The sequence below is a fragment of the Lolium perenne genome, chromosome 6, assembly GCF_019359855.2.
Source record: "Lolium perenne isolate Kyuss_39 chromosome 6, Kyuss_2.0, whole genome shotgun sequence".
Classification (NCBI taxonomy): Eukaryota; Viridiplantae; Streptophyta; class Magnoliopsida; order Poales; family Poaceae; genus Lolium; species Lolium perenne.
The window spans coordinates 80,322,354-80,393,798 of record NC_067249.2 but is presented as its reverse complement, the minus strand read 5'-3'; the positions used below and the strand labels follow the sequence as shown (position 1 = coordinate 80,393,798).

The window sequence follows — 71,445 nt, the reverse complement described above, 5'->3', positions numbered from 1 at the left end:
TTCGTGGGCTGTTGGCCAATAGAAGCTGTGACGGAAAGCTTTGGCGACTATGGAACGCGCGCCTGCGTGGTGGCCGCAGTCCCCTGCGTGGATGTCGCGCAGGATGTTGCGCCCTTCTTCGGTGGCGACGCATCGTTGGAACACTCCCGAGACGCTGCGCTTGTATAGTTCTTTATTGATGATGGTGAAAGAGTTGCACCTGCGTACGATAGCTCATGCTTTGGCTTCGTCCATAGGCAGTATCTGGCGCTCGAGGTAGCTCATGTATGGCTCGGTCCAGTCGACGCTGTCGGAAGCGAGTGCGACTAGAGCGGAGTCGGGAGCAGGAGGTTCAGCAATGTCCAGCTCGCGGGGTGCGCGCACCGAGGGGTGGCTGAGGATATCCAAGACGACGCCTGGAGGGGGTTGGAGTCGCTTGGACCCGATTCTGGCTAGCGCATCAGCTTCCTCATTCTTGCGCTTGTCGACCCATTCGACGACGTGGCCGGCGAAGCTAGCGCCGGCTTGATCGACGGCGCGCTTGTATGCAATCATGTTGGCGTCGGTGGCGTCACAAGTGCCGGAAGTCTGGCTGGCAACCAGGTCGGAATCGCCGAGGCAGCGCAGCCGCGTTGCGCCCATCTCTTTTGCTACTCGCATACCGTGTAGAAGCGCCTCGTACTCGGCCATGTTGTTGGTGCAGGGCTCGAATCTGAGTTGCAGGACATACTTCACGGTGTCGCCCTTTGGCGATGTGAGGACGACTCCCGCGCCTGCCCCCTCGAGGTTCTTGGAACCGTCGAAGTGCAGTGTCCAGTGCTTGAGGTCCGCGGGGGAGCTTGGTTGCTGGGCCTCTTCCCAGTCGGCGAGGAAGTCGGCAAGTGCCTGAGATTTAATGGCGTGGTGCGACTCGTAGGTGATGTTGTGGACGCCGAGCTCAACTGCCCACTTGACGATCCGGCCAGTTGCGTCGCGGTTACGGATGATGTCGGCGAGTGGCGTTGGGGCGACTACCTTGATGGGGTGTTCGTGGAAGTAGGGGGCCAGTCGCCTCTGGGCCCTGAGGACTGCGTACACCAGTTTTTGGTAGTGCGGGTACCGTTGCTTGGATTCGATTAAGGCTTCGCTGATGTAGTAGACCGGGCGCTGTACCAGCTGCTCTTTTCCCTCTTCCTTGCGTTCGACGACCATGACCGCGCTTATCGCGCGGTTCGACGCGGCGACGTATAATAGCATTGTCTCTTTCGGGAGCGGGGCCGCAAGGATAGGGGCGTTCCGAAGGGCATGTTGGAGTTCTTCCAGAGCCCGTTGCGCTTCGTCCGTCCACCTGAATTACTCTGACTTCTTGAGCAGGCGGTAGAGTGGCATGGCCTTGTCGCCGAGCCGGGGTATGAAGCGACTGAGTGCGGCGACCCGGCCGGCGAGTTTTTGTGCGTCGACCAGGCAGGTTGGTTGCTTGGTGCGCATGACCACCTGTGTCTTCTCCGGGTTGGGCTCGATGCCTCGTTTGGAGACGACGTAGCCAAGCAACTGTCCAGAAGGGACCCCGAAGGTGCACTTCAGCGGATTGAGCTTGATCTTGTATCGCCGCAAGTTGGCAAATGTCTCGGCAAGGTCGGTGATGAGGTCGGCCTGGCGAGTCGACTTGACTACTACGTCGTCGATGTAGACGTGTATGTTGCGGCCGATTTGGCTTTCCAGGCAGCTGTTCATGCACCGTTGATAAGTCGCTCCGGCGTTTTTGAGGCCGAAGGTCATGGACGTGTAGCAGTAGGCACCCAGGGGCGTGATGAACGCTGTCTTCTCTTGGTCTTCCTTGGCCATCTTTATTTGGTTGTACCCGGAGTAAGCATCAAGGAAGCACAGTGACTCGGAGCCGGCGACCGCGTCGATGATCTGGTCGATTCGCGGCAGGACGAATGGGTCCTTGGGGCATGCGCTATTGAGGCTTGTGTAATCGATACACATTCGCCATGTCTTGTTCTTCTTTAGCACCAGGACTGGGTTTGCCAGCCACTTGGGGTGTTTGATTTCAATGATGAAACCGGCGGCGAGTAGTCGGTTTACTTCTTCAGCGATTGCGTGCCGCCGCTCTTCTCCTACAGGGCGCATTGCCTGCCTAACGGGGCGTGCGGATGGATCGACGTGTAGTTTGTGCTCAGCAAGTTCTCTCGGGACACCCGGCATGTCAGATGGTTTCCATGCAAAGATATCTCGATTCTCACGGAGGAACTTGATGAGCGCGCTTTCCTATTGGGCGGACAGGCCCGTCCCAATGGTAATTTGCCTACTTGTATCATTCTCTACAAGATCTACTTGGCGAGTGTCAGTTGCTGGCTTGAAAGCTGCTGCAGACGAGTCGAGCTCGGTTGGTTTCTCCAGAATGGCGGGGTCGTTGCGGTCGACTGGGTACTTGGCGAGCTCGGCGGAGTTGTCTTGTTCGTCGGCGATGACGGCGTCGGCGAGCTTGGCGCTGACGTCCTCGCACTCCAGTGCCATCTCCGGGTCGCCGTGGATGGTGATGACGCCACGAGGCCCTGGCATCTTCATCATGTTGTACGCGTAGTGGGGTGCCGCCATGAACCGGGCGAACGCCTGCCGGCCGAGCACACAGTGGTAGGAGCTGCGGAAGTTCACCACCTCGAAAGTTATCCGCTCGGTGCGGTAGTTCACAGGCGGACCAAAGGTGACTGGCAACGTAATCTTGCCGATCGGGAAGGCCTTCCGCCCGGGGACGATTCCGTGGAACGTAACCTTGGTGTTCTCGAGGCGTGAGTCTGGTAAACCGAGTCGCTGGAAGGTTTCGTAATACAGGATGTTGATGGAGCTTCCCCCATCCATCAGGGTTTTTGGTAGCCAGTAGTCGGCGACCTTGGGCCTGACGACCAGTGCCACTCGACCGGGGTACTCGATGCGGGGGGCGTGATCTTCGCGGCTCCAGGTAATGCTCTGCTCGGACCAGTTAAGCCACCGGGGCACGTCAGAAAGGATGACCGCGTGTACTGCCACTGCCCTTGCGAGGACCTTCCTATCCCGCCGATCGCCGACCCCAGTGAAGGTGTGGAGCGAGCCGGCGCTGCGACCGAAGCCTTCTCCCTTGTGCTGGTCTTGGTCTTTGGCGCGGTCTTTGTGCTGATTACCGCCATCGTTTTCCTTGGCGCGGCGGGCCTTCTCTATCTGCTTCAGGGAGTAGCAATTTCCCGTCGTGTGATTGGTGGGTTTGCCCTCCTTGCTGTGATAGATGCATGGGGCGTCTAGGAGGCTGCGGGCGTCGAAGCGCTTGGGCTGAGGCCGATCCTCCCGTGGTGCACGGGTGTCGCGCCGGAAGGATTTTGGCTCGCGCTGCTCGTAGTCGGTGTTGGCGACGAGCTCGTTGTGTCCTCCCTCTCCGCGGCGCTTGCCGTTGTTAGACCGGCCGGCGAATCGGTAGTCGCCACGTCGGGGCTCCGTGTGCGCGGGGCGGCGATTGCGTCGCCGGCCGTACTCGTCGTCTGAGTCGACTGTAGGGTCTTCGTCAGCGTAGCGGGTGGCGATGTCGAAGAGCTCGGAGATTGAGATGTTATCTCTGCTGACGCGACGGAGCTTGGCGCTTAGCGGTTCGTACCGGCAGCACCGTCGGAAGCAGTAGATTGCCATGTCCGTGCTGATGCCGCTGGAGGTCGTCCACATGTCCTGCCAGCGCTGCACCCACCGGCGAGTCGACTCGCGCGGGCCCTGGACACAGCGATCCAGGTCTTCTATGGTTGTCGCACGAGTGTACGCGCTGGCGAAGTGCTGGATAAATGCGGCGCGGGCTTCTTCCCAAGAGTCGATGCTGTTGGCGGTGAGGGTGTTGAACCAGTGGCGATTGACGCCGTCCATCATGAGAGGCAGGTAGCGTGCGGCGAGTAACTCGGAGTGGCCTTGGATCCCCATTGCCATGGCGTACGAATCGATCCAGACTGTGGGGTCGATATGTGTGTCGTACTTCTCGATGTCACGGGGCCCTTTAAACCCAACGGGATACGGCTCGCCTCTGATCATTGGCCCGAAGCAAGCAGGGCCGATTCGAGTGAACGCGCTCTGGCGCTGGGCTTCATCGACGTAGCGGTCGTTCAGCCGGTTTCGCGCCCGCCATTCTTGATCGTTGACGATGTGGGTTCGTGCGCGGTGCTGTTCGTTGGCTGCGACCATCACCCGCGCGGGGCGCGGCTCGATTCGGTTGTTGGACGAGTGGGCCGCGCGCGGTGCTGGCGGCGGACCGTTGTTGGCGTTGACGACTGCACGGTTTGCCGCGCCCGACGACGCCGCGCGACTGGCGGATGTGCGAATAGAGTCGCCCTTGCGAGTCGGCTGCGGCGTGCTGTTGCTCCAATGCCTTGGCAACCAGGGCCTTGGCGTGCTGGACGAGGATCGCGCCGTCTCCCGTTTCGGGGATTCTTGCGAGGACGGCTTGGGCGGCCGCAACGTTGTCGGCTGGAGACGAGTGCAACGGTAGGCCGTTGGCGTCAACTTCTGCCCGAGGAACTTCGGGTGGTGGCGGTGGTGGCGGTGGTGGTGGTGGTGGTGCTCCGTGTGCCGCTCTGTCGGCAGCAGCCTGACTTCCTTCCGGGATGTCGGGGTTCTGGACTCGGGCGACCCGGATTTCTCCATCTGGGTCGTCGAAGTTAAGGCGCGCACTGGGGAAGTCATTCGCGCGGGCGCGCTCCATGCGCCGGCGATTGCGCTGCTGGCGATAATGAGATACGGCTCTCACTTCGTCCTGCTCGAGACGAAATTTCTGCCGTTCGGCGAGCTCCTTTTTCCTCTGCTCTTCGAGGGCCGCCCGGTGCGCCTCGATCTCGGTCGCGGTGGCGGTTGCAGGGAGGGGGTGGTGAAGGCGTCGACCGGAGGCTCCTCCTCGCCTCCTGCCATGAAGACTGCGGTCGGGTAGCGGTAGCGTGGGGCCTCGACGGAGTCCGAGTCGGAGTCGCTGCTAAAGAGGGAGAGGACAGAGTCGTCCTCGAAGCCATCCTGGAAGTCGCTTGGGTGAGAGACCAAGGAGATAGAGTCTTTGAACGACGCCGTGGCGACAGAGCGGGCAGTCGGGGACGCAGCGGTGGACCCAGCGACCGATGTCATGGCGATGATGTCGATGAAGTCAGCGTCGATCGTGGCGATACCGGGGTCGGCGGCTGGGATGGTGTCGATGGGGTCGGCGGTTGACGCGGTGACGATGGGGTTGGCGGTCGATGCCACGGCCGCCGAGTCGGCATCATCCTCCAGGGCCGACTCGGCCTCCGCGTATACCTCGCCGGTGACTGGGCGAGTAGCGGTGAGGAGCTGTCCCGGCGCGAAGGGGTCGTGCGATCGACCGGGGCGAGGCTCGGTGGGGTCGCTGACACCGGTGAGCCCAACGAAGAGGTTGATGGAGCCAATCGGCACCATCCAGGCGTGCTTGAGAGGTGACGAGGCGGGCCGGTAGGTGCTTGGCTGGATGTGGAAGAAATTGCCGGTGGCGATCATCCTGCCGGAAGCGACCGGCCGCCGCACTGGCGAGTAGGGCCTCGCCGTAGCTCGGAGGCTTGATGTCCCATGCCCCACGGTGGGCGCCACTGTCGTGGATGTAACCACGGCAGATGCTACAGGGGTAGCACTTCGTTGATGCGAGGGCAAGGGAACATCGCCATCTACGGGTCGAGGTGCAAGAGACGCAAGGGTTTACCCAGGTTCAGCCCCTCCGGAGAGTAAAAGGCCTACATCCTGCTAGATCTTATTGCTCAGTGGAGAATTACAATGGGGGGGCTCAGTCGGCACGGAGCCAAGAGCTTACAAAGGGGAGATTGGATCTCAGATGATCTGTCTTCTAGGGTTTAGCCCGGGGGTTTATATTTCCACCCCCGGCCTAGGGTTACAAGGGGATAACGCCGAATCGTATCAGTTACTACAAATCCGGGATACCACACCCTTCTTCAAGTAATCTCCATCTTGAACCGAGCGGATCATCTCCTTGGGACTTCGGCCCAGTCGCCTTCGGGCCCAGTCGGTTAGGCGACTGGCAATCCTTCCTGGGCCTTCATCCTCGTGGCGAGTGGGACTGGCGACCCACCCCCTATGGGCATATCCCCATCAACGAGCATTTCTTGGGAGCAAATAAGGATTGGCCCCCCTTACTTCCAAGAACTGGCCTTTCTTGACATCTAGCATTGATCTTTGAGGTCCCCTTGCCCCTGCTGCTGCTTCTCTTTGTCACTTGGTGGTCCTTGTTGGCATGACCTCCTCTTGCTCTTCATCTCGGTGACGACGAGAGGATGGCTTGACCTTGCCACCACGGGTCTTAGGTGCTCCTGTGAATAGCAAAGGTTTGGGAGGGAATAGAGGATAAGTGCACAAGCCGAGAGATTAAGAAACAAAGAGGACACTAACAAGCAACATTGGTGACTCTAGACAAAGCGGTAGTACCGCAAATATAATCCGGTAGTGCCGCTTTGACCGGTAGTACCTCCCGAGGGTGAGCGGTACTACAGCTTAAGCTCTGCACAGCCAAATCGAAATCGGATCCATGGTGAAAATCGATCTAGAGTCACACATTGTTGCTAGCTAGTATCCCAGCACATGAATAGCCTCCAAGAATGCTTCTCCACCACAAAACTCCAACAAACCCTAGCATATGCATCTAGGGGGTTCAACACACCCTAGAGAGAGAAATTAGGGTTCATACCGGAGGACATGGCGGAGAAGAGGGTGGGGAAGCTTCTCCACGGAGGAGATTTGGCCGGCGGCGGCTGGAAAAGGAGATCGGGGCCGATCTCCTCGAGGTCTTGAGCTTGGGGGAGCTTTTGACTTGAGGTGGAAGAGGAGTTGTGGTGATTTGGGGTAAACCCGACCCCAACCGGTACCTCTTGTCAAAAGATGCAAGCGGTAGTACCGCTCTAAAAGCGGTAGTACCGCTTACCGGTACTTAGAGCGGTAGTACCGTTCTGGGGATATTTGTTCAGTTTCATCAGAGAACTGCCCCAGAGCGGTAGTACCGGCCCAAGAAGCGGTAGTACCGTCCTCCAAATTCAAAAACCTCAGATTTTGGTGTAGACTTGTGCTTTTAGACTGAGTTGGCTCAAGAGGTAGATGATGGCTTGGGATTAGATTACGGAACTTTAAGGTACTACCCAACCAAGCTTGCAAGAATCAAAGCAAGAAAAGCCAAGCTTGGATGAATCTCCCAAGAAGAAACAAAGAGAAAAGAAGAAAAGACAAACAAAAACAAGAAGAGAAAACAAAAGAAAACAAAAGGAACAAAAACTCCTTGAGGAGGAGGTTTGGTGGCCGAAGCCACCGTGTAAGAGTTTGGTAGTGTGAGGTCGCGTAGAGACCTAGGACTCACGACTACTACTCAACATGAAGCTCATAGTCACTTGATTGACGAGTTGCATATGCTTTTGGGTTTCTTTATGCATCATGGGGGGAGGGATAGCTCAATAATTTAAACCGCACTCCCCCTATGTTCATGCGTGCTTTACATCTAGACATATGGCACAAGAGTGGTATAGGTATCCACTTATGACACAATGTCCGGATGAGAAGCACAAAGGTAGAGAGGCAAACCTTGACGATAATCGATAGAGAGAGAGTCCATTGTCTTGTTGGGCACATTCGGGAAGAATTGATACTTGGGATTGCTATACCGTTGAATCCCATCATATCTTGCTCTTGAGTATGTCTTGTTCTTTGCTTGAATTATGAGAGAGTCTTGACGCTTTAGCACCCCGGCGAGAATCGATCAAAAGGATAGGTTCTTATGAAGTTCCTTGATCTTCATCATGATTTGGGTCCTCGCCTTGACCTCATTGATGTTGATGCCGAACTTGAGGTTGTGGAAGAGGTGACCTAGCACTTGGTTGTCCAATGGAAAAGACTTGGCCTTGTGGTGTAGATGGCTCCACATAGGTGGAACTTTGTCCTTCCCCGGTACTCATAGAAGGTAGCTTTTGAGATCGGTGTGTGCCAACACTCATCCTTCCTATGGTAATCAGGGGAATTGCATCTCCTTTCTCACAAGAAGCACTTCGCCTCCTCCAAAGAACTATCATATCCATCGAAATGTCTCATCACTCAATATCACAAACTTCACAATAGACTCATACTCCACCATCACGCTTGAGTGTCTCCTTAGGTTTGTTTCTCACTTCCGGCAACCCTATGAGATTAGGGTGAGAGTATGGCTAGGAGCAAAAAGGATTCCTTCTTTGCCAATGAAGATATCCAAGATCTTGAGCACAACTCTGTTCCATTGTTGCTTCTTCTTGCAAGGATTATGTCATAGAGCTTGTATTGAAAATATTTGAGAAACTTCATCATGGTTCACTTCTTTCAACACAATTCCTACAAAACACAATCTCTACACAAAGAAGAAAATTCCATTAGTCCTAGGCCGTGGCCTCTTGAAGAGACTAGCTCCACAAGAGGACCACCACATGTTCATAATAGTAGGTACAAAGACCCAAGAGTGCAGAGCAATGAACAAGGAGTACATATGTAGAAGTCTTGACACGGTAGGACTTGATCACCACCTTGTCAAGGCTTCAATACCTTTAAGCTTGCTTGTGTCGTCGTCATAAGAGAGATAGATATAAGGACTTGATGACGACAACGAATTCCTTGCTTCCGGACATAAGACTTGTGGCTTCAAGATAACCACTCAATAAGCAACTCCGAAAGCAAGGCCCTTCATGGATCAAGAGTTGGAAATAGGAGCCCATTTTTCAATGGGCCCTATCTTCATATACTTTGCTTCATTGATCCTTCTTCCTCTCTCAATCTTCTTTGGCATAATTGCCACTTCTCCTTCATTGCATAAGTCCTCGTGGGCTTCAATGACTCCTTCCAAGAATTGGATTTGAATTTGGAGACTCTTAATCTCGGACCTCAAGTCATTAGCTTCATCTTCTCGATCCACTAGAGTTTCCTCAAGAAGATAATTCCTTCTCAAGAGTGAATGCGTGTGTCTCTCCAAATTGGCAATGTCGTCCTCATGATTACAACAAATGTAATCCTTGCTCGAGCGTTTGTATTCTTCTATGGCTTCATCTTGCATAAGCTTGATCACCATAAGTTTGTCCTTGCTCCTCTTGAGATAAGCAATTTCATCCTCATGGTTACAACAAGTGACCTTTTCTTTGCTCAAACGGATCCACTCCAACAAGGATTCATTTTGCCTCTCATTCACTTCGACTAGCTTGGCCTTGTGTTTCTTTAGAGTGGCAATCTCTTCTTCATGATCACAACATTGCACCTTCTCTTTACTCAAGCGATAGTATTCATCTAAGGCCTCCTCTTGAGTTGAGACGACATCCAAGAGTTTTGCATTGTGTTTCCTTAAGAAGCATACTTCGTCAAGGAGCTTGTCACAACATGAATTGGGACCTTCATCTTCTTTCTTCTTGGCAAAGGTTGCAACATCCTCAATTGACCATTCATGATCTTCTTCTAGATAATCCTTCTTTGTCTTGAGATTGTCCAACCAACCAAGAGCATAGTCTCGGTCCTTGATGAGTTGGGAGATGAGATAATTGTTGAAGTCTTCAAGAATAATAGCACTAGCTTCAAGAGTCATACGCATGCACACTTCTTCCTCATAAGCTTGGATGAGAGAGATAAACTCCAATTCCTTCTTCTTTTCAAGCCCTTCATTTTCTACCATATGATCTTCGTGTTCAAGCATGTTAGTTCTAGGCTTCTTGGTGTAGGAGATCTTGGTGACGTCGTTGTTGAGGAATAACTTGGAAAGCCCTTTGGGAAGAGGTCTAAACTCGCTCTTGCAAACGAGCTTTCCATCATGTTCATCTCTTCTCTCATAGATACATTCCGCAACAAGATGCCTTTTGTCACCACAATTGTAGCAAGATGATCTTGAGCTTCGTCTCTTGATTCCATCCCAATAACTCTTGGTGATAGGAGCCATGTGTTCACGATACGATGCAAAATTGAGCTTGCGGGTATAGTGGGAGTGAGCAACATGATCTTCCGCATTCTTCTTGGATATGACCATTGACTTTGTTATGGCCATGTTGTTCACTTCATTTAACCAAGAGCTTTGGATGTTCACATGTTCGAGGAAGAGCATGTCAAGTTTGTCCCAAGCTTCCTTGGCGGTCTTGAGCGAGCGGATATTGTGCGATCCTTGGGAGTAATGGCCAAGTGGATCATGTTGATGGCGATGGCGTTGAGTTGGTTGTCCACTACTTCCCTTCTTGTCAAGTTCATTCGGTCTCGTGGTGAATAGCCTTCCTCAATGATACGCTAAAGCTCGGTAGAAGCACTGCGCACATGAGAACGCATTAAGAATTTCCAATCACCCAACCGATTATAATGAAGTAGTAGTGGTGGAGAACCATGAGGCAAAATGCATGGCATGGGTATTGGGACATTTAAGGCATAATCACTAGGTGAGAACACCGCATGAATATCTATTAATTGTCCCGCAACCGGAGATTCATCCTTCCCTTTTGATGAGGTGTCAACATTCTCAAGATCCTTTTCCCAATGTGAATTTGTTGATTGCTCAACAACCTCAACACAAGGAAAAGTGTTAACTTGTGGTGGAGAAACATTGACACCACTCTTAGAATCTATGATGGGGTTTGTTTTTGGAGTAATCAACTCCATCATCATAGCTTTCAATTGAGATACAATGGATGACTCCAATTTCTTGAGATCATCCAAAGTAGCCGGAGTATTATCGGCACTTGATGATGGAGATGATTGCTCACGGGAAAGGACTCCATTCACAACCACCTCTTGTTCAGCCATTTCTTAGGCGGTAAAGCCCGAGCAAGAAAACCTTGCTCTGATACCACTTGAATGGATCGTAGCGAAGAAGAGGGGGGTGAATGGCGCTACGGCAAGTTTTAACCTTTTTCAATTTTAGCGCAACGGAAGGTAAAGGTGACAACTTTAGCAATAGCGGTGTTCCTACAATGATGCTAGGACATGTGCAACAAGTAAAGGAATCAACAAGATAGTAAGAGTAAGGAGCGAGACAACCAGAGGGCGCGGAGGCGAGGCAAGGTTTGTTTACTGCAGTTCCTTCCACAACAGGAAGTACGTCTGCGTTGAGGAGGTGCTAGTCTCACACAAGAGACTAGACGGCCACCCCACGACGGAAGGCATCACCTTCTTCCTCGAGAGAGCTCCACGGAGGTGTTCTCCCTCTTCCACTAAGGCACCGGTCGAGGCGGTGATTCCTTCACAAGGTTGGGGCGAGCTCCACACACAAGGATGCTCCCAACACCCTATGGACCTAGTACATCACCAAGCTAGACTCCATAGCTGCACATCTCCAATGCTCCACCATAGGAACCCATCTCCAATGCTCCACCAAGAAGCTCTTCCAGTGCTCCACCAAGAAGCTCTTCCGGTGCTCCACCAAGAAGCTCTTCCACCAAGGAACCCTAACTCCAAGATCCACTAAGGACTACCACGAATTGGTGAACTTTCTCTCGGTAGAATGATAGATCGGGGTCTCCTCTACCACCTCTCAAAGTACGAACAAGATTGGTTGGGTGGACGAGGCGATCCCCTCAATTTTGAGCTCAGCAACAATGGAGGAGAGAGATAGAGAAGAGCTAAGGCTGGCTGGAGAAGAAGGGGCCTTTATATAGGTCCCTCCAAATCCAACCGTTACTGCTGTTTTTGCCTAAGCGGTACTACCGCTTCTGGAAGCGGTACTACCGCTCTGAGTTCGAATCCCCACTAAACTTGTCCACGTGGACACATTGCAGTACTACCGCATGCGGTACCGCTCGAGGTACCGCAACAGGGTCCAGAGCTTGCAGGACTCGAAGCGGTACCGAAGTGGTACCACAGCGGTACGACCGTAACGCGTTACGGTACTTGAGCGGTACCGTGGGCGGTACTACCGCTCTCAAGCGGTACTACCGCTCATGGTACCGTAAAGGAACCGTAACGGGTTCTGTGGGACATTTCCATATGCAATCCTCAGAGCGGTATCTCGGGCGGTACCAGTAGGGGTAGCGGTACTACCGCTCCTGGTACCGGTAGTACCGCAAAGACTAAAACAGCTTTTTCCTCTTTGCCTCTCCTACCATGTTACCTCACGACACACACACAAAACCAAAAACCCTAATAACTACGCTTCGGTCTTCTGATCATAAAGTGTTCGGCGAGGGTACCGTGCATCTTGCAAACCTATCAATGACAAACTTTGTGCACGGTTAGAATTGTTCGAGTGTTGTTATCAAACACACAAAACACGGGTATGGATCTTGCTCTTACAGCAGGTGCCCATCACCATCGGCGATGAGCACTTCTCCGTGGACTGCGTCGGCATCAACCTGGGCTGCTACGACTTCATCCTAGGCATCGACTTCTTGTCCACCCACGGTCCCATCCTCTGGGATTTCGAGGCGTTGTCCCTCATCTTCTGGCACGCGGACGACCGCCGCGTTCAGTGGAGGGGCCTTGGCAGCTCCGGGCCACCGGCGCCCCAGCTGGTGCTGATGGCTGCTGCACTCGACGAGACGCATCCGCTCTTGGACGACCTTCTGCAGCAGCATAGCGACATCTTCACCGAGCCACAGGGCCTACCTCCGGCGCGGGCCTGCGATCACCGCATCCACCTGCTGGCGGGTACGCCGCCTGTCGCAGTACGGTACGGCAGTACCGCTACCCCCAGCTGCAGAAGGACGAGCTCGAGCGCTAGGTGGCGGTCATGATGGCCCAGGGCATCATCCGGATTTCGACATCACCCTTCTAGGCGCCGGTGCTCTTGGTGCGCAAGCCCGACGGCACGTGGCGCTTCTGCATCGACTACCGCGTGCTCAACGCCGTGACGTCCAAGGACAAGTTCCCCATCCCGGTCGTGGACGAGCTCTTGGACGAGCTACATGGGGCGCGCTTCTTCACGAAGCTCGACTTGCGCTCGGGCTACCACCAGATGCGGATGCATTCGGATGATGTTCCGAAGACGGCTTTCCGCGCGCACCACGGCCACTTCGAGTTCCTGCCTTCCTGGTGATGCCGTTCGGCCTCTCCAATGCACCGGCCACATCCCAGGTGTTGATGAATGACGTGCTCAGTCCCTACTTACGCCATTTTGTGCTTGTTTTCTTTGATGATATTCTCATCTACAGTGCTTCGTGGGCGGAGCATCTACAGCACGTCGCCATCGTCTTCAACGAGCTTCGAGCGCATCGTCTCCATCTAAAGCGCTCGAAGTGCTCGTTCGGCACGACCTCCGTCGCGTACTTGGGACATGTCATCACGGCGGAGGGCATCGCGATGGACGCGAACAAGGTCGCGGCCGTCGCTGCATGGCCGACGCCGCAGTCACCGCGGGCCCTTCGTGGCTTCTTGGGGCTCGCGGGCTACTACCGGAAGTACATCCGGGACTTTGGCCTCATCATCGCGCCTCTGACCCGCTACCTGCGCCGCGACGCCTTCGCCTGGGACGCGGAGGCAACAGAGGCCTTCCAGGCGCTTCAGCGGGCGCTCACGACGGGGCCCGTGCTCCAGATGCCGGACTTCGACATGCCTTTCGTCGTGGACTGCGACGCCTCCGGCATCGGGTTCGGCGCCGTCCTCCATCAAGGGGAGGGGCCGCTGGCCTTCTTCAGCCGGCTGTTCGCCACTCGCCATCTCAAGCTCGCGGCGTACGAGTGCGAGCTCATTGGGCTGGTTCAGGCCTTGCACCATTGGCGGCCCTACTTGTGGGGGCGCACCTTCCGGGTTCGCACGGATCATTACAGCCCGAAGTTCTTGCTTGATCAGCGCCTCTCCACCGTTCCGCAGCACCAGTGGATCAGCAAGCTCTTCGGGTTCGACTTCACCGTCGAGTACCGTCCGGGCCGCCTCAACACGGTCTCCGACGCGCTCTCTCGCCGTGACACGGAGGAGCTTGCGGACTCCCTCGACGACGCCGGCGTGGTCATGTGCATCCGCTCGGGGCCGTCGTTCGCTTTCATCGACGACATCCGCCGGGCCACGGTGGGCGCCGCAGATGCCCAGGCGCTACACCAGCGCCTCGACGCGGGTGAGCTCGCCGCGCCCTGGCACATGGCCGACGGGCTGCTTCTCCACGGGCGCCGCATCTTCATGCCTGATCAGGATGATCGTCGTCAGCAGGCCCTGCTTCTCGCGCACTCAGCAGGCCACGAGGGTGTGCAAAAGACGCTCAAGCGTCTCCGAGATGACTTCTACATTCCTGGTGATGGTGCACTGGTCCGCGACTTGGTCGGGTCGTGTCTGACGTGCCAGCACAACAAGACGGAGACGTTACGGCCGGCGGGGCTGCTTCAGCCGCTGGACGTTCCCTCGCAGGTGTGGGCGGATATTTCCATGGACTTCATCGAGGGCCTCCCTAAGGTGGGCGGCAAGTCCATCATCCTGACGATGGTCGACCGCTTCTCCAAGTACGCCCACTTCATTCCGCTCGGTCATCCGTACACAGTCGCGTCCGTGGCGCGGGCCTTCTTCGACGGCATCGTGCGCCTCCATGGGTTTCCATCGTCCATTGTCAGCGATCGGGATCCCGTGTTCATGGGGCATGTGTGGCGCGATCTCTTTCGCCTGGCGGGTGTGAAGCTTCGCATGAGCACGGCCTTCCACCCGCAAACAGACGACCAGTCCGAGGTGGTTAACAAGATTATTGCCATGTACTTGCGTTGTGTTACAGGGGATCGTCCGCGCGCTTGGGTGGACTGGTTGCCATGGGCGGAGTACTGCTACAATACCTCCTATCACTCCGCCCTGCACGCCACCCCCTTTGAGGTGGTGAAAAAATGGGCGTCCAGCACCGAGGATGTTGCCTTATGAGTCGGGCTCGGCCCGTTCGGAGACCGCGGACGACTTGCTTCGGACCCGTGATGAGATTTTGGCTGAGGCGCGCCAGCGTCTTCTTCAGGCACAGCAGCTGGCGCGGAAGTACTATGACGCTCATCATCATGACGCTGAGTTCGCCGTGGGTGATTGGGTCTGGCTGCGTCTACTTCACAGGACGGCGCAGTCGCTGGATCCGCGTGCCAAGCGCAAGTTGGGGCCTCGCTATGCCGGCCCCTTTCGCGTACTGGAGCGTGTCGGCACGCTCGCCTACCGCTTGGAGCTGCCGGTGGGTTCCCACCTCCACGACGTCTTCCATGTGAGCTTGCTGAAGGCTCACAAGGGCGATCCTCCGGCTGAGGCGCCGGTGCTTCCTCCTCATGATGATGGTCGCGTGCTTCCGGGTCCCGAGAAGGTGTTGAAGGCGCAGCTGCGTAGGGGCGCTTGGCATATACTGGTGCAGTGGGCTAGCCTGCCCTCGGAGGACGCTACATGGGAGAAGCTAGAGGAGTGTCAGCAGCATTTTCCTGATGTTCAGCTCGAGGACGAGCTGTTTGAGAAGGCGGGGAGAGATGTTATGATCGGTATATCCTACTCCAGGAAGGGGCCCAAATAGTGGGCCAAATTAGGGGCTTAGCCTAGTTATTCTATTATATAAGCAGATGTAATCAGACTATTTTGATCAAGCAATAATCAATCTCATTATTGCCGACTCCCAGAGGAGTCGGCCTTCTCCTGTCGTGCCGCCGTCAACCCTAGCCGCCGCCTTCCCCAGCCCTCGCGACGGCGCCCTGCCGCCAGCGCCGCCCTTCTCTCTCTCGCTCGCAGCACTTCCACCCCTACAACCTACGCCCCCGTCCTGGTAGAACCCTAGACTCTACCACAACACCATGTCGTTGTGTTCTATGAACTAATATTTGTGTGTAAAACTTGTAATTGTGGTGAACTCCTATTTGATATTATCTAGGTAACATCTCTACGAACTGCTATTTTCTAGTAGCGAGGGCTAAACTACGTTAATTTTAGTGTTGCATGTTTGTTCAATATGCTTATTGTTAGTTTCGAATTGTAGAAGAGAAAGGGTGGATAACCTTGAGGCAACGAGCAGATGTGTTCTTTCTTGGATTTCTTACAGACTAGCATCGGCTTATATACCATCTCATGCTACTTGGGCTAATGGGCCACATGGGCCATAATAGGCGGGCAAAATGCAAGATAGAATGCAACCCATATACTACCCAACAACCCCCTAAAGATGGGTGATAAATATGATCGCACTTCTTAGTAGACAAACCTTTTGTCATGTAATTAGCAACTGCCGTCGCGTGCTCACATAGTTGATCTTGATAATTCTAGCATCTAGTTTCTCTTTAAAGAAGAATTTGTCAATTTCAATATGATTTGTCCTATCATGCTGGACTTGAGGGTTTTGATGAGGCCTAAGGCCTTGGGGGTGCCCAAATCTCACAGATTGACCCAAAATCCAAATGGGAAAAGAAGGGGAAGATGAAGAACAAGATGAACACAAGAACAACAGCACACGCACACAACCCGATACAACGAATTTCACTCTCGTGGATCGATAAACCACGTCGATAGAATCACACGGGGATAGACCGTAGGTAGAATCCCGGTGTGAGAGATTGGTAAGGGAGTTGAGCAAAGTTGTGGGAGAGAGAGTGGGATACACTATAATCTCGCACAAGCATTATCCAAATCACATAAGAGGTGGCCTTGAGGAAACATAGGAGATCATCCTAGAGGTTTGTGAGCAAAGATCCAAAGATAATCGTCCAAGTCTATGTCTAACCCTAATTCATGGCTGGAGGAGCCCTATATACTGGCAAGGGGTAACTTAGTCATTTTGCGAAATTTACACAGCCACAAGATTTAAATGGATGGTCCATATGAAGTCAACAAGGGTGGGTCTGGCAGTGCCGGTGGTATTGGGGCGGCAGTGCCGGCCCTGGTCGACGCTTGGCTTAGGGGGCTTCAGGCGGTAGTGCCGGGGTGCTCCGGCCGGCAGTGCCGGTGGGCCCTGGCTGGCAGTGCCGGTGGGCCCTGGTTGGCAGTGCCGGGGTGCGCCCATCGGCAGTGCCGGTCCTGGGCTGCGTGCTCTATCTGACGTAGTCCTCCTTCCATGTCCGATGCTGGGTCGATCATGACGTATTCCTCTCGAGGCTTGTACCTGATGACACATAGAACATCGACTTGAGGTAGCATTCCATCCAAAGTAGTGTCGAGGTCGAGCATCGAGAGGATTGAGTTCACCTTTTCATGTAGAGCTTTCACTCGGGCTCGAGTCATCGGTCCACTTGGGGGACTAGTCGGTCTTGGTGTAGTGTCGTCCTTAGGCGGGGCTACATCAGGTTTGCTATGCAGATTTCTCTTTAAGATCTTCAACTTATTCATAAGGTTTCTTACCCATAGCATCTCACTCAATCCTAGAGACATAGATTTATACTTTGCTTATGCAGTTGTTCTTGATACTAATGGTAGTTTTTTTGCTTCTTCATGCTATCAAATTCCCCTCCAACAAATACACAATAAGCAAAAGTTGACCTTCTATCAACTAGACAACTTGCCCAGTTGGCATCACTATAACCGTCAACTTTTAGATGTCAGTTTGCTTTAAACCATAACCCTTTTCCTGGAGTTTCTTTTAAATATCTTAGGATTCGATGAACAACATCCATGTGTCCACTTCTTGGCCCATGCATATATCTGCTCACTACACCAATTACATATATCTGCTCACTACACCAACTGCATATGCAATATCTGGTCTTGTGTGACACAAGTATAACAATCTTCCCACCACTTTCTGATATCTCTCGTCTATTACTTTGCCGTATTGAGTTGTTACTTTTTTATTTCTATCCATAGATGTTGGAGTTGCACGGCATTCCATCATCCCCATATCACTAAGTAGGTCCAAGTCTCCAAGATATACTTGTGTTGTGATAGAACTATTCCCTTCTTTAACCTTGCCACCTCTATCCAAGAGTGGCTAACCTTGAGGCAGCCAACTGTTGTTGTGTTCTTTCTTGGGGTTTCTCCAAGATCACTTGGGCTAATGATCCACATAGGTCAAAATAGGTAGACAGACTGCTAGATAGGATGGAGCACATATACTCTCGAATACATATGCAATGTGCTAATGTCACTACTTGGGAGAAGTGGTTACCACAACACCAATGTATGCAACCAAACAACCAAAAATTCCATCCCCTACCCGGAATCTAAATTCGGGCAACCAAAGTGCACAAATGAGACAAAAAAAAAATGTTAGCAACCAACCTAGATGTACAACATGAATTTGGAATTGACCCAGTAAATCATGGCTTCGGAGAGAAGATCTCCCCGGATGCTGAAAAAGGCTGCGAGGAACCAAACGCGCCCTCACAAGAGCGCGTAGGCTACTTTTTCAATAATAATATGCAATTCATAACAACCAAAATCCACTTAACAACGGCAGTCGGTGATGCATCCAAAAAAACGGTGAAAGAATGAGAAAAAAGAATAGTATTGCCTTACCTTAGCTAGAGATGATCACATAAAAAATAAGAAAAAATATTTTCTCCATTGTATCATTTGTCTTCTCTTAACAACATAGTTACCTACTAAATTTAACTAATTCTTATGCGATAACTATAAAAATAATGCCTTACATGCTTGTACATATTATCTCTCTAGATAATATGAATCCTCGAAATAGGCTTTCGCCCCGCTATATTAATATAGCAACCAACCAACCGATACAAGATTGAGATCAACGCTGGGGCAAGCAGCACATCAAAGCCCAAGAGAAACAAAAGAAGAAGAAAAAAGAAAGCAAAGTCGACCAAGCCGGATCGACGAAAACGCTAATGAGCCGCCACCGTTGCGCCCTCCGGAGAATTCCCACCACAAACTTAGCCCTCCGAAGCGCCGCATACCAAAGCAACACCTTCAAGAAGGGATGCGACGATGACGACGCTGCTGCCCGGACAAATCATAGGGTTTCCCCCGGTATGCGGGAGGGGTGTGGGGAGGGGGGAACCCAACGCCCTCCAAGAAGGAATGGCGGCGCCCGCAGACGTCACCGCGTTGGTGTCGGAACTCCGACAGGGATTTCTCCCAACCCCCAAAGAACCACGATCCCGGACGATCCATCGCGCGCCGCCCACCTCACCACCCACCAGCTTGCGCCACCACGGTCTTGGAGTCACTACCGCCGTCTCACCGTGGTCAAGCAACGACGACCGACCGAAACGAGAAGAGACAACCAGGGCCAGGATGCGGCTGAACAGCGGCAACGCGGGAGGGCACAACCTCCACCGCCGCCTGCGGTGACCGACCGGACGTGGCTCCAGGAGCAAACCAGGCCCCTACTGGCCCGGCCGAGCCCTACAGGCTCGTGAAGCTCCCATGGCCACGCTGCAGTCAGCGCGCCGCCGTCCAGAGCCCCCGCAGCACAGGCCGCTCCGTCGCTCGCCGGAGACAAACACAGGGAGCCCGTACCTAGCCCGCCCAGGCCCAGATGGGGCCCAAAGGGCCCAGATCCGGGCCAGGAGCGCGCCGCCGCCGGCTTCCATGTCGCCGCGCCGCCGCCACCAGGCCACCCAGCACCGCGCCGCCCGAGAGCCGCGCCGCCGCCGGAACACAGCAGATCTAGGGAGCACCGCCGCCAGCTCGCCCGCCGCACGGAGAAGGAGCGCGCCGGGTAGAGGAGGGGCCACCGCCGCCGGCACCGCCCGGGCTTTGCCCGGCGGCTCCCGCCGGCGGCGGCGACGGGGGAAGGGCGGAGGGGGAGGGTCGACAGGGACTAGGGTTGGGGCGCCCTGGAGTCGCCCGCGGGGGGAGCGACCCGAGGACGAGGCTCTTCTGTGCCCCTAGATAATATGAATTGCTAAGAGGAAACATGCTTTCTCTACCATTTTACCTTACTGGTACGGCCAACAGAAGCAATGAATGATTTTATAGGGTAATAAGCAGGCATATAGGGCTGGCTAATCACATCTACTAACAACAAACAATGGAATGAGAGGCTGCTTGATGTTGTCATTGCCACCTCCGCTCGCGAATTCGTTTGTCATTGCCACAGTTTCGTCCAAGAAGAGGCAGAGGATAGGCGCGGGGCGCTGTTGGGGGAAGCAAGATGACAGCAAGTAGTGCGACTGCACAGCGGGAGCCTGAGAGGAAGATGTTGTTGATTCAGGAGCAGTGACATCAATCCCATGGTCGCCCAGGTGAGGCCATCTCCTCTATGTCCAGCGTCATCTCTCCTAACTGAATTCAGTAATCTTTGAGGCATGGAGCTGAAGAACCTAGGTAGCAGGGACTAAATGTTGAATACTATTTTTTGTTGGTTACCTTTATATGCATCTTTGTTTTCTTGCTGATTCTAAGTATGTTTGGAATTACAGGCTGAAGATGTGTATACTTAGTTATTGTAGGTATTAGCTTTGTTTTTAACTTATTTATTTGTTCCTGGGATTTTTTAAAGTTCAACGCGGCTGCTTTTGTAGATTTCACAATGGTGGCGCTCATGGCCATCAGGATGGAGATGCTGACTCACTATAGGGTGTTGGACAGCTGGGACATCAGCTCCGCCGACTCCTCCACAACTGAGAATCTCTACATGACTGTCAGTATGTGGATTATGATGTCTGCAGGTTTGTTTTCCATATTCGTGCACAATGCATCAGAATGGATATCTGATCACTCAACTATAATACTGACTGGGTGTTTTATTATCTTTTAAACAAACAAACATATTTTCGTTCCAGCTTTCATCCATTTCCAACTACTTAGCCTTTATAGATCTTTCTTTTGGTCAGAACAAGTTGTATAGTTGTCTGGTTTAGTTAGCCAGATAAGGGAATCCAAACCCTGAACTCATTTGTATTCACTTGGGAACATGAACTATTTACTTGCAGGAGTATGTTTTGTGTTCGACAAGATTGTTGTTAATATTACAGCCCTACCGTCCTAGCATGTTGAAAAAAATATTTGGATTATTGGGAAAGTACTAGCAAGTTCACCTATTTTTGTTTTTGACAAGACAATGTTGTTTTTGCATCTAAGTGTGGATTTTGTTGTTGCTGATTTAGATGGTCATTACGTTATACAGATTCAGAATGCATGACACAAGTCGAAAAGCTGAAGCTCCAAAGAAAAGATGCTTTCAGTATGATAACTCTTTTTTTTCTATGTTGAACTCCTTCCGAATATTCTGATCAGGTCCGTTTTACTATTCCTGGGATGTCTCTACTTCCTTACATAATTTTTACTGGCAATATTCATTGCCATTAACCTATGTTAAACACATATTGGAGTAGAGTAGAGGTTGATTTCAGAAAAGTTTATTTAGACCAACCTCATTGGATGTATATGTTCTGTGTGAAACTTGGATAGTTAGTGATGGGTAATTTGTAACCATAGTTTGGTTTTCTTTTCTTACCTTACCAAGCTGACATCTGTTTTTTGTTGTAGACAAACGTTAACTCATGACTTGAGCTACCTTCTGATAAACATATCAAGCCCTCCCATTTATCTTTCAAGAGTTTCTAGAGTTTGTTCTAAAAGTTGACTTGAGCTACCTTCTGATAAACATAACTGCAGTATCCAACTACACTAACTACTGAAGCTCTCTACCTGGAGCGATTGCCTTCGAGTTTGCAGTCGAGGTAGGTATGGGATGGATAATAACTGAAACTGATGCAGCCTTGCTAAAATTGGTTCTCCAGTCCTATACATTTGATTCAGCTCGCCATGTAGTTCTCTTTAGGGAGGCAAAAGTCCTGCTGCTCACCAACTTCTTATATTACAAAGTATTGTAATGTAAGCCTTTTGTAATACAATGGCTTGCGCCTTAGCTGCTAATGGTGCTAGCTTAGTCTTGGGTGGTGTTATGATGTGGCATGATGATGCACCAGACAGTATATCTCATATTGTTGCTAGCAAGCTAGCTGCAACAGATCAATAAAGTCCACGGTTTGCTGTAAAGAAAGTTGGAACTACATTGCAACACTATGTGCTGTCAATTGCGAGTTCAGTACAAAATTTACCGCCTCGGTCTACCACTACCTAACATGAAAATGCATGCCCTCCACCATGTAATCCATTGTATACATATGCTTCTACTTTTTTTCGATAAATATATTAATATCAAAAGATACCAATTACACCCAGCCTCTGCAACAACGCACCACCCTAATAGCACTACGGATGCACACAGCCAAAAAAAGATAAGAAAACTAAGAAACAAAAGTCCCGCTACAGTATCTCGGGCCTAACAACAGCAATACATCCACCGCCAAGACAACACCTGAAATACAGACTCTCCAAAAACGACGCCTTCAAGAAGGGAACAGTGCTCTAACACCGTCGTCGCCCTATCCAAGATCTTAGGTTTTCACCCTGAAGATAGCCCCTGCTCTCAAAACAATGCCTCCAACAAGATCATTGCCAGGCACAACCAGTTAAGGCCAGACCTTGGGTTTTCACCCTGAAAGGTAGGACTCTGAACTTCACCTGTGTTGTCGCCCCCACTTCCATACCGCTGTTGTGAAGCCCGGAACACCAAGCCAATTCCATCTCACCACCAAGATCCGACCACCATTGCTCTTCCACCAATCTTGACTTTCATGACCTTCTCCGACAGCACCATGGAAAGAAAACAAGCTCCATGATATTAACAGCCAGCAGAGCTTCGAAGCGCTCCCTCTGAAACCAAACGGTCAGATAAAAAACATGGGTGCGCTCGACCGATAACACCCAATCCAGCAATCTTCAGGCATTGATCGCACAATGAATTTCGCCGGCAGGGTCTTCCGGAACACGACAATCCAGCAAGCTCGATGAGAAGAAGCATCCGAACGATCTTCACTTGGCGCGAGAGAAACCCTAGGACTGCCACCTACAAACAACTATGCCATCGCTCTTCAGACATTGCTCTACAGGCGCGGCGCGGCGCGCCGCGCCAATGCCTCCTAGTTGTGATTATGGCAATAATAAATACTCCCTCTGTTTATAAAAAGATGGCTCAAGTTTATCAAAATCTTTATCTAGATCTATTTGATGTCGCAAGTTTCGGAAATTCAATTTGGCTCCCGGGTGCGTATGCTTCCTCTACTAAAAAATTATATTTCGAAATGTTAAAAAATTTGGACAAAAAATTCTACATGTACATCTTCATAATATACGTGCGTTCGTCAAGTTTCACGAAAAACCAATATTTTGTGTGGTCTATATAAAAATGAGAAAGTTCATCTTGTGAAAAGCATTATTTTTAGCACTGAATTTTGTCTTTTTTACACACGTCACATGATAAGTCATTTTTTTATAAAACGACTTTGTGAGCACATAGCACGTGAAGATGTAGGTGCGAACTTTTAGTTTCATTTTTTAAAAAAAAATGTATGTAAGATGCATTTCGAAATATAGAGAGCATATGGACCCATGTTCCAAAACACCGCTCCCCGCAAGTTTATCAAAATTTAGAATCTAGATCTATTTTAGTATCATATACATCCAAATTTGTTCAAAGTTGAGACATCTTTTTATGGATGGAGCGACTAATATATTTCCCCGCAAAAATAATTTACTTGACAACAGCCATAGTGGAAAAAAGTTTTATGTCCTATATAAAGTTCCAACGGGGAGCAGTCTTAGGTTGCAGAAATCCAGATGATTTGGGGAGCTACAGAAACTGCACATGTGCAGGTGTAACAGGTTTTAATAAAGAAACAGAAATTGTATATGCATTTCTTCAATGTAGAGGGTGGAGATCATTGCCCCCTTAGAAAAAATAACTGGTGTAAAGGTCACATTTTAGCATATGCCTTCTTTATAAACTGACAGCTTAACGAGGCACCCTCCATTGGAAAACAAAAAAAAAACAATGAAGCACTAAGGAACAGGCGCTTTCAGAATAATAGCAGACAGCCTATACAAATGATGGGAACTTAGGAGGTCACGACTCCAGCTCACAAGAACATTCTTTCCTGCAATACAGGCAAAGGAGAAAAGAGAGACAGCAATGTGCAGATCTACTCGAAGTATCTAATGATTGGGAACAGGTCACCTTCCCATTCCCCTATTATTTCCCTTTTGTGCTGATAAACAATGATGTATAACAATTTACAGGCTACAAATCAATGGAATAGAACCACCCCACCCAACCTACCAATATCAACTACCATCTCCTATCTACATGACAGTGTATAACGCGCTTATCTCGATTTACTTCCAAAAAATCAACAGACACACACACCAGTTTGGTACACTGATATCCACGGGTTAGCCTAAACTCTCACCATGTCAGACCTAAGCGCCACCTTTGTCCACTTTGCGCTACACTTCGAGCCTCGCTCGCGTCTTGATCGGCTTTAGCTTCACCCCCATGCTCTCGGGTGAAAGGAGCTCTGGTGATATGCAAAATGGGCTGAGGGTGCTGCGCGGGCTGCTGTCGAGCTGGCTTGGCCTGTAGAGGCCGTACCCCATGAAGAAGTACTCCAGCGGTATAAGCATCGCGTGAGGTTGCTCCTCCGTTACGAGCGACCCGCATCCTTGAACCTGCAACAGATAACGACATAGATAGTTTAAAGAGCTGACATTGTGATGTTAATACCTTGAACTGAGGTAAGGGTAAAAGTTTACCTCAACTAAAGCACAATATCTCCTGTCAAGCTTTGATGTCATGTGAACGGCTTCTGCATGGAACTCAGAATTCTCGCCGACGAAAATCAGGGTTCTACACTGAAGCTGCTGCAGCTCTTCTGTCAAGTCATATCTCCTGGAAATCATTGCCATTTTTGTCTCAGTTCACTACAAACTAAGTTGACACTGCAATTACAGAAATAAAGCATAGAATGTGCACTTACCCATTCATTGTCTGCACAAATCGCCACACGTTCATGTTATGCCGCTGATCTAGAAACTACAACATATAAAAGAACAAAAGTCAACACTTGAAAGCTCGAAAGGAAAGCAGAGTAACTGATAGAGGAAGAAAAACACCATGCAGTACTTACACTTCTACATGCCTGCACTATGTCTGATTCGGGCAATTCAGAGCATCCCCGTACTTCCTGAAAATTTAAGGATACTCATTAAGCATCCCCATTCAAAAAAAAAAGGAAATGTCATGTGTAGTAAATTAAATCAGCCTTAGTTACCTTGCTGAAGTACCGCTGCAGTAAGCTCTCCTTGACCAACCCACACATCCCATAGTAGTACAACAAATTTGACTCCATCTACATAGGTCAATTTATCAGTACAATCCTATTTTTTTAAGGAAATGTCAAATATGACCTGGTAGGTCATTTACAGCAAAATTACCTTACTATAGAACCACTCAGCCCAAGTGGGAGCTTTACATAAAGGTGAAACAAGTATAAGACCTAGTACACGCTCTCTGTACTTTGCCTGCAAAAAGAGTGCATGGGTCAATAAAAGTTTTCCCGGATAAGCAGTATATAGAACACACGTTTTGAAGAAACACCTACTGCAAAGAGGGTCAGAATATAAGCACCCGCAGTGGCACCTAAGCACATCACAGAACCTAATCTGGAAAGTGCAAAATTGACAAGAGAACAGAAGTTAATCCACAATGTACAGCGAGACTCATTGGCCTTGATAAAGTATCCGAGAGAATTTGATAGAACGTTACCCAAAGAAATCAAGAACATCCGCAACCTGATCTGCCAAGTAATCAACTGATGGTATAGGTGTATTCGATGAAATTGGAGCAGCTCCCAACTACATGATTTTCACAATAGGACATGAGAAAGCCGGTTAGGATAAAACAAAACTACCGATTATGTAATGCATCATGTTATAACCAAATGTCAGGCTTAGTGCCTGCAAACTACTGACCTCATGTCCTGGGGGACTGATATGGTAAATGCAAAAATTGTGAAGAAGCAGTGAAGCAGCTTCAGGGCAGAACAGTAATCCTTGGAAGCAAGACATATCTGACCAGAAATAACATGGAGTTAAGCAGCTGCATATCAGATTGCTGGAACAATTTACTACAGGAAGCTCGTGCACTTTAAACTAGTGTGATGTACTCACGATTTAAAGCAACATCTGGATAAGTAATAAGGGCAGGCTTGTCATGATCACCATACACTGCAACAGATACAGATCCATGATTTGTTTGTATATGATGTTCCTGAAGAAAAAAGGGGGAAGGGGACAGTGTTAAGACACAAATAAACCAAAATACAGGGAAAATTTAATCTGAGAAAATAATATTCAGCAGGAAAAGTATTTCTATACAGTACAGTAAACACCATAAAATAAAATAATTAAGCATTCCACAGCGGCAGACGGCAGCCACGCATCTGCTGAATATACATGAGCCTAAATAACGCAAAGCTTATGCTGACCAACCACAAGTTCGGTATGACGAGATGACCTATGAACCATCAGCTAAACTTAATGACAGATCAGCTAGGAATGAAATAGTGCTGTTAATGTGAAACACCCATCATGAAGACCCTATCAGAACTAAAATACAAAATAGATGTGCCAATCATCGGGACAATATAGATAAGCATGGAATTCAGATGGTACTTCAGGGCCATTCGCTACAGAAACCAACAATATGTCTAAATCCTGAGCTGAATGAATATCCTGATAGGATGAGAGCACTGACCACCATGCATAAGTCTCCTAAGCTTATACAGAAAATATATATTGGTAAATGAAATTAAACACAGACTTGACAACTAAGCCGTCATGCACAATCTGTGTCCATACAACAACCAAGCTGTTGTGCACCCAAAAACACGCACACAAACAGAAGTGGTCCTATGAACTTGGTCAAGACATAATTAAGTAATTATTATTATTGCAAGATTTCTTTGAGGAGAGGAAAAGGTGTCAGGTCCTCCCCTGCCGCTTGAAGTAACGAATTTCTCCAAAATGACGCAAAGGTGATGACTTGATGATTGAAGGATCTTTGTTTTCTCCATATTTTACTAAAAGCTAACGAGATGCTAACAAAAGGAAAAGGTAGAAAACAGTTTCATCATGATGAGTGGTGCTAAAGCAATGATCCCTAACCATTTCTTGTAGGATACAGCAGAGTACTAGTGCAGAGCAAAAGCCAAACCATATAGACAATATCTTCACAAATACAGCAGCAAATAGCCAAAACTATACTTGTCAAGAAATCAACAAGCACAAATTAAAGTTCCTTTCTATCACGGGAGAAATGATTATTGCCCAAGTGTTGTACAGAGCACTGATTTGACAGCCACGACCACACAGGCATCGTATTAAAAATCGCAGAAATTGACGTGACAGCGACTTGTAAACAGCACTCGATATTTTAACAAAATTACTCAAACAAGCAGTCCACGGTCAAACTAGAACATGGTTCAAACTAGATTCCGCAGGCTAGATAGTTTGCCTTCAGAAAATCAAACCAGCAACAAAACAAAGGGACAGCTTTCGTTTACATGAAGTGGAAAGATGTTGCGATCTTCGAATTAGTTCTCTCCCACATACGCAGAATAAGGAATTTGCACGGTGCAATACTCGGCAGGAAATTTTTATTCATAAGGACCAGGTGAATAAAGTACTTCGTGACTAAAGAAACTGCTACCGAAACAATCGCTAGGAAGAAAAGCGGCGGTTAGGACACCTAAGCAACAGGCAAGAGCGTCAAGTCGGAATATTTCTTTCGCTGAAATTGCGCGAACACGCAAACGCAGGCGATTCTGATGAGTTATATAAATCACTTGAACTGTTATTTACTTGATGACTAGCGAGCAAGGACCATGTGACCAGGCCATAAACGCAGGGAAATTCGGGATGGGGCATACGTAGGCAGACGACGAGAAGGGCGGCGCCAGGAGACGGTTCCGCGAAAGATTCACCATCTCCTAGCCAAAAACGGCAGCCGCTTCAGCAGACGACGAAATGCACCATGCAGAATCGCGTGGTGACGGAACGATCAGGAACAGCACGCCATACATACGTTTGGAAGGAAAGCGGCCGGCTTTATTTATCAGGTGGGGAATCCCGGAGCAGGGAGGCACCGAGACGGACTTCCGATTGGAGCCGCCAATTCGAGTAGAACACCCCCTGCTCCTGTGGCGGCGCGGGATGGACTCGGCAGTAGTCCGAGTGGAATCGGAAACCAGGCCGAGATGAACAGCAGAAGAAGAAGAAATCAGCTGAGCAACAGCGACGGCGCAAAAATGGAACAAATTTGCCCCCAAAGAAATCGCTCGGAAGCGTCCCAATCCGTCGCCGGACGGAACCCAATCGAAGCACCGAAATCGCGGCGAGGGGAACGGACAGCAGGGGTTCCCAAGAAACGGGGGTGGGAGAGGGCGGACTGACCTTGCCGCCGAAGGAGATGCGCTCGACGTCGACCGACACGACGGAGCCGCCGGAGTCCCCCATCCCCGCCGCCGGGCCTGCTCTCTCTCTCTCTCCTCCGCCTATAAATGCCCCTCTTTCACTCTCTCCTCCTGTGCTGTCTTGGCGTGAAGGAGCAGCACGCACACACGCTCCTCTCTCTCTCTCTCTGCTGGCGTCCCCTCCTCTTCAAGGTTGAGGACAGGCCTTCCTATATTCGCTCAGCCCATCCTGTACTTTCCTGTTATTGCAACTAGGCCCCCAGCTTATATACATTACTCTGTTACTATAATACTCGGAGGTTAAAAGAGTCCAGCTAGTAAGTTCTAGTCTGCTGACACCTGTGGTTGACTACAGGTCCCTGAGCTCATCTGGGCCTGCTAGCTGGTCCATAAACTACTAATCTTGTGTTGAGTACATGTCAATACAGGTCTTCAAATTTTGAACATGCAATTGCCGCAAATCCATACGGGTGGCCCAATGGTACAAGAAAACAATTGTGTAAGCCAAGGCCTTTTTGTAAATCGCAACACATTAATCCCGATTGATTCTAGGTGGTGATTTATTGGGGAAACGTAATTCAATTCCTTTTTTAAAAAAAGTGTAATTTAATTCCAACTAACATTTTGAGCCTTAAACAATTTTAAGTCTACAAATAGGATATCGAATTTAGTGCTGTAGCTTGTAAGCAACTAACAAGACATTAAATGGTAAATCAACTAGTTTTACTACTCCTTATATTTGTAACTACATAGGTGTACAAATATAGGATGAGATAGTTTGTCATATGATATGTTTTCTTCTTTTGAGCTATAAATAGGATATTGCACAATTATAAGGACGTAAATACGATATTTAATTTAGTAGTGTTGTAACTTGTAAGCAAATAACAAGACATTAAATGGGAAATCAACAGGTTTTATTACAGGTATGCAAATATAGAATGAGATGGCTTGTCACATACTCCTTTTCTTCTTTTGAAGTTACAAGCGAGATGCATACACCCCACTGTGTTCTCTAATCGCACGCTAAAAAGATATATTGAGATAATTTGTAAATTTTACCGAAGTACTACCAATGTCAACACGTGTTTAAATCAAGGTTTAAAATAGCACGTTATTTCTCCGCTAATAGCGCATTATAGCATATTTAGAGGGTCCACGCTAAATTTTAGTAATTTTGCTCGCTGTGGCGCTATTTGCGAATAGCATGTTATATCGGGCTAAAACTTCATAGCGTTACCGCTATTTTTTCGGGCAAGTTGCTTTCACTTTTTTGTGGTGATGAAGTGCAATGTGTTGGTGTCACTTCTAAATCAGAAGATAATATCGCTAATGCTAATATTTTTTAATAAATAATTTATACTATGGTATTGCCATGTGACATGCTGATGTTATTCTTCTAAAATATTTGTGATCTATTTTTATGTGTGGTTATGTATGTATGATTAAGTCAGTTTTGGACTATATATACATTCGTTCTAGTAAAATTATTTATTTTAGGCTATATTTAATATTATTTTGAAAACGCTATTTGAAATATACCACGCTATTAGCACGATATAGCGTCCACAACGTTTAAAGGAGGCTGCCACTATTTCATTTAGCACGTTATTTTAAACCTTGGTTTAAATGTGAGCATTAGTATTTGAACCATGTTAGGCAGTCTGGGTGGTTCTCTGGTTAAGCTCTGGCCAAAAATAAGCTTCGTCCCTCGTATGTAGAGATCCAGATTTTGGTAGTGCCATTGTAGGCAAATGTAAATAAGATAAGACTGCGATAAAAATGATAATTTTCTTTAGATTGCAACGTGTTAATCAAATGGGTTTTAAGTACTGATGATTAATTGGTGATTATTTTCTTTGAATTAAGCAAAAATGAGTTGCATCTTCACCTAGGGATTTTACTTTCGAGATAGTAATTTGAGGATACAAAATGTGCGAAACTCATGCTAGGCCTGAAATGAGATTACTTCTATACAAGGGAATAATCTAGTTAGCTAGCTTGACGATTCTTAAGATGACTGAATCCACAAAAAGAAACATTCCGGTTAAACACAGTCAGCATAGTCTGTCAGGACATGCACGTCACCTCACCGGTTGCAAAGACACAAATCCTTTTGATCAGAACACTATCCTCACACTAAGATTAGGCTTGCTGGTAGGAGGGCTACAGCCAGAGAACGTAAGATTTCATCATTTCATAATAAAACAGGGAGCTAAACGAAAATGCACTATAGCCACAACTCCCCCACCGACGGCAGAACGAGCCAGCCTATGACTTCCGGGTCCGGTCACTTCCGGCCCCACATGTCATCGACAAGAGTGGACACAGCCAAAGGTTGTGATTTCCGCGTCGGGCACGCCAGCCGACCGTTGGCTGAGGTGCCATCTTCTGCCGACGTGGCGAGTTCCCATTGGGCGGACCACGCTGTACGGCCCCACGCCCAGGTGCCGGTAGGGAACAGCAGGAACAGTAATACTGTGTGAAGGATACAAGGAGAAGCTCGGTTATTCCTGTTGTTTTTATCATTCTTTTAGTTTAGTTTGAGAGAAAACCACGACAAAAGTTATGAAACAAAGTGAGCACTTTTTTATTATTTTAATAAGACATCAAGCACATATCAACGTAAAGTAATTGGCATCGTATCAAGATTCACACAGCCAACCAAAGTACAACTTAAAACGTAGGTTCAACCCTAGTAATAACAAGAAAATGTCTCGCTAAAAGAATGCACAACAATATATCACGTATGTGACATAAAATACATGTTACCTCGAACATTGGGACGAGATTTATAATCAAACTCTAAAATTCAGTTTTTTTTCTAAAATGGCGTGTACTGGTGTACATCACCCTTCTCCCCTTCTCCCGTAAATAAATATCAAAAAATAGTGTTTTACACCCCTATTTATTTATTTATAATGTGGGAGGTCACCATCATAAGAGCATCTCTAGATACATATCCCGACACCGCAAAAAGTTATTGCGATTTATTGCAACAATTTTATGATCTGAGACTAGTCATAGTGGGGAGTAACATAGAGTAGTAACATGACTATTTATAGTGGTTAGGGTATCCCAACGGCGCAACGCAAATGGTCGCTCATCGATCGTTTTCGTCCACCGTGACCGGAAATGCGTTTGGGCCGTGCTCCAGCGGGGCGACGCAAAGTGACCAGCCCGTCCACGGAGACGCAAACCTGGCCCAAATATGCGACATGTTTCCGTCTCCGCGGTCGCGCCGAGTGTCCGCCGAAAAATACGTAGGACCCGCGCGTCGGTGGCGGGGAGGCCGATATTATTCCCGCCACTGGCCATTCCCCGCGCGAAATATCAAACTAGACCGGCGCGAGCAGTCCAGAAGCGATGGACGTCCTCGTCGCCGCAGCCACCGACATGGATGCGGAGCAAACCCTCGCACCCGCCGCCGCCCCACACTCCCCCGTAGCCACGACCATAACCAGAATGGAGGGTGCAGCTCCGACGGAAACAAAGCGGGCCGCCACCGGTGGCAGCCGGGAGGCAAAGCCGAAGGCCGCAAAGAAGGTGCTCTCCAAGGAGGAGAAAGTCATCGAGGCCGCGAAGCGTCGGGGCCGGCGCAAGAACCAGAAGGACAAGACTGCCGCGGCCGCCAACCAGTAGGCCTGGCAGATGCAGATAAAAGCCGGCGTTGCGCAAGTAGCCCTCCATCCGACCTTAGCGGAGGGCTACATGCTCGTCAAGAGAGAGAGGATCGTCGGCGTCGCTCCTCCGGCCTCGTCGGTGAGCTCGGTAAGTTCCCAGCTGCGTCCTGGAACTCCCGCTCCCTTGCAGGGCCACCCGGCGTCGCGGTTCGCCTCCGGCCTGCCGCCGGTGCAGTTGACCGGGGTGGCGGAGCAGTTCAACGGGGCGGCGGTTCCCGACCTCAACCGAACACCTAGAAGCGGTGACTCCTGCCCGGGTGCGACACAGAAGACGCGCCAGGTGTCGGAGGAGAGCATGCCACAGCACCGCATCATGTTCGACGAAATGGCGCCGCCTGCCCGACGATGGATGACTCGGTACGTGAGCTCTGTCAATGTGTGCGACTGTCGTGTATCATGCGTCTGATGTCCGGTCATTCGTAGGACTATTGGAAGGACCGCCATGAGTCAGACATCCAGGCCATTATATTCGGCGGTGGCTTCGTTCGCGGTGATCGGGCCGGGACAGGCCCGCGTGATGACTGGGCAGCAACGCAAGATGCGGAGGACACCGAAACCGCACGGTTGTTCGCCACCCAGCAGACGCATCCAACACCCGTGTCCGTCGACGACTTTGACGACGCGCCAACACAGCTTGTCCCCACGGACATTGCTACGAAGAAGAAGGGGGAGAGCCGCAAGACACCAGGCTTCGTCGACGACGAGGATAAGTGTTTGTGCGAAGCGTGGCTGGCAACGAGCCATGATTGTATTAGTGGCGCGCAGCAAAAGGGCAAGGTCTATTGGGCCAAGGTCTTGCAGCAGTACAACGAGACCAGGATGCACCCGCCCTACCATATCACAATCCCTCGGACGGAAGAGTCCCTCCGAAAAAGATGGAACTACATCAAACAAGAGACAAGCAAGTTCTGCTCGACGGTCGAACATGCTATTAACAACCCCGTAAGCGGCGTTGGCGTCATGACAGTGGTATACACGATACAACCATCATCATTCTACACTATTTTCATCATTCTATGTACATCATTGGCGGCTATGATTGCAGGTATCCCACGCCTTGGAGAAGTTCAGGGCGACGCATAAGAAGGGCTTCCATATGGTCCATTGCTGGGACGTGGTCAAGGACGCCAACAAGTGGATGGCAAGCTTTGCGTCCTACAACGAAGTTGTGAGGAATGGGACAACGATCAACCTCGACGGCGAAGACGACGATCAAGGCCGTCCAGCCCTTCCACCTCGTCCCCGAGGCCATAAGGCTACCAAGGCCGATCTAGTCCGGAGGCGCAGGCCATTGCGTTCACCCAGAGCATGGAGAAGATAATGGCCGACTATCTTGCCGCCTTGGCTGCTAGGGATGAGAAGAGGCGTCTGGAAAAAGAGATCGCAACTGCCATCTACCACAACCTCGCGAAAGAGGTAATTGAGGTCCAAAAGGCAGACGCTGAGGCCAAATTGCTTGACGCCGGGGCTAAGAGGATGGACGCCAAGGCCAAGATCCTTGCAGAGGACACTAGGATCATGCTAGCCGACTTGAGCAGCGTCGATGACGACACCAGGGCCTGGTTCATGAAGAGGCGCGCCGAAATCCATGCGCGCGACACCTGATTGCCGGCGCTATGCGCTCAGCACCTTGGCCTCCTTTTGGACATTTTTATTGTTGTTCAGGCCTTGTTGTGCCCCTTTTGGACTCCACTTTGCGCCGTACCATCTGCAAAGTGTGATGAACTTGTTTCAGCCCTCAATTTGCGGCTGTAAAATTTCGTGCAAAGTTGACGCTAGTTCCTCTTTTTTGAATTCTGGTCTGCGCCGAAAATGCGTTGCCCCGCTGGAGCCAGCCCCAGACGCAAACGGGCGCGCGACCATTTTCGTGTCCGCCAGACGACGCAAACGGACGCCCGTGCACATTTTGGGTATCTGAAATGCGTCGGGCCGCTGGAGATGCCCCTAGTAACATCAAAGTATGTATAAATTAATTAGCTTGTAGACTCATTGTACCTTGGAAAGTGTGATGTTAAAGTAACTAATTGTGTTACTCAATCCTCTTCTCTCCTCATTAACTCACTGACACATCAATAAATTTGCTTAGTTGGACACTTAGTTACTAGTGAAGTTACTTGCACTATGAGTAGTCTGATGTTACAATAACTAGTTGTGTTACTCAATCCTCTTCTCTCCTCATTAACTTACTACAATATAAGCAAATTTGTTAAGTTGGACACTTAGTTACTAGTGAAGTTACTTGCACTATGAGTAGTCTGAGAATTGCTCGTGCAGAATAGGTACATTAAATTCATACTGCATAATTTAAAAAGTAAATTATTACATTATAAAGGCACATCCTAGATTGGATGCTACTCTGCTAGTATTTTCTCCGTCTGTTCATAACCTCCGCCCAGGACTAAGTGTACTTTTGGTTTTATCCTAAGTTAAATTTTACTATGTTTAGCTAATTTCATAAAAGAAAAGTCAACATTCATAACACTAAATTAATATTTGTATGTCCATCTTAAAATTTAATTTTATAATATACTAATTTCATGTCCGAAGCATTGCTATATTTTTCTACGAACTTAGTACAAAAAGTAAACGTAGAACGAGGGAATGGTGTTCTGGACATGAGCAGCGTATCCAAAATTATTAAGAAATTACTTTTCAAGACAAGTCTACACAGACGACCAAAATGTTAAGAACTTGTATCCAACGTCATGTTTTCGTGGCCTGTATGGTGTATTGTAACACACAATTTATATCACAAAAAATAGCAACATTCATAACACTAAGTTTATATCTTAAGATATAGTTTTATAATATAATAATTTCGTGTCAGAGATATTGCTACTTCCTGCAATTTAAATTAATTGACTTAACTTTATCTAAATACGGATGCATTTGTTGACTAGATACATCTATATCTAGATAAAATTGAGTCAATTAATATAAATCAGAGGGAAGAGGGAGTATATTTTTCTACAAACTTAGGACAGAAGCAAACGTTGGAGGGAGTAGAGTTCTGGATAGGAGCAGGATGTCCAATATTACTAGTAAGAAATTTCTTTTCAAGACAAATCTACACAGACGACCAGAATGTTAAGAACTTGTATCCAACGTCATTTTTCGTGGCCTGTAGGGTGTATTGTCAATATTGAAGAGCGTCCTACACTCCTACAGTATGGAAGCACCGTACGTGTCATTTGTAGGTAGCAACAGATGACACCAACTGATCCCAATAGGTTTTGCTTTTGGACAGAAAGCATGGAGCTACGAATCATTGGGGTTGTACCAAGATGAGGTAGTAGGATCGATTGGTTGGCTCAGGAGAGGGCACAGCCTCTTTCTACTTTGGTCTCTATCACTCACACGACTTAATTCATAAACATTAATCTTCTTTTAGGTGAGCCAATCTCTTTCGCTGTTACTGTCGCACTTTCTTTTAGAAAGGGAAAAGGAGGAACGGGAAACCTTATGTCTTTTTCTTCTCTTTATTTAATTTTTTTTAAGGAGCTCTCTTTGTTAGTGATGAAAAAAAATGCTCTTTCGTACAACATCTCTTAAGGAAGCAAGCAAGAGAAATTATTTGTGCCCATATTCTGAGGTGGCCACTTAGGCCTCATTGAATTAAGATGAAAGAACTGCTGCTTGGTTGCCACCCTGTCTTAGAAGGCAATCTGAAAATGAAAACATATCTCTCCTAATTTTCCACTGATGTGTCATTGCTTCTTCTATTCCTTTTCTCATGTAGAACACGTGGCCTGGAGGCCCATTATTTTTTCAAGGATCGTCAAGAAATGTAAGTCACTAGCCAGCTCAATATAAAGCCTGGATGTTAGCGGAAAGTACCATGTGCACATGAGTCCTTGGATTTTTGGATTTTTGAAAAAATTTAAAACCTCGCTCTTTTATGTTTTCAAAAATTATGGCATTAAATATATAGATAGATTTAGACACGAGGAGTGTAGTCAAAAAAGTTCCATTAAAAAATACTTTGTATTTTGGAAAATACAAAAAAGACAAATTTCTGACTATAAATAGTAGTACAATAGTACGTATATTTTGTCAGTGTACTGTCAGAAATTTGTCTTTTTTGCATCTCCAAAAATATAACGTATTTTTTGACAAGACTTTTTTGATTCCAATCCTCGTATACACATCTATCTACATATTTAATGTCATAATTTTTGAAAGCAGAGAAATATGAGAATCTGAAATTTTCAAAAATCCAAAAGTGAAGGGAGCACTGACTCCCATGTGCACAAACAAAATCCTTGTCCGGATGTTAGGCTTGTCACTGGTACAATTCAGCATTACCTACCACAAGTTAAAACATCAATATCATGTCACCATCACTAGAGTAGGAAGGTAAACAAATCGAAGTTTAGACAATATATGTCACCATAGGTTCCATTGAGTTATTTGAGTACCAATTTCTTGCTGAGCCTATTGATGTGGAACCAATTCAATTTTCTTCCCTTCATGAATGTGTCTATTTATACATATACAAATCATACTTGACGTTTCTGCTCAACTATCCCAGCAATGAATAAGATCCACGACACATCTCACCAATACAGGCTTCAATCTGCGCAATTCATGGAGTGAAATGGACTTGTCATCAGAAATTATCAGTTAACACTTGCCCTCCTCAAAATTAAGTATCATCATCTCAAGTCTCTCTCTACAGTACAGAAAATTTCCGTTAATCATATGTTTCCAAACCACCCTATGCAAAGTTCCTGTACTTTCCATGTGAAAAACACGTTTCAAAAAGGACTAAAAATCTACACAAGTGGTCTAAAGGAACATTCTAATTGGCCCCATTTTTGGTAGAGTTGGTAGAGCATGGTATTTGTTCACTTATGAGAAAATGAGAGGTTCGTTAGAGAAGGCACGCTAAGCTACAGGGAAGTTTCAACCATGGAGGCGAAGACCTTGGAAACTTGCTCGCTAGGGGGCCAAAGGGACAGCTGGAGGAAGAAAAGGTGCAGTCGAGTCCAAATTATTACGTCGCGATGCTGATACACTTGCATTGAGGTATTTTCTATGACGTTTCTGTAGCATTATTGCATTCTTAGCAGGCCTCGGATTCGTCTTTTGAAAGAGAACAAAAATCGTTGAAAAATGAGCTGCCTTCACCAAACATGGCGGCAGCCAGGGCAGAGAGACCCTACTAAGTACTGTTGATTTTCAGGGAAGGCCACATGTTTGTGAGATGCAGAAATAGCCACGAGATTGCGTGCACAGCAGTACAAGCTACTGTTGGCCTCACCTCGTTGCATGCAAAAATTGCAGACAATCGGGGAAATGTCTTTGTTCTGAAGAAAATATAGGCAAACGTACGCGGGTACTGCCTAAAATATTGACCAGCTGGAGAATTTTAGGTCAACTATTTGCTGTTGAATTCAGTTGAGCGTGCAAAATGGAAAGCTGCAGAGCCATCTCCAACGGTTTGGGTCCGGGGTGGGGTTCCACCACAAAGGCAGCATATCATCATTTTGTGCACAGCAAAAATTAACTCAAGATGATTTATCAGGGTGCCCCCTCGCAGTGGCACTGGCATATTCGGAGAGGATTTTCATAACCTTGTCACACATATTCTCAAAAGCTCAGATGTTGCAGTTCATGATTCAGGGAGAGGAGTCTCGTAAAGTACGTCAAACTTACCACCGATGCAATCCTAAAATTTAACTAAACACTTGAAAAATGAGCCTGAGTTCCGAAACTTAAATTGTGGCACTCTTTATAAAAAAAATTACTCAGCAAATGATCATATTATTTACCAACAAAATTGCATGGGAAATTTCAACTCAATATCTATGTGTGTGAAGCCTGCCTCTACGATACATATATGCCTCCAAATGCTAAGGGCATCTCCAGCGACGGGACGCAAACGGACGCTGGACCGTTTATGTCCGCCGTGACCGGAAATACGTCTGACACCACCTCCAGTGGGGCGATGCAAAGTGACCGGGCCATCCGCAGAGACGCAAACCTGGCCCAAATATGCGTCAGGTTTGCATCTCCGTGGACGCTGCGCGGACGCGCAAAGTGTCCGCTCGGTTCTCGCGCGGGCCCGCCTGGCAGCGGCACAACTGCTTCGTCTTCCGCGGTATTACTTCTGGGCGGCGCGATGCAGCCTTTGCAGGGGCCACGTTAATGGCGTACCTCGACTTCCGCGAGCGTGCGCAGCTAGTAGGCGTTGCACTGGCAGGCCATTGAAGGCGAGATGGCGTCGGAGCCTCTTAAAGGGACGCTGCCGGCGGCCATTTCCCCGACCAAAACCATTGCCAAAATCCCACAGTAGCCACCACACGTCCACATCGACGCCATGGGGAAGAAATGCTGGCCGTTCTGGAAGACGAAGAACGAGGAGGCTAGCGGCTCGCGTTCCGGCAAGAAGGCATGGGTCGGCCGGTACGTCCGCGTTGACCTCGCGCGGCAGCTATGGGAGGAAAACCGGCCGGTACCATGGCCGGACGCGAACTTGCCGGGAGGGGGCTGGTACCTGAACTCGCGGCACGTGCCGGGCCCCCCCCCCCCCCCCGTGCCGCGCGAGGGCCGAGAGCGGCGGGATGAGGTGCGCCGCCGCGCGGTCTTGCCGCCGGATCTGCGGGAGGATCCGGCGTACGCGCTAAACTCCTACAACTGGATTTCCTTCGGAACGTGGGAGTTCAACGCGCGGCGCCGCGCTGCCTACCTCGCCGACGTAGACTACTTCGAGCGCGAGATCGCCGCCGAAGAAGAAGAGAACGACCAGGAGGACGAGGACGGCGACGTGACCATGCCGCAGTACGACCACGACGACGGCGGACCGGCGTGGGATCCGGAGACCCAGCCGCCGGACATTTCAGAGGAGGAGGCCATTGCCATGGCACTAGCCAACAGCGAGCAGGACGAGCTCAACGAGCTCGCTTTGTGGGACAGGCTCGCAATCCAGCTCCGCGAGTCAGCGCTCGCGCAGGGGAGGCCGGCAACTCCTTCGGCCACGCCGACGCGTTCCAACGTCCGCGCTCCGCCTGCTGCTCCTGCGTGGGATCCCTGGCCACAGCCTCCAGCCCGTGCGGCGGTACCTCCTCCACCGCCGGCGTACGAGCTTCCATGGCCGACCCCGCAGCTGACAGCTGATTGACCTCTTCAGCGACGACGACCAGTAGACAGCACGTATTTTAGCACGCTTTTATGTCCTTTTTATCATGTAAAATTACGGCGTATGAATGAAAAAAAAATGCGTCGTGCCCCTAGAGCCACCCCGACGCAAACGGACACCCGGACGGTTTCGACCATTCGACGTCCGAAATGCGTCGCACCGCTGGAGATGCCCTAAGGCTGCCTTTGGAAGTTGGAACACTGAGGATTTTATTAACCTCACAAACATTGAACTAATCTCTGTACTACAATTAATGTATTCTTAGAAGACTCTAATAAGAGTGCACAACAATACAAGCTACTGTTCCGTCTAGCCGTTTGCAGTTTTTCAAGAACACGCAAGCTGCATCTAGCCGTTTGAAGTGCTACCGCTAAATATCAGTTCGTTGCTTGCAAAAAAAAACTGCAGGTGCAGACAATTGGGGAAAGGTCTTTACTATGAAGAAAACATGGGCAATCTGAGTTGGCAGTGCCTAAAATGCTGACCAACTGGAGAACTTCCGGTCAATATTTGTTTCTCCTGTAGAATTCAGTTGAGCTTGTAGACTGGAAAATTGCAGCCGCCTCCATCCCATCCGTCTGGGGCCGGCAGGCAAGGCTCCACCAGGAAATAGGCAGCAAAATGCCAACCTCAACAGGTCTTTGGTAGGTGAAGGTCATTTATGGGCCTAATTCTTCAGGTGCGGTTCCATAAATTGGTGCGACACTTGATGTAGTACGTCTCTACCTAAACATGTACAGAGATATTTTGGAAGTACTGTAACACATAAATAATATAGTACTTCAGATGCACAAAACAACTGATAACCTACTTATTGTTTCCAGCAAAAAAAGGTACTAGCTTGTAGGCTGAAGCAAGCCTCAGACGACATCAAACCACATTAGTTTTGTGATGACACCTGCCTCACTTAATCTCATGACATGAGAGTTGCTCGTTCTGAACAGAGACGGTTGAACTAACTGCGAGGACACTGAACCTTTCAGTCAACATGTGACTGACCTCACCAGATACCAGTGGAACATATAGAATGCCAATCGATCATCAAACGCTAGCCAAATAAAAACCAACATGTGAGAGGCTCACAGTTTATTAAAGTACACAATATTTCATATAATTATTGTTGTTATGTTCCGCTTACGTAGGGATGAAAATGGAGCGGAAAAATGCACCAGATGCACACGTGAACATATAAAATGTCAACCGATCATCAAATGAGAGCCCAACAACCAACATGTGAGACTGTGAGAGGCTCACTGTTTATTTAAGTACCCGATATTTCATATAACTTGTTGTTATGTTTCCCTCAGTAGCATGCAAAGTGTAAGCGCTCAGGCTTTGGGCAGGCCATTCTCCGTTGTTATCACAGCGGCACGGGAAGCACGTGAAGGCCATGGTGCACCGGCCATTACCGCTTCGACTTCCCAGGTCTCTCGTGGAACGTTTGTCATGTTTTTGCATCCTTGTGCCATCACATACTGCAATGATACTTATATTGTTAGCATGGAAATAAAAAACTTTTGGTGAAGGTAAATGCAATGTGGATGCTACAGGAAAAATGAATGTTTAATTTGGCTGCTGCACTTAATTTTTACTTGAGAAAGAGCTAACACATCTGCATTAGGACAGGGGCTGGTTGATTTACTCGGAAAACAGCATTGAGCAATCTATAGTTCTTTACCAACGTCAATTCAAATTTCACAGGAGGTGTCAGATTTAATACAGTACAATATATAATATGCTTGTCAAAATCCACGTCTCACTATGAATGATACAATAGATGTCAAGTGGGAAACAAGATTGGTAGAACCGGTATCAGGGTCTACTCAATCTGTTCTGCGTATTGAGCTCCTCGAGATTCGCTAGGACTAGAAAAGGAGAGATAAAATTGATGCAAAGTTGTCGGGACCTCCCAAACTCAACTACGAGAAATGAAAGAGCATGATCAACTGTCAAGAAAAGAATATTTTCAGTCCAACTTATAATTTTAAGAGTTCCCAAATTTTCAGGATATGGACATATAGTACTAGGCGACTGGCCACTATGATGCATATACAGAAAAATATATTAGGATCGGGTAATACGTGTTACTGTGGCTTTATGTTAACCCAACGGTGGTCACACTAATTATTGGAGTTGGGTACGGCTGTGAACAGAGATCTATTAGTGCCTGTTAAAGTGTGAATACACTGGGATGTAAGACTCACTATTGCTACTTAGGGAAACCCAACACATTTTTGCCTCGTTGGAAAACCTAGTTTGAATTATCTTTTTTTTTAGGGTAACCTAGTTTGAATTATCTGAGACATCAAGCGGAACTCTATGCGCACTCGTGATAACCAAATAGTACTTTACTCTTCAATTATCAATCTACCAATCACCTTTTTTTCTTTTTAGTGGCATCCATGTGCTAAAATTTCTTGGACGGTTACCAGGGAAAACTACATATAACAGTTCTCTTGGTAACTGGTGTGAAAAGTTCAGACCGGCAAAACAGTTCGGTTCTGAATAATACACCCTCTCGCTCCCTAAAAGCTTTTCCTTTTGGTCATATGCAAAGTCAAACTTTCAAACCATCTTTACAGATATTTTGAATCGATTTCTCAAGTTCACATGTAATTGTGTCTCAAAACGTCTTTCACTGTTTTCTTGTGTGGTTTTAGCAACACATTCAATAGAAAATAAAGGTAAAAGTTATTTGGAGACTGTCAATGTCCAGAACAACAACTATTAAAGAACATGAGGGGGTACTTAATGATAACCATGTAAATAAAGAATCACTGCCTTCACCCAACACATGGTTCTTGGAGCATTGGGGGGTACTCTACAGAAGTCCCCTTTCTACCCCAAAATTAATACATGGCACAAGATTATTCAGGATTCAGACTTTCCCTAGCTGAAGTTAAACTCCCACATGGGAAAATATATTTGTATCAATACTGTTTTCCATGGTAGCGCATACAACTTGTACCATTTAGGTCTATCAACGTACATTACATCATTTTTTGTTTCTCGTAACTAAGGTTTTCCAAAAGTGAATGTTAACAGAAGTAATGTGTTGGCATTATTTCCTACATGCTAGTTAGCAACTGAAGTAGTGATGCACCAATAAAGAGTGTGTTTGCGTAATTTGTTTCTTATGGTGTTTTGTTATGTAGTGGAAAAGAGCAACTAAGACAATACCAGATCACTTTCAATACGAACACCACCAAAGTTTTTGTACTTCTCAATCTCTTGCCAGTTGAAGAACTTTGAGGAAATCGGGTCATCCCTAGCAGGTCTCAGCAAAGCATCAATGAAATAACAGCCTGGCTCAACTGTAATAACCTGCAATGAACATGGGAGCTTAGATATTTAGAAATAACTATCACACACCCTTGTCAACATGGGTGCAGAGACTATGGTACTCCCTTCGGCCCAAATTAACTGGCGCAGCCATACATTATGTCTAGTACAAGTGTACTCCTGAGCTGCGCCAATTAATTTGGGCTGGAAGTACTACTAAAAGGAGGTTCAGGACCATTTCTTGTTCAGTGATACAAACTATGTTTTCCTACATTTCCCTCCACTTCTAGAGAAGGAAATATACTAAAATAGGAGGAGATACATATTGAAGCAGTTGAGATATATGTTAGAGCACTTTCAAGAGATTCCTTTTAAGTTTATGATCATCAAAACAGAATGGATTAGCCGATTATGTACATCCAAGGACCATTAAGATTATTAGTACAAAACAAGTAGACAGACCGCAAGCAGAAAGGATATCAGGGCCTATATGTCTAATTGCCAACAACAAAGTAGTTCGCTTATGAAGTTGAGAAGTTCCATAGATATGAACAAACTCGACAAGCAATTTACCAATTCAGAATTGTCCTACAGTTGAAGCATAACCACAGGATCAGGTAATTGTGAAAAATAGTAGAATAAGGTTTGGGTTTAACACTGTTCCAAATAGACCGTGAATTTTACCAACATAAAGACATCCTTCAGTTATATCATCATGACAACCCAGCCACTTCTCAAACAAATGTGCACAAAATTGCCCGGGCATTATGTGCTACTAAATCTGCATCAATTAGTCAGGAAATTAATCACTTACCATGCCTTCTTTAAGTTCTCTTGCGGTCCGCAAGGAGCTCAATCCTGGCTCCTTTGGCCTCTCTAAGCCCTGAGGTTGAAAAGGAAACAATAGTCTCAGTCAAAAGGAGGTAATTATAACATGATTATCAATTAATGCTTGAATATCGGTGAAGTCCATATTTAACCTCAGGGTAGCCTCCGGGATCATGGGTGTCAATTCCAAGCAAGTGCCCAAGACCATGAGGCATGAAAACAGCACCCAACCTCTGTACCATCATATCACCAATGTCACTGAAATAAATGGTTACGAGGAACAAAAAATCAGCGTCATCATAGCTTTACATACAATCATGCTGAAGTTCAATAAACACAAATAAGTAGCTCTTGAACACACACCCGTGGATAATATTTTCTTTCTCTAGAGATTCAAGTATTGTCTTTTCAGCCAGCCTGCAAAGAAGTTCAAATGATACTTCAACCATTGAAGATAATGATGGGCAAACAGAGGGAGAAAGAAAATGTGATTTGGCTGGATCAGCATAATACGTTAAGCAAAATGTGCTGAAAACATTCTCCCAAGTAGATTACAGGAATCCAACTGTCAGAGAACAACAGTAAACAATCTTGAGATCAAGCTCGTTTATGAGAATATGCACTGAAAACTGCACTCTCTAGGATAACTCTATCGAGGATGTTTACAAGTTGCATGGTTCTATAAGTGAGAACAGAGCATTCTTACTTGTGCATATCGACCCATTTGACTCCAGGCTTCATGTGTGAAATGACAGCATCATGAGCCTTAAGGACAGCCTATAAGATACAGCCAATCTTGCATCAATAAAACATTTCCAGGTTCCAACACACATAAGAGAAGAAAAAACCAAATTCGAATTTTATCACAAGGTACTTACATTGTATATTATTGTCTGGTTGCTGTTGAATTTCCCATTTATCTAAAAAAAAAAAAAAAAGAGGAACTCATTCAGGTGACATTACTAGATAAACGCTATATTAAGATGTGATAAACGAAAGAGCTCTGCAGTCTAAATCGAGGTTTGTTGGAAAGAAAGTTCCAGTCCAGATTCTGCAAGTACATGACACACAACACACAAAGGAATGGAGCGACATGTCTATAAGTTCTGATCCAAGGTCAGCTAAACAATTACTAAATCAACAATGATTCTAACATAGCATTGGACTGAAGTGAAAATGAAAGGATATCTGAGGCCACCCAGATGAGCCTAAACAGCAATAGACAGGGGGGGGGGGGGGAATCCAGACAGCTTACTACCAATTATCGGATGACTGATGATACAGAACACAAAAATTGATAAGCACGGCAGAGGAAAAATAAGCAGCAGGACGAAAGTATGTTACGAAATTCACTACAAGAGAAAGGGAACAGCAACTAAACTCTCTGCTATATCTATAACAAGCTACATTTTACGTAATGTCTTGCCAGCTTACAGCTTGTGTACATATATTTACTCAGAGAGCAAGATCAGGATATACTTTTGGACATATTCTAGGAGTGGCTTCTTTGGACACTGGGACTATGAAAGGACCTTAATTCCGTGCATTTGGTTCAAGACAAAGTGACATGTCAATATTATTTTACTAGGCCTTTCTTATAACAGTGATCTCATAAGGAGAATTCGATTAAAACATAAGCAGAAAAAAAACAATGACAGCTATGAGAATTCGATTAAAACATAAGCAGAAAAAAAACAATGACAGCTGGTAGCAATGATGCATGTAAAACAGTTCATGGCACACACAATAAGCATAGCCCTGTCCTATCGCAATTCTAACAGAAATTAAAAAAACGGTACATCTATTGTAGATATTGAAAAAGAGTATCGAAATAGATGTATGAATATGTCGAACTACTTACCGGGTATGAACATGTGATGTCAGAGCCATAGAAACTGTATTCAGCTCCCATGTCCATTAGAGCCATGTCTCCATCATTCAGTGTCTGAAAATATACAAGATAAGTATGTATCGAAGGAGAAAAAGTGAATGCATACAAATATTAAACCTTCCCTGAAAAACCATGAAGACCCAATATAACGTCAAGACTCTGAATAGCTTAGATTACTTTTTTGGATTTTGTTTCTTAATATTTTGTTAATTTCCAGTTCATAAATTTGATATTAGTGTTTTCCCTTTACTTTGTTGGTGAAAGCATAATATGTGAGCTGGATACATTACGATCCTTCGACCTGCAACTACACAAGTTCCATTTAAAATTGTCTAACTCTCACCAGGACCACTACCATTCAATGTTGACATGCACATGGTTCACTGCTAATGAGTGATTATTTCTGCTAACATGATAATGAAAGGTAGCCACATAAAACACCATTTAGTTCACAAAAGTCAAAGGTTATTTGATTAATTCAATAAAATACCAAACCAACCCATGAACCTCTGATCAATATGTATGAACTATGAACACATACATCAAGCAGAGAAAAAAGAACGTTGCTCAAACTTATAATATTTCTCATGATACCTAACAAGTTGTGTAGTAAACAAAAAAATTACTACAACAAAAATTAACGAACAAAGTAGATGAAACAAAGCATAGCCTTTTTCAAGTAGTTAGATATCAAAATCAGCCATTAAGAGAGTCAATCTCCATGGATAACTTAATCTAAATTTGGCTTGAGAAAATAAAATCATAACAGAAAGAAGTCAGCTACAGACCATAAAGCATCAAAAAAGAACAATACCCGTTCATTTGGAGCTGCCGCGTGTCCATAGTGAAGAACAGAACTGCAAAATGAGCAGAAGAGTTATAGAATACAAGATAGCCCAACAAACTCAAATACGTTTTGAGTCTTGAATCTTGATAGCCAATTCTATCAACTTTCAAGATGACTGAGAGCAGAGTGGTACGCCTATAAAATATGCAGTGAGCCAGTGACGTCACATGGGCCTATTACTTTTAACTAAGAGAACGTTTCTACAAAACTTTATATAACTGTTTGCTGATTCACATGACTCAACAAATAGTACTGTGTAGTCTACTTAAACAAGTGGACTCGAAAAAAGAGACCTACTGAAATTAGTAGAGAGAGTAGTTTATTCTAACACCAAGAAATCTCTATATATACTAAACAAAATCTGGAACTACCTGAAGTCCATGGTGCTGGACACTCGGAGAAATATTATTTGAGATTTAACTAGAAAAAGTCCATAAAACTATGGTGGGCACTACATCGTTTTTTGTTATTATCGCATTCACAATTTAGGTACACACAAGTGAAAAAGATCCAAAATATGCATTACACCAAAAAGTTATTAAAAGTTAAAAACAATGTAGAGGCATTAAATGGTTCATGGGACAACTTCTTATTTGCTTCACATCAGGCAGAATATGCAAACTCACCTGTTCTCTCCAGTAGCACATATACAGGTGTACGAGCAATGTCGACATGCCCCATACATATAAGCATGATGAAGAAAGATGCTCTCTAACTGAAATTCCTTCATGCCTGGTTTTACCTGTCTCATAACCTTGTAAAGTGCAAGTCAAGAATCAGAAACATTTAATTTGCCTCTCGAAAAGAGTAAGTATTGGTAGTTAGAAATCGTATCATCTAACAGATATCCCATAGGGAATAACTCGACGAATCGGGTGTCTAAAATAGTGATTCATGACATTATCATATTTAGCTTATGAGGTAGGCTGGAATCTGCTGCAACAGGACAGCTCGACTCTTATGTTTGGAATCTCATAATATAATTAAAGGTCAACCCATAGCAACTCTTAAACCCACCCTTGGTTTATACAGTTGATTAGATTGCCATGGCTTGATTCCACAAAATTGTGCAGTAACAAGGAACGACATCCAAAACTAAAACAAGCTAGAAAAAAATCAATATCCACACATTTTAATAACACTCAAAGCCATCCATAATCATCAATAGGCTACAAATGCAATGAGTGCCCATAATGCTGAAACCATAACAGATGCATGTTTGTGTATCTACTATCTAGAGTATTTAATAATGCATCATAATGATAATTAATGCATTCTCTCATTTGCCATGAATCGTACATTAGTTCCACACAAATTGGTGGGGGAAAAGATGGAAGGAAGCAAACCACATTTTGCCAGGTACTACAAGCCTACAATATTAGTTGGAAAATGAATAATAACAGCTATATCATGCAAGTTGTGAATACAAACTACAATATCAATGAAGCTCGTGCAAATAATACCAATGAAGGTGAAGAAAAATCAACATAGAGAACTTTTTGTACCTCAATATGTGCTTCTGAGCTAACATCAGTAGCATACTGAATGAAAGCAATCTCCATGTCAGATTTGATAACACGACATTCAGTCACGATCGGGTGAAGCGTACTTAAATCCGTGTCAAACTTCTCTATCCCCTAATGTAGACAAAAATGATATGGTAAATTAAAACCCAAATGAACAACATAAAAAAAGGGTTTGGAAGATACCAACTCTTTTTATAGTTATAGGTCTGTATACTACAAAGCACAATATGGATTTTGCTTCAGAACATAACCGAGGTCAAAACAAAGAAAAAATGATAATGCAATGTTAACATGACAGATTGTGCTTTCCAATCAAACTATTCAAAAACTAAGCAGCTGAATTGTTTCATGCTAGCATGGCTAATTTGTGAGAACTAAGAACGAGGGTTCATGCTAATTTGAAGTTTGACAAAAAAAAACAGTGGAATTCAATTCTTATTTCAGTCTATGTGCCTAACCTAGCTATGTACTTGTTCCACATAGACTCAAAATTACTCTTGTTCGCGTACCTCAAAAGTAGCAGGCTTGGAGTAATTTCCGCTGTCACTACTCTTTCCATACAAGAGAAAGAGGAGGGGCTTCCCATGCTCACTGAATTGATCTTGCAAAACCTGTGCGATCTCATCAACATAGTACACTACGTCGACCTTGTACCGATCCTGTACATACAGGTTTAATGAACAAATTGTGTGAAAACAGAGTGTAGGAGCACCGGAGAATATAGTATTTTAGACAATGAAATACCTTGAAGTGAGATAATGACTTAATTTCACCCATCCAGACAGCGTAGTCAGCAGGCAACCTTGGAGCGAATAAAATCGACTGCCCAGAGGCGATGTCCTTTGTGAACAGTACAAGGCCAGGTTAGGCACATTGACTCAAAATAAGCATGAATTCATCAACGTAAGCATGTACCGGATGGCTTGCGGTAGTATTATATCAACGATCATTCTCGCACTACGAAATAAGAATATTCGAGAAATTGCCAAATTACTTTGTATCGCACAATCAGAATCACTCGATAGAGGTGCGAGCGTAATACCATAGCAAGGATTGTAATATGATGAGATGATAGAGGGCAAAGAAAAACTAAATAGACATCGAGCAAGTTGTCGTGAAGCTCAACATGAACCTATGCAATGCAAGGATTATAAAGTGCGAAACTCAGAGAGAAGAAAACTTACGATTGCGCCATAGAACCCTGGCTCGCGCACTCCGAAGAGATAGGCGAAGTAGCTCTCCTGCCTGAGAAATCACCAATCGACACTTCAATCAGGCAATGATCAGCCATCGAAACGGTGGAAATGGAAGGGGTAAAAACAGATGGCACGCAAGAGGGGGCTCCACCTGAAAAGCTCGGCGTGGTCGGTACAGTACCGATTCTGCTCCTCGCCGCCCTGCAAAAGGAAAAGGATCAACAGATTAACAGAGGAACCAAAAATCCAAACAGGGCCGAGAGCCTGAGAGAGATTGAGGTGGAGGAGCGCGTGTATGACCTGGAGGAGCGCGAGGCCGCGGAGAGGGCGGGCGGAGGCGGAGAGCTGGGCGCGGAGCGCGGCGACGAGCCGCTCGCGGTTGCCGGCGTGCAGCTCCGCGGGGAACCCCGGTGGAGCGAGAGTGGAGGAGGCCGCCATGCCGCGGATCAGTCCAATGTCCAACGCGGCAAAGCCCTATTGCCGGCCCGCTTAACTGCGGAAGCGGGCGGTACGGGAGCTCCGGCGCACCCCTGACGGTGCGCCGCGGCGTGCTCCCGCCGCGCGGATGGGCCGCGGCGAGGGCGGCGAGGGCGTTGGCTGCGCCGGCGTGGTATGGCGGCGGGCGAGGATGCTCGTCGATTTGTTTCTTCCCCTGCTTGCTTCTCGCGTGGCTACTAAATAGGAGTCGATCGACCGAATTTCTGGGGACTGAGCTAGATAACAACAGAATCGATTCGATTTCGTTACGCATCCCGAGTCGATCTGACACGCCACTCTAGGGCCTGATCGGTGCAAGTGTCTTTCAGGGTTTTGGTGAGTGTTTTTCAAGTGTTTTGTTGAAAATACCTACCATCCAATCCAAAACACTGCCCAAAACACTACTTAAAACATTTTTCCTAATAAAACATAAACGGAGCTGTGAACAATCTCACATGAGCAAAATGTGAGGGCGTGGGGTGTTTTGATTTCACCCCGGGTCGACGTGTTTCGGGGTGTTTTTTTTGAGCCCTAACCCGGTCAAAACCGGCCTGCCAAACAACCTACTCGTGTTTTAAAGTGTTTTGGAGTGTTTTAACTAGGTCTGAATTTTACACCCCAAAACACTCCAAACCCCCTCACAAAACACTTGCACCGAACGGGCCCGTACGGGTCAACATGAGGTAAACCAGGTCTATTAATACGGTTTAGACACAAACCAATAAAGCAAGACTAATCGCTAACTGAACAACCGGCGGAAAGGTTGAGATTCCGGCCCAGACCAAGTTTCAGTTATGAGAAAATCAAGAAATGTGTAAGGCCTAGCCCAACTTGGAACTGGCCCACCCGAGCATCCCGGAGAACCCCTATTCATCGCTCGACACGTGCGCGAGGGGAGCTCTGGGCAAATCGTATTTAACACCTAATGCGTCGGTTAGCACTGCTACACGACCCCTTACTTCAATGAGCGACATAGGTGGGTCGGCCTATTAGGTGGTGGTCGGCGAGGAAGAAGAATAAGAGATGCCCGCCTCGCCGGCCATGTGAGGAATGGACCTCACCGGAGAGAGGGATGATGTGGCGGACGCCAACATCGCCAATGGAGGTGACAAATAAAACTTAGGGTTTAGGGTTGGGTGTAGAGCGGGAAGCTCGCTGGCAACGAGATCTTGGGGCTTGGGTGTGGAGAGGGTTCGTCGCCGCCAAAGTCGAGGGGTTGGAGAAGGTTTAGAGGGAGGTTGAGGCGGTGGACGACCGGCAGAAGTTGGGGCTTGCGCAAGGCGGGCGGGAGTTCCGTCAATCGTGGCTATTGGCAAAAAGTGGTTAGGTCGGGGGTGTGGGGGTGGGGGGAGGGGGGTCATGCTCTGCCACCAGTCGCCCCAAGAGTTACTTGCACTGTTGGCCCGTTCTTGCCAGCCTTCTACAGTTCTCTTGTATTGAAAGTTGTCGCTTGGTTGTTTGTTCTGCATTGCTTCCTACCACAAGGCATAGGATACGTGTTCGATGTAATAGCTAGCTGAAGAAAAGATAGAAGTGCTTGATGTTTGGAATCTTTGTATAGGCATTTGTACTATCGTTTCATATTTGCATGCATGATTTTTCCTCCACTTTCTTTGTTACACGTCTTTGGTCCTTGTTACCTTAATTTAAATTAGCCAACTATCAAATAGACAGTGCACCACTTTAGACGATAGGCAGAGCAAATGTCCAACATACCTTGGGGCCCCCGTTTTTATTATGTTTTTCTTCTCCATATTTTCTTGGTTCGTTTCTATCTTATTTTCTACTACTAAACTACCACACATTTGGTATTTTCACGTACTTGTGTCACATGATAGATTTAGCTAAAAAACATTAGACATCTCATAAGCCCAAACCCCATACCCTCAAAAGAATGGGGTGTTTTTACGAGTGAGTCGTTTCAGAGGACAGGCTCCTTTAGCCCGCTTTTCGAATTGTTTGAAATCGGCATTTTTAAGTTTCAAAATATTCTGAGAAAACATGTGTGGAAAATTCAATGAAAATATTATATATTCTAGGATGTGTAAAAAAGATAAATTTCAAGATCTGAGATAGTGAACCGTGCAAAACTCAAAAACCTCCCGGTTTGTCGGTATTTGTCATTTTTTGTTGGCAGAAATACAAATTATTTTGTATTGAGATTTTAAAACACCATAGCCTGGATCTTTATCAACATTTAGGAATTCTTTTCAGATTTTTTGAAACTTTAGACTTTACAAATAATCAAAAAAGGGCTCTAGGGAGTTTGTCCTTCAAAGTGACGCTTACCAACGTTCCTAGGAGCTTCTCCCATCGGAATCTATATAAGTTGCCCAAAAGAATTTGAGATGTGTATCCTGTATAGCTGCCCGATGATATAACCTCCAGAGCAAATTCATTGCACCTGCAAATTCAGATGCTTGAATTTGTAAACAGGCTAAGATGAACCTTTTCTGGATCTTTGTCCATAAAATGATATTGCAAGTTTTTTTCAAATATAGATGCATCTAGGTTTTTTTCATGCTTTTCCCGACGATATGGAGAAAGAAAGCAGCAATCAATAGTCTAATCCTCCCTTGTCCCTTACTTTTGAGGAATTCCTCTTTTTTCTCAAATGAGAGCAAAGCAGGTTTGAAAAATGATCTTAGAGTGTTCAGGGTAGGGTGGTAGGGCCAAGGTCACATAAATGGTGACATCTTTTATTGACAAAGGTATGGACGGTAAGATGACGTCCCAAGTTTTTCTAAATAACTGTCTAGATCCATCGGTAAGAGTACAAAACACCATATGGTGTGCCACTGAGCCACAATCAGTTTTAGTAGTTGTACTGAGTTATGTAACCTTCAGTGGTTATATGTTGACAACCTTTTACTACAAAAAAATGTCTAAGCCTTGCTACTGAGGCACACGCAGAATTACTTTGCAACTGAGTAAGTAAAGGACTGAAAGGATAAGGCACAGCACACAAATAGAGATCAAATAATCCAACCTGATTCAAAGATTAACTAATCAAAAGTCACATAAATCGTCCAAAAAACAAAGTTTTGGTTGCATTTTTCGATACAAAACCAGTATCCATAACACTTCAGTACGACAGAGTGACCACAAGTCCATATATGACAAGTAACAAAAGAGAAGTAGACATAACTTAGACGGACAAATAACAAAAATGCATTAGAAAGTTGATAGTAAAGCAGCAAGAGACTAGATATAAAAGGCTGAGCAACGGAGCTCAGGATGCAATGTCGCAGATGCAGGAGCGCAGAGTTTTAGCTCGAGGTTTGAGCCGGACCACTGTTGGCAGGAGCAGGAGGAGCAGCATTTGTTGTGGTAGGTGCAGGTGCAGGTGCAGCGGCAGATTGGTCTTGGGATGCAGCAGGAGTTGTAGCTTCAGTAGAATACGCCGGGGGCTGCCCATAGCTACCGCTGCCATAAGGATCACCGTATGACTGCTGCTGGCCATAGCCAGGGTGGCTTGCAGGGGGCGCACCAGGGTAAGGTGGGGGTGCACCATAGCCTGGCTGGCCGTAACCATACTGCCCATAACCACCAGCCTGAGCAGATGCAGGAGGTGCTGCCTGTCCATAAGGAGCAGATGTAGGTGGTTTCTGACCCTGGGGAGACTGCCCATATGAGCCCTGACCATAGCCACCCTGTGCCGGGGGTTGGGCTCCATAGCTAGCCTGTGTCTGTGGAGCAGCGTAGCCAGATGGGGGGACAGAACCTTGTGCCGGGTAGCTTGATGCAGCACTGGTAGGTGGTTGGGTAGAATAACCAGGGTTGCTTCCAGTAGCTGGAGTTGAAGCCTGTTTCCCTGGAGATGCTTGACTAGCCCCACCTGGACCACCATAGCTCGGAGGAGCAGAACCATCCTGAGTTGAGTTTGCAGCTGATCCATAACCAGTTGTGCCATAGCTTTGCTGATCATATCCAGTCTGCTGAGAATAGGCCGGCTGCTGCTGCCCTTGGTTCTGATAACCAGAGTAATCATAAGCTTGCTGCCCACCACTCTGCTGAGAATATGTAGAATCACCATAACCTTGCGAAGCGTAAGTAGCAGGCTGGCTGTAATTATATGAACTAGCATCAGCAGGTGCGGCTGTTCCAGGGGCAGGTTGTTGTTGCGGTTGCTGCTGTTGGTTATAATAGTCATAGCCAGTGCCAGGGGGAGTCTGCTGAGGCTGTTGGTTTGAAGATTGATCCCACCCAGTCTGGTAACCTCCAGATGCTGGAGGATAGCTGCTATAAGGTGGCTGGCCATACTGTGGGGGCGCACCAGGGTAAGCTCCAGGCTGCATGTATCCATAACCAGGCTGCTGTGTTGCTGGCGCACCAGGTGCCCAGTTAGCCTGAGGACGAGGAGGGCGATAGCCTTGCTGAGGATAGCCACCTGACATTGTGTTTCTGGCACGATTCTGCAAAAATAGAGTTTGCACATCTGTATATGTATAGAACGAAAACATACAATGTACCATGCAGGATAGAGATTGCAAAAACAACAGACAAATCATGTGCAAAACAGAGCAAAGTAATATATGTTGAAATTCCAGAACCACCAAGAAAAATGAGGAAGCTACTCACCGAGAAAGATTCTCAAGCAATTTTGGTGATGCCCATCTAGCGTCTCCCATGTGCAAAACTATGGGAGCTAATGAAGATTGGGCAGCTAAACAAACACATATATTGGATAGCAAGCAATAAAAGATTGCCATGCAGTTTATACATGTTGACAAATTAATAATAATCTATGATGGTAGCAAGATTCTTAATATGAGGAACATCTATTTAGTGCTACAAGACCATACACAAGATAGTTTTGATAGTCTTGATAACAATGTTCTAAACTAATAAGCAAAAGTAATTTCAAAGGAGGCATATAAGAGTTGTTTCTAAGCAGCTTGGTCGTGTGGTAACCTGAAAAGTCACAGGGGAGAAAACACAGGCAAAACTACACATAAATAGCTTCTTGTGAGGAAATATGCATAAATTATTACAAAAACCAAACTTGGCAATTCACATACAAAATTTAATAAATAACTAATCCACATACTGTTAATATTCTTAAGTATCACATGCTGCTCCCAAGTGGTGGTGGTAGCAATAGATAAAGTTGGATCAAAATAAGCACCAGGAAATGAACAAGGGCAATAATGCCAGAGAAGATTAACATCTAGCCTCCAGACAGAGTAAAAGATGTACAACCAAAAATCGATGTCAAAACAGGCCACCTGGTTACAAGAATGTACAAATTCAATCCCAGGTACAGAAATAACAAATGCCAATTTGAGAGTACATGACCAGATATAGGAGATCAGATCACATGCCGTATACAAACTATTAGTTCACAACTTTATCTTTTAACCAGCAGCATCGAGTATATTAACATTAAGTAGCAACAAACCTGATCTCCAGGATAGATCTGTGCAGTCCCCAGACCTAGTTACGAACTCTAATTTGGCTTTATGTCAACAGAATGGTCTGCCCTGGGATATAATTATAGTGCCACAAGCACATGCATGATATGTAGTGAAAGACAGCACAGAAAACCACATTCCCAAAATATCATAATGGTACATGGCTCAACTGAAGTATTATGAATTCCCTATTATTTAAATTTCCAAAAGCACACAGAATCTTCAGTTGAGAGAGCTCAAAAGAGCAGAGCAGCTAATAATATTTGAAGCACGGCCATTATAAAATTGTTTTATTTGACTATAGCCTGTGAATTATGCGTCCTATTGACATGTACTGCGAGTATAATTGACGAGAACAGAAGGTCGCATAGCGGCATAAAAAAGGAAAAATCTTTGAAGCAAAGCATGGAAAAAGGTCGGTCACGTAGCGAAATGATAAAATGAGACAAATACACAATAACATAAAGATGAGAATTAAACCAGCAAGATTTCAACATCACAGATGAATAACAAATTGCTATAGTAATTGGCAGGTAGCATAACAAGAAAAAGAAAGCCGACCTCACTGGTAACCTCATTAACTAGCTGCTTTGCAATTTCAATTTGCTCCACTGTTCCATCAATATACAGTGTCCTTTCAGTTGCAGGATCACCAGGGGGCAAATGCAAAGGAATGACCTGAAAGTATATGTGCATATAATGAAATCATAATGAAGATGATTATGATGATAAAAACAATTTAAACTAGAAGCACAGGCATAAGTAGTCCCAGATCTCACAAACAAACGGTGTTTGCGTGGGCATTAGGTAATGGTATATCATATTATTCTCATGTCATAGAACACAAATGGAATGATAAAACAAGAAAAACGGCTAAACTTAAAAAGCAGGAGCTTTAGTTACTTTCGATTTTAGCACAATCCAAATTGGAGTTGATTTTACTCACTAGCACATACACAATAGTACAAACCTGTATACGAGCTCCAGATTTGGCCTGCATTGATTTAATAGTCTCACCACCCTTCCCAATAACAAGACCGACCTGAGAAGAAAAGGAGAGTGAGCTTTCATAACACCATAGAAGCTAAAGTCTACCAAATAATACCAGCTGCAGCAGCTCACTGTTGCAAAGTGCGATATTCAATGGCATATTGACAAGTTCAGCGATTTACCTTGTTGTTAGCAATTTGCATTTGGAATTGCTCAGAGCCTGGTTGAGGTGGATTGTACTTCCTATTAGAGACAGTGCCAGACGCACCAGCATCAGCCTGCAGAAGGTTAATGACAAGTATTGTTGATCAGATGGATGCACAACTATATGCAAGTCATGAGCGTAACAGGCAAAACAAGTAATACCTCTGCCAGAACATCATTTATCAACTGCTCAGCTCTGCTTATCTGATCAGGAGTGCCCGAAAGATCAACCGATCTTGTCTGTGAGCCAGGTTGAACATCCATGTCCCTTGTTACTTGGATCTTTGCGCCTGACTGAAGTTGAAGATGTTTTATAGTTTCCCCGGATTTTCCAATGATAACACCAACCTAAACACGTAAACAGGAATTATGAAACAACAGACCAACCAAACCACTTCAAGCAACATTGTACCATCATATTCATGAATCCAACGTCAAGACAAGCAAAAATATAAAGTAGCTAACCCTTCCATTCGGTATATCAATCTTTTTGGTTGTACTGCCACTCTGGTATCCACCATATGAGGAATACTGATGTGCACTTCCTTGAGAAGATAGCGGTGAGATGGTAGAACCATGTCCTGAAAGCAAAACAGCCACCCATTATACTGGTTATACTTATGACAGCTGCAGATCTGTTTAGTGAACGCAGTACAGACTTTTTTTATAAACAAAGAAAGATGAGCAAAGAGATTTTCAATACATTTAATTGCAAACTAATTTATTCACGATAAATAAAAATACTGCAGTAAAATATACCAGAATGTATATTTGGCTCGTCAGTGAAGAATCAAGAGCTGACTGAGATGAGATTGCAGGCAGAATCTCTCCCCCGAGAGGAGCCTGCTCGTCTGACATATTCTTGTTCGTACTGCCTTATTACTTGGATTTGTGCATTAACATAAATGAAATAAAAGAAAAAGAGCCTAACAGGGTAGTGCGTCATTCAGAAATATCCGTGCAATGGTTCCGACAACAGTTCCCCAGATGATATAGTCAGATGCATCTAAGGGGCTACGGACAGGTACATCTCAATGACGAAATACACGACACATGGATGCAAAAAAAGTAACCAGCAGAATTTAACAAAGAACAATAGTCCTCGCCTACACAGGAGAAAGCATTCAGCAATCTGCGACCCATTAGATACCATCCAAAGGTTGTTTGGAGCACGGGATGCCGCATCGTTTTGTGCTTGTTAACAAACTAACATCAACCTAGCTGTGGCGTGTTATCAGAGTAGCCACACCTTTCAAGCCCGCGATAACAATAATATGGAGATCTACAATTCCTAAACATGCATAGCATGGAAGCAAAAAAAAATCGCCTGAATCGCACAAGAGCTCCAAAAAATTGAGCACCGCGGCATCTGAGCCTTATAGATCTTTCGATCCAGCAGCCAAATCAAAGGGCGACTCGTAGGGGAGAACAACGAACTTCTACAGTAGAGGAATTTACGAGATTACTACACGCACAAACAAAAACAGATCTCCGGATCTAGCAGGGGATTCACGAGGTTGGTCAGAGTTACTCACCACCACCGGCTGAGGACGAGAAGCCGAGGCCGCCGCCGCCAATACGGCCGGACCCTCCAAGGGAAGCGCCTCTTTCGGCGCCGGCGTCGTCGTCGCCGTTGTCGACGCGGGGGCGCTTGGCCTCCGCGGCGCTGAAGAGCCTGGCCGCGATCTCCTGCGCGCGCTGCTTCGCGAGCTGGATCTCGTCGGGAGGCGGCGGCACGGTGTTGTACGATGACGGGACCGGAGCGGTGCCAGCAGGTGGTGACGCAGGCGGCGGCGGCCCGGAAGAGAACCCCGTGCGGCGAGGCGGCGGGGACGGGTCGTCGTACTTGCGCTTGGAGGAGTAGTGGTCGTCGGCCATGGCGGGCGGGCGACGGCGGGTGGCTAGGGTTAGGGTGGAGGCGGCGAGGTGGAAGTTGTTCGCGGGGGGATAAGACGGCTGAAAACCCTAGCGGAAAGCAAGCTGGGGTGTGTGTTATTTATAAAGCTATAAGCAGTAAGCCCCTTGGGATTTTACTTCTCTCACGCGATGTCCTCTGGTTTTCCTTTCCCGTGTGCTTCCCGTACAAAGTTTGACAAGCAAAAAAAAAAAATTACACAAGCAATCCCACATAAAAGTGCGGCCCGTCTGGTTTTTTTGAAATAACCACATATTTTCTTAGACAATTCTTTTGCATAGATCATACATATGGTCACCACACGAGACAAATATGCGTGTCAAGTATACCTGGCCATGGGCAGCCCGGCCCGAAAAACTCGGGCCTGGGCCGAGAAATGTTGGCCCGACTGCCGGGCCGGGCCGGGCCTGGGTAGCCCGAAAACGCACTTTAACACTACGGCCTGGCCCGCGGCCCGACGGCCCGACGGGCTTGGTGGGTATTTGGTCGGGCCGGGCTTGGGCCGGATTTTTTTGCGTTGGGCTTACCTCGGGCCGGCCCGACAGATGCCCAGGTATAGTGTCAAGCAACTTTGCATAAAGAATTCCACAAGAAGTAAAATTACAATTTAACCCTTGGAGAAACTTGTGCCTCGCCGAAACATCGTCCATCGTCCTCAGCCGCCACCATGGTAGCGTCGATAAAAGAGGCGAATAGACGTCATACCTAGATCACTAGTGTAGTTGGATTCCTCGACTTCTTCTTAGCTCTCCTCCATGGCCTCATTGCCCTTGTTCTTCATCCTCGAGGAGACGTCGTCGAAGTCGCCCCAATACACCCTTGAGGTGTTGTACTTGGCATAGGGGATGGTGGAGTTGGAGCGGCTTGCGGTAGGAGAAGGCACCTATTCCGCACGGGCACGGCGGCGAGCATCGTTGGCGAAGTGGCGCTGGTTTTGGAGAATCTCCTTGTTTTTCTTGTAGACCTTGCGAGTTTGTCAGTATTGGGAGTAGTTCCTCTTGTGGATATCCACATTTATGCAAAGCATCATCTTCTCGATCCACTCAAGCTTCTTTACTTGCTTGTTCACCAACTCCTTGTAGAGAGTAGAGGTCCATATGGGTTCATCAGGAGTTGAGCTCCAAAGCCCACATATTGGACCCATATATAGTGGATCATATTAGATTTCAGATTTTCCTATAAATCTCAAAGCCCACATTGTGGCAGCCCATGTTAGTTTGAGCCCAAGTTGGTGGTAGATCACAAGGGAGTGGCAAGAGGTGGGATGTTTGTAGGATAACGTTGCATAGAAAACAAAAAATTTCCTACCGCGAACACGAAATCCAAGCCAAGATGCAATCTAGAAGACGGTAGCAACGAGGGGATTATCGAGTCTCACCCTTGAAGAGATTCCAAAGCCTACAAGATGAGGCTCTTGTTGCTGCGGTAGACGTTCACTTGCCGCTTGCAAAAGCGCGTAGAAGATCTTGATCACGGCGCCACGAACGGGCAGCACCTCCGTACTCGGTCACACGTTCGGTTGTTGATGAAGACGACGTCCACCTCCCGTTCCAGCGGGCAGCGGAAGTAGTAGCTCCTCTTGAATCCGACAGCACGACGGCGTAGTGTCAGTGGCGGTGGAGAACTCCGGCGGAGCTTCGCTAAAGCACGCGGGAGCTATGGAGGAGAAGGGGGCGGCTAGGGTTTGGGAGGGGGTGGCCGGCCACTCAAGGGGGGCGGCCAGGTTGTGGTCTTGGGGTGGCCGGCCCCCTCCCCTTGGCCCCTCATTATATAGGTGGAAGCCCCAAGTGTTGGACTACAAGTCTCCGAATAAGACCCGAACCCAAAACCTTCCATGTGATAGGGAAACCTACACAAGGTGGGAATCCCACTTCCCCCCTTCCATGTGGGGGGGGTGGCCGGCCCCCATAGGGGGAGTCCACTTGGGACTCCTCCCCCACTAGGGTTGGCCGGCCATGGAGGTGGAGTCCCTCCAGGACTCCACCTTCCTTGGTGGTTTCTTCCGGACTTTTCTAGAACCTTCTAGAACCTTCCATAGAACCTTCCGCATCATTTTAATTCACATAAAATGACATCCTATATATGAATCTTATTCTCCGGACCATTCCGGAACTCCTCGTGATGTCCGGGATCTCATCCGGGACTCCGAACAAATATTCGAACTCCATTCCATATTCAAGTTCTACCATTTCAACATCCAACTTTAAGTGTGTCACCCTACGGTTCGCGAACTATGCGGACATGGTTGAGTACTCACTCCGACCAATAACCAATAGCGGGATCTGGAGATCCATAATGGCTCCCACATATTCAACGATGACTTTAGTGATCGAATGAACCATTTACATACAATACCAATTCCCTTTGTCACGCGATATTTTACTTGTCCGAGGTTTGATCTTCGGTATCACTCTATACCTTGTTCAACCTCGTCTCCTGACAAGTACTCTTTACTCGTACCGTGGTATGTGGTCTCTTATAAACTTATTCATATGCTTGCAAGACATTAGACGACATTCCACCGAGAGGGCCCAGAGTATATCTATCCGTCATCGGGATGGACAAATCCCACTGTTGATCCATATGCCTCAACTCATACTTTCCGGATACTTAATCCCACCTTTATAACCACCCATTTACGCAGTGGCGTTTGGTGTAATCAAAGTACCTTTCCGGTATAAGTGATTTACATGATCTCATGGTCATAAGGACTAGGTAACTATGTATCGAAAGCTTATAGCAAATAACTTAATGACGAGATCTTATGCTACGCTTAATTGGGTGTGTCCATTACATCATTCATATAATGATATAACCTTGTTATTAATAACATCCAATGTTCATGATTATGAAACTAATCATCTATTAATCAACAAGCTAGTTTAAGAGGCATACTAGGGACTTCTTGTTGTCTACATATCACACATGTACTAATGTTTCGGTTAATACAATTATAGCATGATATATAAACATTTATCATAAACATAAAGATATATAATAACCACTTTTATTATTGCCTCTTGGGCATATCTCCAACAGTCTCCCACTTGCACTAGAGTCAATAATCTAGATTACATTGTAAGGTACCTAACACCCATGGCATTCTGGTGTTGGTCATACTTTGCCCTAGGGAGAGCTTTAGTCAACGGTTCTGACACACTCAGAAACGTATGTATTTTGCAATTCATTTGCGTCTTCATGCATCACTCATTTTCCAAATGAGTCGGCATTAAATATGTTTGGTCTTCTGGTGGAACCTTAATTCCGCGGTCTGAAATATGTCACTAATATTGTCATACACAATATAGCTTCAAAGTTCTGACATTATCGGAACTACACCAAGTTCTCAAAGAACCTCTTGACTTAACATCCTCAGTCATTGTCAAAACAATGACATATTCTTCCTTCGTTTGTAGAATCCGTCACAATATTTTGAACTCTTCTAAATCTAGCATAGACAACTTCTAGCTCATTGTGCTACCTTTTAAACAACACTTAGTCTAATTTGAGATTGAAATTTTATTTTCATATGTGACAAAACAAATATCGGTGCAACACCTTACAGCGATTTGTTTGTCATTTCTCCATACAAAACTATATTTATATATATATCCTTGGTTCTTCTTAAGTACTCAAGAATACTCTTTACTGTTTTTCAATGATCATCACATGAATCATTCTGGTACATGCTCATAACATTTTTAAGAGCACAGAACATCTGATTGTGTACATATTATTCGTGATCTATAATCACTCATGTGTTTTTACTCATTGAATGTAAGATACACTCAAGTCTTGTTAAAACTTCACATGATAAGAACATTTTCTTAATATTTCTATATTGAACTACTTCAATATCTTTTCTATGTACTTTGACTTAAACTTATTATGTGTTTCAATCTATCTTCATAGATCTTAACACTAAATATGTTTCAGTCCATATCCTTTCATTGAAGTTAATTCTCAATGAAACCTTTTATAATCAAGTATATAATTACATTATTTATATCCAACTATATGTCATCTACATAAAGTATTATAAATATGTCTCAGCGCTCCCACTTAATTTCTTGCAAATGCAAGCATCTTCATCGTTTCTGATGAAATCAAAAACTCTTTGACTATTTTATCCGGTGAAGATTCCAACTCCGTGATACTCACCTCATCCAATTGAAGTTCGTATAACTATCTAGTATTTCACGGACTAGCAAAACTCTTGGTTGTATCTTGTATACACCTTTAATACATACTTCTGTTAAGTAATGTATTTTGCCATCCTACTAGCATATCTCATGAAAGAAATATGTAGCGATTACTAGAATAATCCACATAGACTATAATCTTATCGTAGTCAACTCTTTGAACTTTGTCGTAAATAACTTTTCGACAAGTCGAGCTTATTCAAGGATATTCCATCCAAGTCCATCAATTTTATAGATCTGTTTACTTTCAAAAAGTATTCATCTATCTTGGATTTCATGACGTATAGCCATTTTAACGGAGTCAGGGCCCATCATAACTTCTTTGTATGTAGTTGGTTTATCATTGTTCAAAAACAATCCTTTGTTCACAAATCATTTATTTGATCACAAAGTAAACCATACCTACAAGGTTCAATAAGTACTTCGATCTCCATGACTATAACATTTTGTAGACATGGGAGCCATGATTGTCGTGGCCGCTTCCGGAACCAATTCTGATGTTGCGCTACTCTGATCATTATGCTCAGATTCATAAACCTTATCAAGTTTTATTGTCCTCCCACTCAAATACTTCGCTAAAAACAATTTCTTGGAAATAAGTAAGAAACATCGACAAACACTTTTGTCTTTGTCTCCATAGTGGAAAGAATTCCCAATCAATTCTCAGGATAACCAACAAAGACATTCATCCGATTTTGGTTGTAAACTTATTTACTTTATGCTATGCATTCCAAAATTTAAGAAAGGACTATTAGGGTTCATACCCATGCCATAACTCGTATGGTGTCATTTCAACGGATCATGATGATGCTCTATTCAGTGTAAAAGCGGTAGTCTCTAAAGCATAATCCACAAAATTATAATGGCATCAATATTTTATCTCATCATTGATCCAACAAGATTTGGATACATCTCTCGGATACTCCATCATCACTATGATACTCCAAGAAACGTGAGTTGTAGAACAACTTCATAACTCTCTTAGATGTTCACTAAAACTCGTAATTCAAATATTTCCACTATGATCCAATCATAGATATTTGACTTTTTCTATTACGATGATTTCCACCTCATGCTGAAATTTATTTGAATCCATTCAAATGTTTCAAACTTCTTCCTTATCGAATATATACATATATACTCAATTCATTGTTGGAAGTTTTCATGAAGTAGAAGAATCTCCCGCACACAACTATGCCCAGTGAACCACATACATCATCATGTATTTTTCCACTAAGTTAGTTGCCCGTTCAACTCTTGGCCTATGAACGGTATTTTAGTCATTCTCTTTAGAAAAGATTTGCAAGCGCCAAACGATTCAAAAATCAAATGACTCCAAAAATCCATTTGCATGGAGTTCCTTCATGCGTTCCTCTCTAACATGACCTAAATGGCGGTTCCACAAATAAGTGGAATTCAAATCATTTGCCTTATGGCTTTTTAGCGTCAGTATTATGTATGTGTGTTTCACCATTAAGATTTATAATAACTTATCCATCGTACATGGAGTAATGTCATAATTTGAACAACTCATTGACCAGAGCAAAATAACAATTATTAAGTTCTTTATTATAAATTCTAAGGGCTAGATAGGATGCCAACGACGAACATAATAACACTTTATTTTTGTTCCAGAAGTGCATTCCTATCATATTCCTTGTCAGTCACTTAGGCCATTGTATTCTTGTATTGCGTTGTTTTGTATGACATTTCATACCAACCAATATGGTACTAATACCCAAGAATTTCATTGTGTGACCAAACTAGGAATACAACCATAACATGTATATCATGTATATACACCTGAGCTAGACTTTCTAGTCTTCTCTTTTCTTTTTGCCAAAATATCTTTTGTAGTTTCTCTTTTAGCTTTCCTCATTATTCAGAAAATACTTCACCTTCAATAACTTCTAGGTTTGTTGGTCAAATACCAATAACCTTGAGGTTCTTACTTTGAAGTTGATCATCATATGACAAGTGTTTCAGATTTCACTATTAGTAACTTTGTAATATGATGAACAATTTCACTCATAATTTTATCATCATATCATGACGACTTTTCCGAGACCATGTCTGTACATGCTAGGCTCGTAAAGTTTAACCTCAGTATTCGCATGTGCAAATCTGGCTTGCACCCGTTGTATGCACATGTAGAATCTATAACACCCGATCATCACGTGATGCTACGAAACGACGAGTCTTAGCAACGGTGCATACTAAGGACGATCACTTCATGGATATGCGAATATCGTTAGTGCCCCAATAGTTGGAGGATTGGGATGCCTTGCGTCTTCAACCTTCCTACATTCCCATAAAACTTATGAGTTTATGTAGTCTCACCAAATTATATTCTATCATCTTGCAATAAGGTCTTAGATATCACATATATCTCATACCTTGATTATTTCTGAAAACAAAATTTTTAGCTCCTTACTTTTCAAACAGATTTGAACTTCAAGTTTCACGGAGACAAGATAACTTTAGGTACTAATTGAAACCATAGCTCTTTGAATCAACAATGTGAGGTTTACTAAAAGTTTGCAATAGGACTTAATCATTTCTTGATTCTTTAACAATACGGTACCAGTCCGTAAAGTTTCTTGTCAGATTTTAACAGTATTTCTATCTCAATTATAAGACTAGCGCTTGGTAGAAAACGGATGCCAATACTACAAATTAATTTAAAATACTACTCAGACTATGTTTATGATAATTAGTTCATGTTTTAATCTAATTACTAATGAACTCCCACTTAATACAACATCCCTCATAGTTGTTAAGTGGTACACGATCCAAATCCACTACATCAAAACCGATCATCACGTGAGATGATGTAGCTTCAATGGTGAACATCAACATGTTGATCATATCATCCATATGACTCGTGTTCAACCTTTCGGTTTCCGTTGTCCCGAGGCCATGTCTGTACATGCTAGGCTCGTCAAGCAAACCCAAGTATTCCGCGTGTGCAACATGGCTTACACCCGTTGTATATGAACGTTGAATCTATCACATCCGATCATCACGAGATGCTTTGAAACGACGAACTTTGGCAACGGTGCATACGAGGGGAGAACACTTTATTATCTTGATATTAATGTGAGGGATCATCTTATAATGCTATCGTCGCGATCTAAGCAAAATAAGATGCATAAAAAGATTAACATCACATGCAGTTCATATGTGATATGATATGGCCCTTTTGTCTTTGCGCCTTTGATCTTCATCTCCAAAGCACGGACATGATCTCCATCATCAACGGGCATGATCTCCATCATCGTCGGCGAAGCACCAAGGTCAATGGCGCCGTCTTCATGATTGTCCTCCATGTAGCAACTATTACAACTACTTTGAAAAACTACTCAACATGAAATTTAAAGACAACCATAAGGCTCCTGCCGGTTGCCACAATACAATAATGATCATCTCATACATAGTCATCATCACATTATGGCCATATCACATCACCAAACCCTGCAAAAACAAGTTAGACGTTCTCTAATTTGGTTTGCATATTTTACGTGGTTTAGGGTTTTCGAGTGAGATCCAATCTACCTACGAACATGAACCACAACGGTGATACTAGTGTTGTCAATAGAAGAGTAAATTGAATCTTTACTATAGTAGGAGAGACAGACACCCGCAAAGCCTCTTATGCAATACAAGTTGCATGTCGAACGAGGAACAAGTCTCATGAACACGGTCATGTAAAGTTAGTCCGAGCCGCTTCATCCCACTATGCCATAAAGATGCAAAGTACTCAACTAAAGATAACAAGAGCATCAACGCCCACAAAACCATTGTGTTCTACTCGTGCAACCATCTATGCATAGACACGGCTCTGATACCACTGTAGGATAACGTTGCATAGAAAACAAAAAATTTCCTACCGCGAACACGAAATCCAAGCCAAGATGCAATCTAGAAGACGGTACCAACGAGGGGATTATCGAGTCTCACCCTTGAAGAGATTCCAAAGCCTACAAGATGAGGCTCTTGTTGCTGCGGTAGACGTTCACTTGCCGCTTGCAAAAGCGCGTAGAAGATCTTGATCACGGCGCCACGAACGGGCAGCACCTCCGTACTCGGTCACACGTTCGGTTGTTGATGAAGACGACGTCCACCTCCCGTTCCAGCGGGCAGCGGAAGTAGTATCTCCTCTTGAATCCGACAGCACGACGGCGTGGTGTCAGTGGCGGTGGAGAACTCCGGCGGAGCTTCGCTAAAGCACGCGGGAGCTATGGAGGAGAAGGGGGCGGCTAGGGTTTGGGAGGGGGTGGCCGGCCACTCAAGGGGGGCGGCCAGGTTGTGGTCTTGGGGTGGCCGGCCCCCTCCCCTTGGCCCCTCATTATATAGGTGGAAGTCCCAAGTGTTGGACTACAAGTCTCCGAATAAGACCCGAACCCAAAACCTTCCATGTGATAGGGAAACCTACCCAAGGTGGGAATCCCACTTGGGTGGGATTCCCCCCTTCCATGTGGGGGGGTGGCCGGCCCCCATAGGGGGAGTCCACTTGGGACTCCTCCCCACTAGGGTTGGCCGGCCATGGAGGTGGAGTCCCTCCGGGACTCCACCTTCCTTGGTGGTTTCTTCCGGACTTTTCTAGAACCTTCTAGAACCTTCCATAGAACCTTCCGCATCATTTTAATTCACATAAAATGACATCCTATATTTGAATCTTATTCTCCGGACCATTCCGGAACTCCTCGTGATGTCCGGGATCTCATCCGGGACTCCGAACAAATATTCGAACTCCATTCCATATTCAAGTTCTACCATTTCAACATCCAACTTTAAGTGTGTCACCCTACGGTTCGCGAACTATGCGGACATGGTTGAGTACTCACTCCGACCAATAACCAATAGCGGGATCTGGAGATCCATAATGGCTCCCACATATTCAACGATGACTTTAATGATCGAATGAACCATTCACATACAATACCAATTCCCTTTGTCACGCGATATTTTACTTGTCCGAGGTTTGATCTTCGGTATCACTCTATACCTTGTTCAACCTCGTCTCCTGACAAGTACTCTTTACTCGTACCGTGGTATGTGGTCTCTTATAAACTTATTCATATGCTTGCAAGACATTAGACGACATTCCACCGAGAGGGCCCAGAGTATATCTATCCGTCATCGGGATGGACAAATCCCACTGTTGATCCATATGCCTCAACTCATACTTTCCGGATACTTAATCCCACCTTTATAACCACCCATTTACGCATTGGCGTTTGGTGTAATCAAAGTACCTTTCCGGTATAAGTGATTTACATGATCTCATGGTCATAAGGACTAGGTAACTATGTATCGAAAGCTTATAGCAAATAATTTAATGACGAGATCTTATGCTACGCTTAATTAGGTGTGTCCATTACATCATTCATATAATGATATAACCTTGTTATTAATAACATCCAATGTTCATGATTATGAAACTAATCATCCATTAATCAACAAGCTAGTTTAAGAGGCATACTAGGGACTTCTTGTTGTCTACATATCACACATGTACTAATGTTTCGGTTAATACAATTATAGCATGATATATAAACATTTATCATAAACATAAAGATATATAATAACCACTTTTATTATTGCCTCTTGGGCATATCTCCAACAATGTTTAGTCTCACAAGAAAAATTGGGAGGAAGTTAGACCACTTTACAAGGTGAGTTGTTCCACCACTAGTAAGTGAGTGAGAAGAGGAGTAGTACACGCTCGCTCGACTCGACTCGACACGACACGTCGCGCGCGCCGCGCTCGTGTTGAGTGGATTGAGGCTCGAGCCGAGACTTTCCTTTCTTTTTGCAGTTCAGGAAAGCAAATAGAGTTTTAGACGGACGCATCGCAGTTAGTTGGTTCGGGTCGCTCCCGGATCGTAGGCTATTTGTAACCGACTCAAAACATGCGACATGGGTGTGGCCCACGTTGCCTAGGGTTTCCTGAGCCCATATAATCTCTTACCCGGTTGCCGCAGAAACACATTTGATACACGAATTAGGGTTTTACCACCTCTCTCTGCTTGCGTTTCCATCGTTGCCTACCCCATCCCGCCCGTCGGCGTGCACCGGCGAACGGGGGAGCAGGTCTACGGAACCGCTCGCCCTTGCGATCCTGTACGGGATAGGGCAAATTATGTTTTTGGGAGCTCTGTCGTCGTCTTCAACGCCGTCTACTTCAACTCATCATCAACAATGTTACTGCTACACCTCCACCAGAGAGGTACGTGAAACATATCTCGGTCTTTTTAGCGATAAATGTTGTACCGTTTGCCCTGCTACTATTTATGTTGATTAATGCATCTAGTATGTTCAAGTTTCACATGTTAGTAGTAGATGTCGTGATGCTTAATATTCTTGAATTAATCATGTAAATTGTGCCTAATTCTCCAACAGTTCTGACTTTCTCATGATGTGCGCTCTAATTGATGAAAATTGTCATTTTCTCCATAGTTTATTACTTCCTCAAATTTAAATTAATAAACTTAATTTTGTTTAGGTATTGAAAGGACATGGAGTCCCCATGTGTGGTTTTGGTAATTGATGATAACCCCTATGGACTAATGGCTGTATTGAGATTCTCTCCTAGGTCGTGTCCATAGGCAATGCTTGAGCCATATGTTGGTTTCAAGGTTGCAAGATAAAAAAGATCGAGTACAATGAAGAAGACGGTGTCGAAGAGAGATGACGACGGTGTAGAAGATGAAGAGGGACGAAGACCGTGAATAAGAGATGAAGACGGTGGTGTGTATGTTGGAAGAAGATGGTGGCATTTATGAAAGAACATCTCTCGGATTAAGTTTTGGAATGTTTGATGTCAATATATGTGATACACTAATGTTCGATGAGATGGTGCAGATAATATATATGTATGTGTATGTGGTTGTTTTGTGTGGAAAAATAAGACAAAAGGCAGCAGGAACAACTTCACCAGGACGGATTTTCCGGGCTGGATATTTGCAAAATATCCGGCCCCTGAAAATCGGCTAAGGACTTTCTGTCGAGTGGCTCAGTACCTTTCTGGAACCAGGGACGGATTTTTGCTCGGATTTTTTCAGAGGCCGGATTTTCCGGGAGGCGGGGGGACGGATAATCCGCCCCTCACTTACACCGGATAATCCGGCCCTCAAATTCACCCAACGGCTGGATTTTGGAGGGGGGACCTTCTTCCTCCTCCCTGAAAGTGCATAGAGCCCCCATGTGTAGTTTTGGTAATTAATGACAATCCCTATGGACTAATGTTTGCATTAAGTTATATGTGTAGGAGTTGTCCATAGGCAATGCTTGAACGATAAGTTGGCGTCAAGGTTGCAATATGAAGAAATGAGGTGCAAGTTCAAGATGAGTCAACTCGAAGAGCTCACTACTTGAAGCTTGCCATCCATATATGTTCATGGATATGTGAGGTTGCACCGAAGAAGAAGCTCATCCATAATGGAGTATGGGAACGGTGTTTCATCATGTTGCGGTCAAGATCATCATCATCGAGCACAAATGGAATGCGCAAGGTTAAGGTTTGCTGTCGATAGGGTTTCTTTCTCACCGGTCTCGTGGTTTAGTTGAGAGACCGGTTTATAGGCTAAGTGTCGTTGACGTGGGCATTACCCTTCGGGTAACCGACATTGCCCTATCCTGTGCGGCCCAACTGGAGGCCCATGAAGATACCTGATGGCAAGGTGGGCCACTAGGACGGTGCTGAAGAGGATTCCTTGAAGAACAAGATGAAGAGGAGCCGAACAAGGAAAGTTTAGAGCTAGGTCTTTAGTAAACCTAGTCGTACCCGGACAGATCTCTTGAGACCTGGCCTCCTATATAAAGGCCAGGAGAGGGGCTGCCGAGGGACACAATTAATCTTAGCAACTTTAGCCACCAGAAGTCTAGAGCTAGGCCGTCGTAGCACTTAGCCTCTCGACGAGATCACAGCCGAAACCTTCGGCACCCCATTGTAACCCGATATTTTCATAATCAAGATCAGACAGGCAGGACGTAGGGGTGTTACCTCATCGAGGGCCCTGAACCTGGGTAAATTGCTCTCCCCGCTTGTTTGTGAACCGATGTCTCGTGTCAGCCTACAGGATTCCGTCAACCCTAAGCCCCAATCGGAGGGCATTGCCGAGGAGTACCCTCGACAATTGGCGCCGTCTGTGGGAAGTCTGTCGGCACAAGGCAGGTCATCGGCAGTACCAGTCACATCCACAGCGTTCGTGTTAGAGTCACCAACGCCGTCGGATCCGAAAGATTCAGTTTGTTGCGGGTCCTTCGAATTCGTGCCGCATACTGAGGCGTCGCGTCCGATCTCCGCAGAATCACGCGGCAACATGGATACTATTTTTGGTGGTGTTCACTTCATCATCGATTCCAGAGGGTTCCTTCGCCTCCCTAGTTCAAACGCATCAAGCCTAAGAACTTCGGTTCCAAAAGATATCACGCCAGCAGCAGCTTCGGCAGTCCTATTCAAGAGTTCGGGAGAAGGAAGGCGAGGTAGCCTCGGCGCCGTAGAGGAGCAAAGGAAATGACGAAGGGACTCACGTCGTGAAGAGGAAGAACATATCGCAACTCGACCCCGGCAGTACGAACAAGGATGTCACAGCACACAATCAACTAGGAATCGCCTTCGCACGCCTTGCCTATCGGCCACGGAACAACTTGAAGCACCATGTTATCTGCACTCGTACATCGATCCAAAGGATGGCCTTGAAAAATCCAGTCACTTGCTTAGAAATTATAGGCAGTTCCTTGAGATTCGGCAGTTCTGCGATGATCTTAGGGCAGAGGCCATGACAAGAGTTCACACAATGGAGAGAAGGGCGGCATCGTACAACTACCCGCCAGAACCATATATACCGGAGCCATACGCACCAGCAGGGGGAGAAAAGTACGTACCGGCCGAGGTGTTTCTGGAATCTCGCGGATAGGTCAGCATGATCCATAAAACCAGCTTTTCGAAGAGAGAAGTTAAGAAGTTTTCGCGGGAAGTGAAGTACGCAGAAGTGGCCATGGTCGACATGCCCGAGTATATCGACTGGTCAAATCAAAGTATAACTTTTGGCAAGGAAGATCACCCGAAGGCCGTCCCAAGGCCCGGCCACGCAGCCCTAGTCCTTGAGGCACAGATTGGGGGATACAACATGAGCAAAGTGTTCATGGATGGAGGAAGCGGCCTGAATCTGCTGTTTGCCAGCACGATGAAAGCAATGGGCCTGACAGTCGACATGCTAAGAGAGTCCGATACAGGATTCCACGGCATCATACCGACTCGACCTGCTTATTCCCTGGGCAAGATATCGCTAGACGTAGTTTTCGGCACACCCAACAACTTCAAAAAGGAGAAAATCGAGTTTGAAGTGGTCGATTGGGAATCCCAGTACCACGCCATCCTCGGCAGACCCGCGTTCGCAAAATTCATGGCGGTCCCCCACTACGCGTACCTAAAGCTGAAGATGCCAGGCAACAACGGGACAACAATAACTATACATGGAAGCTTCTCCCGTTCGGACAGCTGTGACAGGGATTTCCAGAAGATTGCCTCAAGGTTCGGGGCTAAGGAAGAACTCAACGCAATCGATGCTATCACAGACCACACGAAGCCACCGGTTGACAATCGAAACGAGAGATCCGATGAGTTTGATGTCGCGAAGGAAGCAAAGAAGTTGCAGGTGCATCCCTCCGACCCGAAGAAGACGGTCAATGTTTCGGCAGACCTCACT

At 46.1% G+C, this 71,445-nt stretch overlaps 4 protein-coding genes and 1 long non-coding RNA gene across 5 annotated transcripts; 1 reads left to right on the top strand and 4 right to left on the bottom strand.

The window, feature by feature from the left end:
* Window positions 1–213: 213 nt before the first annotated feature.
* On the bottom strand, window positions 214–534 carry LOC139832443 (uncharacterized). The gene has a single exon (XM_071822206.1). The coding sequence runs from the start codon at window positions 532–534 to the stop codon at window positions 214–216; it is 321 nt and encodes a 106-aa protein (XP_071678307.1).
* A 19,121-nt stretch (window positions 535–19,655) lies between these two features.
* LOC127307809 (uncharacterized) lies at window positions 19,656–20,533 on the top strand. Its single transcript, XR_007855853.1, has 2 exons — window positions 19,656–20,000; window positions 20,280–20,533. It is a non-coding gene; the product is annotated as an uncharacterized lncRNA (long non-coding RNA).
* Window positions 20,534–23,814: 3,281 nt separating this feature from the next.
* On the bottom strand, window positions 23,815–28,306 carry LOC127307808 (protein NDL1). The gene is made up of 11 exons (XM_051338588.1): window positions 28,114–28,306; window positions 25,831–25,930; window positions 25,633–25,730; window positions 25,427–25,515; window positions 25,263–25,323; window positions 25,096–25,182; window positions 24,933–25,010; window positions 24,789–24,845; window positions 24,639–24,694; window positions 24,415–24,550; window positions 23,815–24,330 (listed from the first exon to the last, which is right to left on the bottom strand). Exons 1-11 carry the CDS (start codon window positions 28,174–28,176, stop codon window positions 24,109–24,111), a joined length of 1,047 nt encoding a protein of 348 aa, XP_051194548.1. The 5' UTR covers window positions 28,177–28,306; the 3' UTR covers window positions 23,815–24,108.
* Window positions 28,307–40,014: 11,708 nt separating this feature from the next.
* On the bottom strand, window positions 40,015–49,151 carry LOC127307807 (uncharacterized). The gene is made up of 16 exons (XM_051338587.2): window positions 48,828–49,151; window positions 48,679–48,728; window positions 48,516–48,576; window positions 48,076–48,171; window positions 47,841–47,990; window positions 47,311–47,442; window positions 46,432–46,559; window positions 45,773–45,815; window positions 44,929–45,012; window positions 43,946–43,987; window positions 43,774–43,844; window positions 43,431–43,484; window positions 43,220–43,325; window positions 43,054–43,122; window positions 42,138–42,281; window positions 40,015–40,432 (listed from the first exon to the last, which is right to left on the bottom strand). Exons 1-16 carry the CDS (start codon window positions 48,963–48,965, stop codon window positions 40,286–40,288), a joined length of 1,515 nt encoding a protein of 504 aa, XP_051194547.1. The 5' UTR covers window positions 48,966–49,151; the 3' UTR covers window positions 40,015–40,285.
* Window positions 49,152–51,979: 2,828 nt separating this feature from the next.
* Window positions 51,980–57,589, bottom strand: LOC127307806 (uncharacterized). Its single transcript, XM_051338586.2, has 7 exons — window positions 57,148–57,589; window positions 56,078–56,193; window positions 55,775–55,960; window positions 55,591–55,686; window positions 55,389–55,460; window positions 54,980–55,096; window positions 51,980–53,419 (listed from the first exon to the last, which is right to left on the bottom strand). Exons 1-7 carry the CDS (start codon window positions 57,488–57,490, stop codon window positions 52,274–52,276), a joined length of 2,076 nt encoding a protein of 691 aa, XP_051194546.1. The 5' UTR covers window positions 57,491–57,589; the 3' UTR covers window positions 51,980–52,273.
* Window positions 57,590–71,445: the final 13,856 nt, after the last annotated feature.

Coding starts and splice junctions, on each gene's coding strand:
- LOC127307807 (XM_051338587.2), bottom strand. CDS start 48,965: ATGGCGGCCTCCTCCACTCTCGCTCCACCGGGGTTCCCCGCGGAGCTG. Junction 48,729..48,827: donor GCGGCCTCGCGCTCCTCCAG/GTCATACACGCG, acceptor TTCCTTTTGCAG/GGCGGCGAGGAGCAGAATCG. Junction 40,433..42,137: donor TTCGTATTGAAAGTGATCTG/GTATTGTCTTAG, acceptor GTATCATTGCAG/TATGTGATGGCACAAGGATG.
- LOC127307806 (XM_051338586.2), bottom strand. CDS start 57,490: ATGGCCGACGACCACTACTCCTCCAAGCGCAAGTACGACGACCCGTCC. Junction 56,194..57,147: donor CTCGTCCTCAGCCGGTGGTG/GTGAGTAACTCT, acceptor TTTTGCTTTCAG/GACATGGTTCTACCATCTCA. Junction 55,961..56,077: donor TTGATATACCGAATGGAAGG/GTTAGCTACTTT, acceptor TTACGTGTTTAG/GTTGGTGTTATCATTGGAAA.
- LOC139832443 (XM_071822206.1), bottom strand. CDS start 534: ATGATTGCATACAAGCGCGCCGTCGATCAAGCCGGCGCTAGCTTCGCC.
- LOC127307808 (XM_051338588.1), bottom strand. CDS start 28,176: ATGGGGGACTCCGGCGGCTCCGTCGTGTCGGTCGACGTCGAGCGCATC. Junction 25,011..25,095: donor CTGAGTGGTTCTATAGTAAG/GTAATTTTGCTG, acceptor TGACCTATGTAG/ATGGAGTCAAATTTGTTGTA. Junction 24,551..24,638: donor TTTGTGCAGACAATGAATGG/GTAAGTGCACAT, acceptor AATGATTTCCAG/GAGATATGACTTGACAGAAG.